This window comes from Hetaerina americana, unplaced genomic scaffold (genome assembly GCF_022747635.1).
Source record: "Hetaerina americana unplaced genomic scaffold, ioHetAmer1.1.p SCAF_26, whole genome shotgun sequence".
Lineage (NCBI taxonomy): Eukaryota > Metazoa > Arthropoda > Insecta > Odonata > Calopterygidae > Hetaerina > Hetaerina americana.
The window spans coordinates 3802789-3874877 of NW_027286830.1; the positions used below are offsets into that span (position 1 = coordinate 3802789).

The 72089-nt window shown below is 36.4% G+C and overlaps 2 protein-coding genes across 2 annotated transcripts; one reads left to right on the forward strand and one right to left on the reverse strand.

Annotated features, from left to right (window-relative positions):
* Positions 1–4545: 4545 nt before the first annotated feature.
* LOC139689613 (insulin-like growth factor-binding protein-related protein 1) lies at positions 4546–8810 on the forward strand. Its single transcript, XM_071586784.1, has 4 exons — positions 4546–4560; positions 4801–4951; positions 5561–5716; positions 7634–8810. The coding sequence occupies exons 1-4, from the start codon at positions 4546–4548 to the stop codon at positions 7804–7806; spliced, it is 495 nt and encodes a 164-aa protein (XP_071442885.1). The 3' UTR covers positions 7807–8810.
* Positions 8811–10742: 1932 nt separating this feature from the next.
* Positions 10743–53680, reverse strand: LOC139689603 (prominin-1-A-like). The gene is made up of 18 exons (XM_071586769.1): positions 52442–53680; positions 47440–47796; positions 44090–44145; positions 38366–38616; positions 36016–36203; positions 35174–35269; positions 33043–33248; positions 24342–24477; positions 23812–23982; positions 22585–22684; positions 19754–20008; positions 19001–19223; positions 18659–18823; positions 17031–17165; positions 16730–16888; positions 14990–15108; positions 11113–11175; positions 10743–10995 (listed from the first exon to the last, which is right to left on the reverse strand). The coding sequence occupies exons 1-18, from the start codon at positions 52986–52988 to the stop codon at positions 10971–10973; spliced, it is 3252 nt and encodes a 1083-aa protein (XP_071442870.1). The 5' UTR covers positions 52989–53680; the 3' UTR covers positions 10743–10970.
* Between the last annotated feature and the right edge of the window lie 18409 nt (positions 53681–72089).

The following is a 72089-nucleotide window of genomic DNA, read 5'->3' on the forward strand; positions in this document are numbered from 1 at the left end:
TTCAATTGGAATCAACTCCAAGCAAGGACTTAGGAATTTTACCTTTTATGACAATGAGATAAACTGAAGTATTAAATGCAATCATGTAGAAGTGGTGGAATTATTCTAAAGTAAAAAATAATAAAAATATAATAGCTACTTGACTCGGACCACCATATAAAATTTTGAGGGTATTCGAATACATTCAGGCGATAATGTCTAGCTATCAGCCAACTGTATTGTAATTTACAGTACAACTGAGCCGCAAAAACACCATAGAAATTGAATATTTCAATTAACTTTGAAAATATTCGCTTGGATGCACAATTCCCGGACAATTCCCACTTCATCCGTTCAGTAAACGCCCTGTTTAATATCAACGAGCGTAAGAGATCACGTACGAGATTTAATTTAACTCCCATTGCTAACTCTCATGGAAAATGAGTGCTAAATTAATAATGCCATCTTTTCCCACTGCGAATTGCCTTCATAATGCCCTTCACATAGGTTTTTCTCATCAGAATGAGAGCACGAGTAAATAAATCCGTAATTGCGTTTCCTTTCATTAATATAACGTAGGTACGTGTGCTCACTTACCTTTCTTTGGGCAATCTACTCATACTAAATGCTGCTAAATACAATTACCGTTTTGAATACAGGTTTAATGTTTATGCTGCAATGACCTGTAAACAAAAACAATTACATTAAATCATTTCTGCGAAATTATTTACAGGAAGATTTATTTTTGAATTATCGCGTTTGTTGAAGGTACAAGTGTAAATGCAATGTCAATTTAATACAATATATTTTCCTTGGAAAAAATACATTATAATTCTTCACATAAGTTTCATTAATTTTTGCTACGTTATTTAGTCTCAGGATATGTATTTTAAAAATTGGGTTCAAAGGAAACGAAATATTTGGATCGGCCAATTATACGGAAAATTTTTCTGAAACAAATTTATTTGAATATTTTATTTTCGACCAAGCTGCCACCCACAATCACCCTTCAATTTGTAGTGAAAGGAAATACTTGATTCAAAGCCGCGCGAGTGGATAGTTAAATTTTTTACAAAGCTAGATGAAAAAACTCTATTTGTATAATTTTACAATTTTATGTTGCTCAATCTTTTAACCCTAATGAAAAAATAGAGCCAACAGTGGGAATTACCCTCCATATTGCCACTTGTCTTGTCAAATTTCAAAAGTTTTTCTTCGCTTAGTAAAAATGCTTATTGAACGCCTCTGTGCGCTCAAATTAATATAATTTTATATATCGCACCCATTACACCCAAATCACACGCCATAAAATTGAAAAACATTGGGAATGCAATCTTAAGAGACCTCTTAATGAGTTTCATGGACACACTAAAGTTGGCTTTCTTCATGAATAAAATAATTTCTCCAAAATTTTCGTATGGAAAAAGTGAAAATGGAAATAAAAGGGCAGACGTGACGTAATAGCAGCGGCGGAAAAGGTGGTTAAAATTTGTAAAAAAAGCGTGACCTATTTTGAGTAGAGTCAACAGAGAACAGAAATGATGTAAATAACTCTTTGTTTATGCCAGTATTTTTGATAGAAAGCATTATGGTCTCGTAAATAAGAAAATAAAATTAGTTTATGTTATGATTTTCTGAACAAGAATTGTTTTTTTACAATGAAGCTGTTGCCGAAGTATTAGATCTACAAATACTTGAGGTAACATTTAGGAAAGCTTTTATTCCATTTAATCTAAGCAACAACACGTTAGATGACTCAATTATCTCACAACTTGCATAATTGTAATGGAAGATAGGAAGAGATCATCACGCTATCATTGTTTATTGTAAATTGAGGGAAGAACTTTACGAGGATTGATTGCGTACACCACTCATTCTTAAAAATTGTACTTCTAATTTTGCAAGCAAATAGTGCTATAACGCCCAAGCTCCAATACACGTAGAGTTAAAGAATGAATGCATGTATACACTGAATAAACTTAGGAGCGCGATTAAAATAATCAGTCGTGCTGTAATGAGCTTCATGGAAAGGCATTAGGATTTAATATCCTGCGCAGAATTTATATATATATATATATATATATATATATATATATATATATATATATATTGCAAGTATGAAAAGGTATCACGTAAACGTAAATCCAGGGAATTCGGAATGAAATTTTTGATACTCCCTACACGTTAGCTAGCGATTGCAATTTATTTGATTCATAAAAAAACTTATAATTCTCTGTTTTTTATGAATTAAACTGGTTTTTACATGAGTTTATGAAATATATGAAATTGAATCAAGCCTAATGCATTTTATTTTGCAACATTGCAGCAGGAAAAATTTACTCCGTAGCTGCTTGCCAAAAAAAATGAAAACCTCTGAAGTATTGGGCAGCGTTGATCGCTACGATGACGGAACTGAATGTTGTGAATATATTGTAAAGACGCACAAATTATATTAAAAATGCCTCTAGGATCAAATAATGAAGAGATGAACCATACAATCGGCAGAATTGGGAAATCTTCATTATGGGTCACAGACTTTTGATATGGGGAATATAATTTATGCGCTGTCACTGGTGAATATAAAAATGTTTTTTCCGATGTATATGAGAATATTTTATAAAATTTTAGTAAAATATTTAAAGCACTAGGCAAGGAAGCAGGTCACGTTTCAACAGCACCAAGGACTCGTTTAAGAAATACTGACTTATAATTTGAGATAACAATGGAATATAGTATGAATTTTTGAGCGTGGAGTATTTCATTGGAGGATTTAATGAAAGAAGCAAATTCGATTAACGTACTTAATTCTTTCGAGAAATATGTATCCTGCAGTAAATAAAATTACCTACCATTGCCAGTTACTAGAGGTTCAAAAGATTTCCGCAAAGTGAGCACAATTCATCTGAAATAACAGATGAAAAAATAATTTCTTTGTGAGAAATTTATGAACATGCGTCCTACTATTGAAGAGAAGGATTATCAGGAATGCCTTACAAAAATACTATATTACCTCAGGAATGAGTGACGTAGCATCATGTATCCTCCGTTCTTTAAGGACACATTTCAGAAATATTTGATGGCTTTTTAGTTAAGAAAAAATGCTTCTAAATTATTCCTTGTTCAGAAATTCAGTGAACTTAGTTTATGGTTAAAAATTATCCTTTAAAGATTATAAATTACATCACATTTTCTCTGAAACAATTTGGTTTATTGCACATTTACCCGTTGAAAAGTATATCCATTGACTTTACATGTTTAAAATTTGAATCAACTTGAGCTACATGTCTGTACGTACCCTTAAGATCTTCCATATCTGCAAGTAAATGAGAAGTTCGTGTCTGTGTATTACATGAAATTGTTGTGTGCAAAATGGACTACTTCGTATTTCCCTACGCTATTCCTCGAAATTCTGGGTTTGAAAAAACACATTCCCGTCATCTCAGTATTATACAATGTCTCTACGGAATATACTAAAAAAATTTAATTATTACATTGATACCAAAAAAAGCTTCAATTCACAAAAAATACTAATTTTTTCTCAAATTTGGAGCTTCATTGCGGCGAATAATGGAGGAAGCGGTTGCACAAAGAACTCAACACCGGGGACGTCAAAATTTTGCGGGATGGACCCTGACCCCAATGAACCCTGATTTCAACTAACCGATACGTACCATAATAACTGTTACTATCGTGACCCATGTCGTGTTCATGAATTGAGGAAAAAGTAAATTTTTATTTGATTTAAAAGCACGCTTACCCGTACTTTTCTGAAACTACCTGTAAAAAGGCTCCTATTCACGACTCTTTGAGAGACAACTTATAAGGAAAAAAATCAAGTCTATTTCCAAAAAAAAAGTTTTAATGTTATTATTATTTTACGCCATTTTTCAAAAATTTGTGAAAAGTAGTCAATTTGTTAACAGAAGAGTACTCGATTTTTCTTTAGGTAGCGCAGGATTAAGTCTGAACGGCAGTATTTACTCGTAGTCCTTAATGGCATAAGCAGGAAGTGCTGGGAGAGCATTAAAAGCGTCTCAGTAGTCATAACATCGGCTGATGATAGAAAGATGCCAGATACAGCACTCCACGGGATTTCTGAAGCGAAGTTTGTGAACTCCACAGGACAAAATTTTGGAAAATTTCCGCATTGAAATCTTGCAGCTTTAAAGAGGAACAGGAAGAAACCAAATTGTAGATCCAGAGGCTTTAAGTGATCCTGGGATATTGCTTTTTGCCGATTGGATATCAGTTTAGCTCACCCGGATGAACATATATGTACGTTACTATGTGCAGTATCTGATAACTATGCACTAATAAATGTGAAATAGCATTAGCCTTAATCAACACATGTGAAATTATTATAATTATGATAAATTTCTCTTATTATTATTTCTCGTACTGATTTTTTTATTTTACTGGTGATATACTCTTGTCTAATTGCATTTTATTTATTATTTCATTCATAAAATATTATGAGGAAACATTTTTTTGTTCAAACAACAATTTCTATCCATAATACCATTGGACTACTATGTAATCAATGATTAAAAAAGGATCTTTAATGAAATGGATTATGCCAAGGTAGGGGAAAGGAATTTTTAAATACATAGTTTCCAGCAAATGGTTGATGATGATATTATTCACTTGTTTCATGGGTTGCATAGCATTAATTGGGTTCCTACCCCAACCCTATTACTATGACTATACCTCTTTTTTGAATTAATCCAATGACTAGTGATCAACCTTATTTCTGTTTGGTGTGAAACACTATTTACCTTTTCAACTTTACCTACAGTTGTTCCGTATTTCGTTTTTAATCAGGATGAACCTGAGGCACTCTGCTTCTGCAAAGACAAAGGTGACATCTGTGCCTCCAACAATCGGACCTATGAAACTAAGTGCCACATGGCTGTGGCATCTGCTTCCCTGAAATATCCCATCTTCATGAAACATAAGGGTCCTTGCCACACTGGTAAGCAATATTCTTATTTGAATATTTTGCCTGCAAAACTCTTGCAGATTCATCCATTGAACGCCTGTGTTGTTTTATTGCTTGAGGTGGTTCTTTGTTGTGTTCAATTGAAATTGTTTGTATCCAGGAATTGTTAAAAAAAGAATGAACATTTATTTAAAATTAATGTATTTTCAAGATACCTATAACAACAGCAAATGAACTCGTACAAAAATAAAAATATCTGTCAAAATATAAATTGTTTTAGTTGCTGATATGACAATAAATGAGAAGAAATAAAATCACACATTGAATGAAAATTGCATAATATTATTCCTTTAATCCCTTTTATATTAATTATAACCTTTTAGTATTAAAGAGTGAATTAAACTTATTCATTTGGCTGCTTTTTAGAGTTTTGAAAATGTTCAACCTAAAAAAAACAAAGAACCCACCACATAAATACGTGGTCACTCTCAATCAGTTTATTGCTGCTACTTACTATGAGTTTAGTGATACTTTTGTAAAATGTGAATACATATATATTCAAGAAATTTACATTTAATGGTTACCTAAGCCAGAGTATTACTTATCAACTGGTAAAAATATTTTCAATTTCTGATTACTCAGTTCCAATCATCACATCGGGTCCTGAGGACTCAACTGGCATCATTGGCCAACCCATTGCACTTAGCTGTGAAGTGAAAGGACACCCCATTCCAGATATTCACTGGGAATTCAGAAGTGAAGATGACAGATTCTCCACGATTGGAAAAAATCTTCCAAGTAAGTTATGAATCAAATGTAAAAAACCTTTTCCAAGTTTCACAACTGTGATCCATCCTATTGATCTTCATACATAGGAACTGAAATACTTGACAAAATGGTATAAATGAAATTAACTGGAAATGACTTTGAGTTATGTAAACTCTAGCCTAAAAGTAAATTAGTTGAGTAAATGTTTGATCATACAGACTTAAGTTCATATCCAGAGTAAACAATTCAGACAAAATGCTATTGCATTAATTGAAAGACTAGTGTGGTGGTCAAACATGAAAGATTTAAAAACATGGAAGGGTTCTCACCTTTTTATGCAGAGGCTGAAAATTGGAGGACCTAATGCATCAAATTCCATTAATACCTCCCTAATTGTTTTTTTTTCTGAGATTATAAGTCCTGTTTTTAGATGGTGGTGTATAAGTATGCTGTATAAAATTAATGGAGAAATTATGATGACACATTCAATTCTGATAGAAAAACATCATTCAAATATCAAAAAATCATAGTTATCGTTTTGGTGCAGTTTTTATAAAATAAATTGTTTTTGCCTTATCATGAAATGCAGTCTATATTAGATAATAAATGGGTTCTTAATTGTATGAGATTATCTTGCACAATCACCGCTGGTAGTAAAAAATAATCTTCTCTTAAAAATGTGATCTTTGAAGGGAGGGAAATTTTTTTCAGGAATGAGAATGCATTTACAAAATAAACAGCTAGAAGTTACTGTTCATTGGTAAAATGTACAAAGATTATTATATTTATATATAATTATTATCATGGCATATACATACTTAAACTTGCATAAACAGTTCATCCAGAAATCTACATCCTTTTAATTCCATGATTTTTATTTTCCTTCCATCATCGCGAATCATTAATCTTACGGTTGGTTTGATGAAGTTCACCACTCAACTCTTGTATTGCCGTTTCATGCCCACATACTCGTACATTTCTTATCTCTTAGATTTCCATTATTCTATATATGTATGCCATATTGGGTATGCTTTGTTAAGACTAGCCCTTCTTCTTCTTGAAATATTTTTTAGACTTCTTTCCTATCTTACTCTTCATTAGCTCATCATCCATTTGATGTTCACCATTCTTCTGAATCTAAACATTTACAATCTTCTCATTTCTACTCCTACCACCACTCTCCGTGCCTCAATACCATAAAGAACCATTCATTCTCAGGACATAATTTTTGTTTCTTTGCTTTCAGACTTACTTTACTGGGTATCAGTAAACTTCTACTCTGGAATAATTTTTTTGTCTGGGCTATTGAGATTGCCAAAACCGATTGCCTTCTTACTTCTTCCATTGTTGATGAGTTTGCTTTGACAAGGCTCAAACATGCATGATTCCAAAGGTCTACTTCCTGCGTCGATAGCTGCTTCTGCTGGTCATGTATTTTCCTCTGAAATGAGTAGCTGGCCCTCTTCTGCCCTACACAGGGTGGCATTTGTTGAACTAGTTTATTAAACATGATTGAGGATTATTTTCACAGCAAATTCCAATTGTATATACATTTTATACAGGAAACATACATAAATTTTGCAAGAAATATGTTGAGTTCCAGATAAAAGTGGCAGCTTAAGGCAGTTTCTTATTTCTGCAAGGTCACTTTTATGTTTGACAATGCAAAATTATGAAAGACAATATTATTATGCAGTGTGACTATTTACGTTCAAAGAGAGAATGGTTAATTCGGAATATGAAATAATGAGGTAGCTGGATTAATTTCAGTCTCATCAGAGCACCATTTTTATAACAAATGTAAAATTTTTAAATTGAATGAATAAATAATAACATTCCTAAAATAAAAAGATAGCATCTTGAGCACTATTGTAGTTATACATTATTTTGTTTCTATAATAGGTATATCTTAATATTAATAAATTTTCTTCAATTTATTTGCCATAGGTGATGACCTCTATGTTGCAGTTCAAGTTCGAGGAGGACCTGAGGCCTATATGACAACATCATGGGTTCAAATTGTGGACCTCAGACCCTCAGATGTTGGTGTTTACACTTGTGTTGCCATAAATTCTGAAGGTGTTGCCCGATCATCCGCTAAAGTGCGTGCCCATCGTTAAGTTGTTTTCAACTCAATACACAAGCTACAAATTAGCTTTTACTTGCTAAATTAGCATAGTAAATCTGATACAAAACTGGTGATTTCACTTCAGTTAGAATTTTATGTTCAAGTATACTAAAAAATGATTTGATGGAAATACTCCAAATTTAAGCAAGTTAACAGCTGTTTGTATACTTAAAGGTAGACTTTCATGGTAAGGTATTGAAAATACCTATTGAAGGTAATTATTATTTTGGTTTGTGTCCAAGGCCTCACTCCTTTATTAAAATATATCTTGATTTATCCAAATCATCGATTTTTAATTAATTTTAGACATTTCAAGTAGAACTGAATTCCATGGGAAATATTTTAATGAGTCGGCACAAAAGATGAACTTTCATCTTGAGGTGAAAGCCTTGAAATCAGTATCTTTTAAAAAGTTGCCAGTCTGCAACTCTAAAACTAATGTATTGATTAGGAGAAGTTAATCAACATGAAATTGAATCTTTTCAATGGGGTCATGGGTGAATGAGTGAGGCAGCTGCTTTGCTAATTAATGGACAGTAGCAGAGATTACCAAAAATAATTTCTGTAGTGGTGTTTAATTTATCAAAGATAATGAAAGCAACATTTTCTAGCTTAGTTCATACTAAAGATACCCCTTTGTTTATCAGAATTATTGCCAGAAAGTAAACTTCATTGTACATTACTATAAAAAAATAAGTACTCTCAAAGTTTTGAAAAGGCTTTATAGGTTGGAGCTTGCATCTTGATGACCCGTACTTGACTTTTGCCTTACAGAAGTCAGTCAAATATCCTTCCCTTACCCCAATTTCCTATTTTTTGAGTGTTGTCTATGCTTAATACCCTTGCAAGTCCTTGCACAGCAATTGCTTGTCTTTATAATATGCCAATATTGTGAATATTTGGTGGAAATTGATGCAATTATGTGTTTTTTATTAAACAATCGTGAAATGTAGTATGGTAATAAATCACAAAATATATAATATGATTTAAAATAAATTGTCAAATTATTGAAATAGGTAGTACGCATGCAGAAATAAGAGATTCCACTCCAGCATACTCATAAGATAGAAAATTAGGACCAAAATTGAGAAGGTAAGTAAGTAGGTAGCTCAGGAAAATCAAGTGCTATGACAAAAAGTGTATTTGAATCATTAAACTACAACCCGAGGGTGCATATTTTGCTGAATGATTTTCAGTTACTTAATGACCAAATGAAGACTTATTTAAATCCCAGAGTCACAAGGATGTCACAAGGCTAGGTAAAAAATTGAATGGCTTTTCTGTAGTACACAAAAAAAGACTACCGACTATTTAGTTTGTGATGTACCTATTTATGGAAACACACCTGGCAATGGTGACAGTTTCAAAGTTTAATTGTGGTGGACAGAACTGTCTCTAGTTCCCAACAAACAGTTGCAAGAAGATACAACTAGCATCTGCTTTTTTAGAGAGTTCCCCTAAGTGCAATGTCAATATATTATATATGTGTATATATACATATATACACACATCATTATGTGTATATGAATAAAATTAAGTAGTCTACCGGTTAAGGTAGGTTTTGGATGGACACAACTAGCTAATAAATATTTTGTGACTCCTAACAAAACACAATCCAGCAACCTACTCCACATTAATTCCCTCGTCATCTATGTGTACTTCCTTCCTCCCTTTATCCCATCCAGCATCCCTATCATGTTCCTGCCCTTCCCTCGTTTGCCTAACATTCTCCCCTCTACTGCAGTCTTTAACATCCCACTACCAATCAATACTCCCTTTATCCATTTTTTCCACCTCCTTGAGATTTCTCTTAGCAAATCTCCTTGTCCACAATACCTAGTACTTTCTTGCTCGTTTTCCTTTCGGCCTATTTCACCTTCTAAATGCTTCTCCACACCCACGTTTCAAAAATTTTCTAGAAAATCGCATAAACTTTGTTTTATTAATATTGATTCTCATCCCATACCTGCCGCACTGAATTTCCAATTCACTAAGCAATGCTTGCAGCCCCTTGGCTGACTGACAAACTAAAGCTTGGTCATCAGCAAACCTAACTGATTTTACGAATTCCCTGCCCATCTTCATTCCTACCTCCAGTTCTTCCCATGCCTTGTTAATCATTTCCTCCGCATATATGTTAAACCGTGATGGTGATAATGGCCAGCCTTGCGTTACACCTCTTCCTAACTCTACCCATCCAGACTCTCCGTTCCCCACTCTCACCTGAGCAGTCTGGGACATGTATAGGTGTTCATTATCCTTCTGTCCCTTCAGCCAATTCTTATTTTCTGCAATATGCTCATTATTTTTTCCAATTCACTCTATCAAACACCTTTTCGAAATCTATGAAACAGGCAAATACGTCCTGATTCTATTCTATATTCATCTCAGTTAGTGATCTCATTATAGCAATGACATCAAGCCTGCCTCTCCCCTTCCCAAATCCAAACTGATAATCCCCGAAGTAATCATTTTCCCTGCCCTCTATCCTTTTGTTGATGATCCTGAGAACAACTTTAGCTGCATGGGATATCAAACTTATTGTGCTGTATTCCTCACATGATGTAGCCGTTACCTTTTTCAAAATTGGAAATAACACTGATCTCACAAAGTCTTCTGGCCAGATTCCTTCCTCATAGATACTACAAATCAGTCCATATATAATCTTCTATTTACACAATATTGAAAATATGAATATTCTCATTAATGCACAATTTTCATTAAATATAGGACCCTTAGAAATATACATTATTTTTATACATGTATTGGAAAGTTTGATCAGTTTTTTATTAAAATGTGTTCTACTTAAATAAATACCTCATTTTACTGGCACTGGGAAGTGATTGAACATAATGGGTTAACTGATAGAGATGCTGTAAATAGTGATAAATATATGAAATTGAAGATTTTAAAATTTTATTGGCATGAAGAGTGATGACAATTGATGAGATTATAAATAAATTTGAATGAATTAAAAATTTTTTAAAAATATTTACAAAATGCATTCTTACCAGTAAGTGCTTATTACATATATGTAGGCACCTCCAAAGAGGCAATAGCATAATTTTAGCCAATTTTAAAAATACTGTGTTACACTTTCTTTGAAAATATTCTTTCAATTAAGGCAGTTATCCTCAAAATTGTGTTTACGTCCTGTTACCAACCATCTCGCTCAGGAGCACTGAAATAAAGAAGGGAAATTACTTTGAATGGTGCTCTCCTCAGTAAGAACTTTTATTCCAAAAATACATCATCCATTCCATAATAACATTTTATTAATCATTTATTTATTCATTACCCAGGAGTGGTCCATGTAGCTTGTGATTCTTGCTCCTGCCCCATGATAATTTCAGACTGACTTCTAAGGAATAGAAAACATATTTTGGAACATCATTACCAGCTGATTACTTATAACAAAATCTATCATTAAAATTTCCTATATGTTACACAATGGATATGTTACTATATGGATAAAATGGAAGTGTAATTATAAAAAAAAGTAGCTTTTTTTAAATTAATGCCTCCCCAATATTTTCTTTCATCGTGCACTTATCAATATTATTTCATAAGATTAAATCAGGAGGAAAAGATAAAACATTAGGTTTGTTAGTTGAACAATTATGCAAAAATAAGAGGATTAAATAAAAAAAAAAATAGAATTAAGGTATTAATTGCCTGAAAAGTTTCCTCAAGCACAAAATATTGTCCATTAAAAATATTTTTTAAATGAGTAATTTTCAATACAAAATTTTCAAAAAAAAATTATATAAAACTTGTCCTACATGCTTTTAGGTATATTGCAAATTATATTTTTTGACCAACAGCACAATTTGGTCAGATTAAATACACTTCCATTGCTTTGCATTTTGGGAGCATGCTGTGAAGACACAAACATTCAGCCGGTCCCATCAAAAAACCTTTATTTACCTTTCTTTACTCAATGGCGAAATTTTATTTCTTAATTCAGTGTCATATTACTTCTATCATTAAGATATAGGATACCATTACCATAATTTAATAATAATTTGAGTAGCTTAATCATTTAGAATTTTCATTTGAAGTCTTCAGGCTCTAAAGAAGGGGATCATATGTACTCATGTAGTAGACACAGTTAACACACAGTTTCAAGTTCAGAAAAAAGATTTTGAATTATTTCAATTCAACTTAATAACGTGTTGAATTATTATAGAAATGCTCTAGTGGTTAATTATTTATTTCTGTCAATTAATGGAAAATTGACTATTGCCATTCTGGTAAACATTTAATGGCAGATTCATACTATTACTGCTGGTTTCAAGTAAGACTGCACTAATACTATGATTAATACTTTTTCATAATCTGTCAAGTCTCTATTTATTCTATCTTTAAATTTCAAAAGAGCCTGATGAACTCTGAGCATTAACACATTAAGTACCCGATGCTAATTTTTTTCACAGGTTGTAGTAAGAATTGTTTTGAGATTATAACTTGAATACAATGTGTCAGTGACTTAATGCAGGAGATGAAACGTTCCCTCTTGCCTAATGTCCAGACTAGGCATGAAATCTACGCCTTATTTAATAACTACTGAACCAAATACAATAAAATTAAAGAATTCAGGTACATATTTATGATAACTTGGACAACTTTTACTTCACAACACATATTTCCATTACATCATAATTAATATAAATTATTTTTCATTGTATCACAAATAAGAATAAAGAGAAATTTTCGTTAAATTGTGTCCTTAATATTGAATGGATCTATTAAATACAAAAATGAGTTATTTACTCTTTTTGGTGAATTATTTCTGAATCATTCTCACATCCCTTCACCGAGGATTCTTACAAAAATAAGCCATAATAATTAAACTCTCTTGCCTAATTGCAAACAAGAATGATTTAGGAAGTAATGAAGCTTGAACTTTCATTGTCTTTGCTCAGGGTAGGTAAATTGATTAAATTATTGTTATTTGAAATTCAAAAGACTGAAAAATTGTACCATAAAATATCCAGGTTTTACTCTATGAGTTAAAAACATTGTCCATTTTATCTTTTGTTTTATTATAGTTAATAGGCAAACCTAGCAAACCTGCTTTTATGCTATGCATGAGAAGGAAGCACTTGCCATCCTGAGTATTAGAAAAATTCATGCAAAAACCTAACAACTGAGGTCATGAGAGATGGGTGGGCATTGAGCTTCCGACAAAGGCGTTACAGTGCACCTCAACTAATGCAAACCAGTAGTTTAGAGCACAAGGAGGATCAAAATTAAAAAAAAAAATCATTGAAACTTATTGTCTCAAAATACCCTTGGATGGATTTCAGCTGTGGTCACAAAGGGGTTCAAGACAAGAGTGGGCACTTGACATCATCAACAGTTTTCACCGTTTAACCCACTTCTGTGGGTGAAAACACCACCTCCTATCATTTCTACTACAGTAGGCTACAAATTTTTACTTCTTCAATCACCTGCCCTCTGCCACTTCAATGTTGATAACATAGTAACCTTGTATTCTCTTTCATCTACCTACTTCACCGTCAAAGCATAAAAGAATATTGAAATAAAATACTCATGTCTGGATTTGGCTATATGACTTATGATTTAATTATTTTATGACCAGAATGCATCTGGTTTGGAGCTTTCTTCCAATCTATCTAATGGAGATTCACATTAAGTTGCAAGATTATTGGCATGGTTCATTGAAAGGGTAATAGAAACATTTGTGATGCATCTGCCAATTCAATATAAGGCCCTGCTTCCATCAATGTCAATCTGATATTATTTCATGTTGATTATTGACTACAAAAAAGGAGGGTTGTAGTGAGAACAGAAATTCAATGGTTTAATAATGTATACACTATGCAACATATGAAAAATATTTAACTGTGTACAGTTGTATAGTCAACCCACAAATTTTTGATAATACTTAATATTTTAGGAAAGGGTTTAGATTATATGTTTGTTGGTCACAGGACCAGATCATAGTTTTGAATTCAATTTTAGATTTTGATTTATCCATACTTAAACAACATGTGAAGTCCTTTGCTCTTGGTCATGGATTTATCTTGAATTCAAATTAGATATTTTAGAACCCTGCAAGCCACTGCTAGGGGGTATGGCAGGTAAATAAATATCCTGATACTTTGAATAAAGTTGGGTTTAAAATAATGAGATTTTACTGTATCTGCCTTGCAGAATTTCATTTAAAAAATCAGAAACACCAAAATAAAAAATATTCACAATATGTGAAAGGAATTAACTTTGGATGGCATCACATTTGACTGTGTTGGCTTATTGCCCAGGATAATAATTACTGGCATGAAATTACTTTTTCCTCAGAGCCAGAAACATCTACAATAAGATGAAATGATCAATCCTTTCAATAAAGATACTCATTACATAAAAAAGAATGATGATTCTCTTGGCCTGAATTCATGAGTGAATTTAACTAATTTGAAGGGTAAAAATTCGGAATTGACAAGGGACTGTGAGTGGTTTTGTTCATAAAAAAGGAATGGGATGAACTTCACTGGTGTGTCAAAAATCTTAAGTCGGAACGATGAAACTTCAAGCAGTGGTTTAAGTTTGATACAAGTTGCAAAAAGAGAGGTTATTTTCCCAAGTTGTAATTTTCATCAAATTTACTTATATTACATTAGAAAACTGCATGATATTAGTTTGGGAAAAGGAAGCATTACGCTGATTGCATCAAATAAAAATAACTGAATGGTTAAATTAAGATAAAAAAAACATACAAAAAAGAAGGGAAAATAAGAATAAATATCAAAACCAATTTTTTTGGCTTACATTGAGTGAGGTATTAATTGAATACAGTAGAAACTTGTTGTTATTTAGGAGATTATTATGGCCTGAAAAATTAGCACCTTGGAAGAATGAGCTTTGTGAAAACAAGTTTTTACTGTAATGCCCAAATGATGTGACACAGATTGAGAAGAATAAATAAATTGGTACTAGTTAGTGGATTTGTAGTGATTCAAGTCCCTGGAAATAACAGGACATTTTTTGTACTTAACGATTTGCTCTACAATTAATAATATGAAATATTGCAAAACTGCAGTATGAATTTATTATGAGCTTGCAGTAAGAATATTAGAAGGCAAAGTAATATGCTAGAAAACATTTTCCATGATTTTTGGTTAATTTCTTAATAGGAACAGGAATTTACTTACCCTGATCCATGATGCAATCTCATGTGAATGTGCTTGTAATAGTCAGCCAATTTCAGAGAAAGTGGGGTTGCCACAAGCAATAGTATCAAGCACCATACTGTAGCAAACCAGAAACCATTCTGTAAACAGAAAAAAATTAAAAATCCAAGATTTTCTCCATGTATAATAGTTAAATTAAATTATAACTCTATGGATGAAATATATTTTATATTCATTCCACTAAGATTTAGGACTGTACTGAACTTTTCCTGACTTATTTGTGGCAAAAGGAATATTTTCTTAAAAATTCATAATACATACTAGGCTTGGAAAATGGGAATTTATAAAAAATAAAGTAAAAAGTTCTTTCCTGCACACAATTATGATGAAGATATTAGGATCAAAATGTAAGTACATTATAAATAAGATTTTATGGTGAGAACAGCTAAATAGCATGCACAGAATACATTGAACACACTAAGCATAGTGCAATTGTAGGCAAGGTAATTAATAGACAGTATATTTCCATATATGTTTGCATGAATATTTGATAGTTTATTTTTAAAAATTGCTCACTTCCATTTCAAGTAACCTTCCATGAAAGTTATTCCAGGTCCATTAGAGAAGCTATTTATCCAACTAGTTTCCTTGGTAGTATCTCATACAAACCGTGGATCCAGGGAACTAAGAGGCCTACAACTTCTCTGAGATGCTTACCATGATATATGTATATCTTTTATTTTGTTCTAATAAATTGCTCACCAAGCACCAAAAACAAGGTTTCATTTGATTTTAACAAATGGTCACTTTAAAAACATGATCATTGTAAGAAATCTGGTGAGTAACGGTTAGATTGTGAGTTCCTAACACTGCTTTAGGCAAAATAAAAGCATTCTAATATTTACTACAGAATGCCCAAGGTTTTTCAGAAATGCTGATCCCACTGCCCAGTTGCAAAATGTGTACTATGACTTCATCCATAAAAACAAAGTTGAACCGATTAGTTCACATGCTCTTATAAACTCTTTTGAAATAAATGCACTGGAATATATTTAGATGAGCCAAACTCTAGATGATTCTCCTATTACCAGTATAATGAAAGATTGTTTTCATTCCAGTTGCCATGAATTTATTCCAACATTTTCCCCTGGTTTAATTAACTCTTTCTTTTCTACTCATGCTTTATTTCACCTCTGATGTGGCAATGACCAAGGATAAGTCAATAAACCTGGGTCCCTTGTGTCTTTTGCCTTTCCAAGCCAACACCTTTCTCTCCCATATACCCTGATATTTTATTTAATGGGGTTCATGGTGACCACATGCAGCCTTCCACATGAAGCCCTCCTATGTTCACCATACAGAGTTACAAGAAAACTTGTTTTCCAATGCCTAATGCTATGGATGAGTCTGCTATTGATCCTGTCCACCCCATACAAACCCCCATAGAAGAAGCCCCACTGGTTCTCTATAAATTCTACTTGTGTCTATGGCTCCAATTTTCTGCTGTCTGGTCTGTAAGTACCTCAGAGTAAATATCCTTCCCCTTCCAAGCCTCATACATGACTCCTCCTATTCCTATGCTTGTTTCCTGCACATTAGGGTGTAAGCAAGAAAAAGTTCCCAGAAGATGGCAGAGGTGGTATGTAGTAGTATGTGACTAATAAATCCACGAAAAATTGTCATTCACTTTACGGTTGTTCCATTGAAAATTAAATATTCCAAAATGATGCAGCTGTCGGGTGAAATGGATTGGCTACTCACCAATGGATCAATTATATGACGGCAGAGCAGGAGACGAGTGGCATGATAAATATCCCACAATGGGCGACAATTTGCAACCTCTCGTTGCACTCCATCAGTAACATGGTCTCGATATTGGTCCATATATCCAACAATGCGTTCCATGTATTCTTTTGCTTTCTGTTTTTCAAATTAAATATTTTCATGATGAAAATAGTAATTTTTATGATGCACATTAAATTTTTAAACATATGTACTTTTAATATAAGCATTACTGAAATATGGTAGCTAGATTATATTAAATAATAATATTATTATTTACCTGTTGAGCTATAGCTGATCCTTGATTATTGATATAGTACTGAATGGTTTTTAGATGAGATAAAGACTGGTTCACTTGACGTTGCAGTGGCAACAATTGCACTTCAAGCATAGTTAGTTGATACACTATGTCTTCCTAGGAAAACAAATTAATCAGTTTTTCTAAATAGATTTATTTTTTATGGATTTATATTCCCTTTTACCTGCCTACCGATACATTATACACTGATGATTAAAAAATTGCATGTCATATACTCACAAATCTAACATAAGGATACATGTATTCAACAATAGCTCTATTAAACTTCACATGAGAAAAGAATAGATTGTATGCATATGATTTAATTTTAAATCTTTATTTTTTGCAGATGCATATTTCTACAATTTCCCTCCTCACCAAAGATCATGATCTTGACCATTTACACCAATTGTTGTTCCTAGGACATAGTGACAGTCTATCATCGTATATTTTGTGCCAATTAACGACAGCAAATATTTTGCAAATTATCTACTATCAAGAAATCATGTAGCATCTGATACAGTGACTCCAAGTACTTATGTATGAAAGGAAAAAAGTTAGAGATGACGTACACTTAATATTTCACCATTTCAATTATTTGAATTAAAGCAATATTCTATGAAGAAATCTTCTTTCTTATCATTTGAAAAACTATTGATAAGTCTGACTAAATTTAAGCGGCTGAATAAAATGGTTAGACATTTTATGTAGATGACTGAGTATTGAGAAAATGTGATACTCATTATTGATATAATGATTTGTTTAGGAGGAGTGTGATATCAACTGCAGCACAATTGCATAGAAAAAAGACTAGTTCAAGAATTTCCATGAAAACACTTGAGAGGCATATCCCAACTCCTTTTTTAAGTCCCTCCCCCCTGAAAGTTTCCCTGATTAACTTTAAGTTGATTTATAGTAACAGATTTTACCTTTTATACCTGTATATTATCTACCCTACTGCCAGTTCCACATTTTTTATGTGACTGAAGACACCATTTACAAGGCTTTTACAAGTTATTCCTTGGTTCTTCCATGGTTTGATTAGATTGATTAGGTTGGGGTGGTCCATTACCTTGGTGTTGAGGGAAGGGAAATCAGAGAAGCTGCTTTAATTTTGCCACCCACAGATTTTTTGTAATTAGAGGCTGAGTCTTAAAAAAACAGTAGCTATATGTTTATCATTGGCAAGCTCTTTCTATGTTTCAATAAATACATGTCATATATGTACATATGAAGGATATGTACACATATGATATTTTATATGCACATATGGCATTTTTTAAGCACATATGAAATCATGTTTACAGGTTTTAATGAAACTAGGTGTTTGCAGATTTTACAGATTAACTCAACTGTAAACAGAGCTCTGCATTCATTTCAAAACATTAAGACCCCAAGAATTTTTGTGTCTTGATAAACAGAATGGCCATGATAAGTAAAATACTTCGTAAATATGAGAAATATATGTATTGTGAAATCATGTTCATTGGCTTTAATGAAAATATATACCAGTAAACCTTACAAAATAACTTAACCTTAAATAGAAAGCTACATCAGGACCACAAATATTCTAGTGCACACAGCTGCAATGGCTAAAATAAGCACAATACCTTTTGTCTCTCCAGAACATGTATATTACTGGCCACCAGTCTTTTTGCTCGTGAGGCCAAAGTTTCCAAGCGTGAAGCTGTGCCCATATCTTGGATTTGATTTGCCACATTTTCTAGCTGATTGGCAAATGATGACATGTCCTTCATGGTCACAGGTCCAGTTAGCTGGAAAATAGAAAGAGATTGAGTTGAAAAGTAGTTTTTAAAATCATTTTTCTGAATCATATGTAGGTTATTAGAGCTAAAAATTTAAGTTACACAACACAATATCAATATTTTAAAATCCTATTGATGTTGGCAATCAAGGCAACTTGACCAAATGTTTTCTCTTTAAATACTTACCTTCACTCTGAATTCTGTGAGGTTTAACATAGTTGCATCAAGGACTAGGTTTAGCCTTGACTGTAGTTCAGGACTGAGGATTTGGATGTCAGTCAAATTAACATCCAAACGGTCTACTTGATTCCTAAACTTCCTCCACTCATAATGGTCGGTCTCCTCTTCAGCATTAAATACTTGGTGAAGCTGGAAAGCAGGATACGTTGCTCGATTCCCTCTACACTCCCTTGATAAGTAAAAGGGGAATACACATAAGCTTTTGAGCTAAATTTAAGTATGATTATGATACAAAGAGTTTAATGGCAAATGTCATCCCCCAAAAATGTCTGATTTTTAATATTCCCAGAGTATTATAATAAGTTCATGCAACGCATTAAAAATTTTTTGGTAGAGAATTATGAAGTTTAAATGATAGAAAGAAGTAGATAACTTTGTTGAAAATTAGCTTTCCACCTTTATGAATCATAACTGGGATACACTCAAATATTCAAGAATTTTAGGCCAATAAATATTTGAAACAGTATTAGAATTTTTCTGGGTAATATTACTCATCTATTTAGAATAAGGAACAGGAGAATGCCTATAATACTTGACAGTAATTTTCTCCAACAAGGACTATGCATAAAGGCTAACATGATTCAAAGAAACAATTATTTTTTTAGGAAGTCATAAATACAGTGCACATTTTACTTGGGTCACTAAGTGTTCATCTTTCATTTAGGGAAATCAGATTTTTTTAATGGATATGAAACAAACCTTAATACTCTGCGGAGGGGGACATCAAGGGTGCTATTTCCATACAGCAAACTGGAGAAGAACCCTCCACTTCCTCCACTGTCTCTGACTTTGATAACAGCACCTGGTGAGTCTAGAAGACGTGTCAATGCCACATAATCAGGCTCCTCATATAATGGGCGGCATATGAACACCTGACCATGGCCCCCAACCATTAGTGCTGTCAGTGCAACTACCCACAGCACAATTGAAATCACACTTCCCAGAATCACACCACTGCAAAATTAAGGATTTTAATCAAGGTCCAGGTGTAGTTTTCGTATCTTTGCTATGCAAATATGAAATAATAAAAACCTCATTTAAATTTATGAGAACTCTCTTAAAGGCTACATTAAAAAAAGAAAAGCACCATATTTAGGCAATTCCTAGAAATGATGCTACCACACCCTTTGAAGTTAGCCTCATGTTCTGTCAGCCAACTTAACTCCTGAATGAATATAAAACCGGTTTTCTGAATTTCCTTAGTAAAATTGGTCCTCTAATTCCCATCGTCTCTGAAACTAATCAATCAAAAAAAAATCTAGTTCCAAAAATGTTTGGGATAGACACTTACAACTACTCTTGACTGGCAATTTCACAGAGTGGATATGATCAATATAATGACCCTTCATGATTTGTAAACTTGTTCCAACTATTTATGTAGATGTCTTGAAACCAATATGTATATTATGCCAAAATCCATTCATATTAGTAAAATGCCATCTTTTGGGGAAACACATGGCTGTGGCAAAGTTCTTTCCCATGCAAATTAGGTCTTTGAAAGTTATGGTATCCCACTAAACTTCTGGAAGGCCACTGTTCCTTGAATTCAAAATGATGACTCTACCATTCAAACGTATATAGTTATTACTGTGCATTACCAGTAAAAAAATCCAGGTTCATTTTTGCCTAACTCATTTGCACTTTGTTATTTCATTTGTGGGAGAGACATTATATATCATACAATTCAGCAGTCTTCTATCTAAGAAAAATCACCATCACTCACCTTAACTTATTTAACACATATTTCCAAAAAATATTTTAAAAACACATGGCAAATATGCTTAAAACTGAACTTAAGAAGCTGCTTCTAATCAAGTTCTATTACAGTGTGGATGAGCTTATGATCAATAATTTATGATTAACAGTTGTATTATGTGAAAGGATCCATCTGTAGCATTTCAGTGTATTTTTCTGAATTTTAATTGGGACTGACTGCTACATTATTGAAGTGTATTTTTCTGTGCAATTTTGTTCTAATTCTATTCTGTGTGTCTTTATGACCATGTTCTATGTCACATGCCTGACGAACCAAGGTTTTGAATATTTAGTCTCTCAGGTTGAAATCCTGGATGAGCCATCACTGATCGCTCAGAAAAATGGAAGATAAAATAAGAGTATTATGGTTAATTTCATCCTGATTTTAGCATCGGGAGGGAAGCTAAATAATGCAATATGATAGTAAGGTGATATTTATGAGAGTACCAACTGGAAAGGATTTAGAACAGGTACACAAGCTAAAGACACTTATTTTATTGAATTGGTGAGTCTAGTTTCCAGTTCATCATGAAAAACTACTTCCTCAATAGGATTTTTTATGCTAATGATTGCATTAGTCTGGGTTTTACAAACAACATATGATTAATTTGTAATTCATTCCACTGTTCTTACTGTAGGGATTCATTTACCTAACTTAGTGTTTACCTGGGAAAGTTTGATTTTGACTTTTTATGATGAAACTGACCATCCACAATCATATCTATTTGATGTGCATGACTAAAGTGTAACATCCTAGCGTATGAATTAAAAGGCAGATAGGTTAGTCTGTGCTAATGAAAAACAGTAACGTATGTATTTCCATGACATTAATCTGAAATGCAAATAACAAAGATTAAGTTTCATAATCAGCCTTGTCAACATTTCACTGGCAATGAAAGTATTAACCAGCCTTAATAGCACAGAAGATTGTATCACTTCCTATATTTTTTAACATGTTTAACTTTGAAGGAACCATGCTAGTTCGACATGAGAGCATCTACACCCAATAGCACATTAACTATGAAGAAACTTAAAGGTACTGTTAATTATTGAAATTGGAAATTTCCAAAAAGAAGTTATTACTAACTCAGGAAGAATTTTGAGATCACATCAAGACTGATAGTGAAAAGAAAGAGAATATAAATTAAGAGTCAACGGTCTGAATTAAGTCACTTGAAAGTTTTTGGCGTGTATTCTAAGTAGATTTACCAATTGAAACAAGGAAGAAGCTTAGCTCAAACAATAAAAGATATATTTTTGCTGCTTATTTTGTTGCATATAGGTTTGTTGACCCATAAAACCTGAGGAAGCAAAAAAAAGTGAAGGATAATGTTTTCTTTGAAAACATGTTTCAGTAGAAATATTCCTAAGTAAATTGAAAATGACTACAGGCGTAACTCTTGAACCTAACATGTATTTCTCAGTAAACAGAACATTTGATGGATAAATATCCAGGAGATGATACAATAAACAATGATGATGTAGTCTCTGGTAATGCAGGGAGTTATAGTGTGGTAGAGAAAGAGGTCATCAGAGCCGAGGGAAAAGCTAATGATGGAGAGGATGCTACAAAAAATGATGTGATGAGGATGTGTCCAGTAATTCATAGACTTCCCAAAGTTCCCAAATTTAACTGGTAGAAAGAAATTGTTTGATTTGGCACCATTTTTCTTAGTACATGTATCATAAAATTGTTCACATGCTGTTTCCAGTTTTTTCTACGACGAAATGAATTTTCTGTAAAAAATTATCAAATTTCATTCTGTTGTACTCACATTAATAAGGTTGGACTGGCTTTGCTCTCAGCTCCACAACAGCCACAACTGACTCCAGCAAGAATCAAAAGCCAGATCACCAGAAATGCAACAGCACAACCTGAAAGCACACTTTATGAGCCACTTTTTCAAAATTAATTATGAGGTGAGGGAGTTCATGGTTTCTGCAAGACTATTCCAACAAGCCAAGTTATTAACCTGAAGGTTAGATTGATAGGTGAAAATTGAGCCCACATTATGCTAAGCCCAATGGCAAGTGAAATACACACTTCAGTGTAGGTAACATTAGTTCCTTTCTCTGTACCATCATTAATTTTTCAAGAAGACGTTAACCAATGCACAGTTAAAATTAACAAAAGAAATTATCTCGCAATACAAGTTCACATCTTATCAAAACCACCTCAACTCTTAAAAGAAGTGTAACTATTGTGATCTTTCCCATAGATTTTGAAGTTAGGCTTGTTGTTCTGAAGGAAAAATATCCTCTGTTTACCAAATACATATACAATAGCGTCATAGTGAGAGAAGGAAGTTCCCAGATGAATAAGCTCAATTTTAAACCACATATGTTTTGATAGTACATATATAAAATTGTATTATTGATAGCTAGGTATGCAAACATTATAGATCTCCATAATGCTAAATAATTTTTGGGAAGTCTGAAATTCTTTCTTTTGTCACAGGTTTCCTCAGAACAAAAGTTAATGTGTAATCCCTGAAGAAACACAACATCAGTTAGCATTTTTAATTTTCCACTGGCACTGAAAAATATTTTCAGAATGTGAAATACATGAGTTATTATATTTCATTCCCTTTCAAAGTTTTTTTAATATAGAAAAATATGCAACTATGAGATTCGACCTGACAATGTTCAATAAAAACTAAACTGTATATTTTGAGGCTGAGGCTATTGCAAGAAGTGAGTGCCGCTATTTAGGGTGCCACACAATTCATGTCTCACTGATCCACATTACATTTCTTTTACACTTCATTTCATTATTTCCTAATTTCATTTAAACTTGGAGCAAATTTTTACAATATACCAGTATAAAGGCCCAAATGTAAAAAAATTTTGACTATGAATCTCAACTTTTATTTACAGCTTCATTTTAGTACAATGCCACTTGGATCTGATGAATCTAAATGAAATGGACTAATTGAATCTATTTCATTAATTTTTTCAATATCTTTTAATAGGAGTTTACAGAAATGTAGATGAAATCATACCAATTCCAGTGATCCAGCGCCAATATTCAACTTCAGAAACATTCTGCACCAGACGAAGGGTTTTACCACGAGCTTTGTCCACTATAATAGATATATCTTTAGCAACATTCTGCAAAATCCGTGATGCATCTTCAATATCCATTCTTCTTTCATTCAGCTCCCTTTTAATACCTTTATAAAATTATAAATCAAGCATTAAAATGATTCCTAAGTAGGTGATGCTTGACTTTACATGATAGTAAAAAGGTAGCTAGATATTTTCACTCAGTTGACACTGAATTATTTAGGTGTTGCCATAGCTTAAGCAGCGGCACTCTTATATCCATTAAAAAGGCCTTCGAGTTACATAAAAAATAATAAAATGGCACTTATAGGTACATATAGCTTGCATGCTATACTGTTTTCATGAATTATGTCTTCACTGTTAAGTTCTGAATCAACTTTTATAGTGTCAACTGGAATTATGTTTTCATAACTGCTTCTTCTATTTGCTGATTTTAAAAATGTGATGCATTTAAATATTCACATACCATATCTTGCATGCCTGGTCACAGTTTCCATGTGCCGAGGAATCAGGTGAAACTCACTGCGTGCTTCTGTTGCCAGCTCTGTGAGATTATCTCCACGTAGCTCTAAAAATTTTAGCAGCCTCCGATCATTTGCGAGCTACTTAATATGTTGTAAAAATGAGACAAAAGAGAACATTGGTATGAGATTGAGTAATGAGATGAAGGTAAAAACATTAAATATGTCAGGACATATTCAATGTACCTAATCAATTCACCTTTCATAGTTCAAGGTGATTCCTAAAACATTCTCTAAGTTCACAATACTATCATGTTGAATGTGATACTAGAATGCTATCATTAAATGTGATAGTAGAATGAGACTTTTAGAGCAAATGAGGATAAACCATAATTTGTGCATGAACTTTACGATTAACTCAAAACCTTAATAAATTACTGGAAAAATTTGTTTTCCCTATTTACTCTGTTCTTTACAGATGCCAAAGCAACTTACTATATGCCAAATGGGTACTCTATGAAATCGCTTGTCATCCATACAGAGCAGGATCTACTTCCAAGAGGGAGGTACTAAAACACTATTATATCACATTACAGGACAAATATTTCTATAGCTCACAATTTTTCACCTATTGCAGATTCCACCTTTAATAAGTTATACTATCGCAATAAGTGCAGGACTTTTAATGCTCCATTAAAGAGAATATCCCCGATTAGTTCACTGTCAAAGAGAGAGAGTGAAAGGTAAATTTCCTGATCATGTATTCCCTGATGTATGCATATATGAACACCATATAGAAAGAGAAATAAACAATGAAAGCAGTCACACAATTATTGTGGAAAAGGAACGACGATTGTTACGTCTATCATGGTCCATGCGGAAGGTTTTTCCTGATGCACTTCAGTCGCGAAACTTGAGATTTAGGACCTCAATGATGACTGTTACGTTGCAATAAAGGTTTCAGTTAAAATTCTACTAGGAAAAATTTCTTCAAAAAATGTACAATTTTTCAGGGGAATACGTAATCACTACTATAGCTACCCATGTGTAGATAAGTCGAAAGGTAAATAGCATATAAGCTAATGTCTAGCTTTTCTTTACGGTAAATAGGAAACTCATTCTACAATTCGCCAAAGATGTGACGTTATGATTCAATATGAAGCATTCATCAATATAAGTTAAAAATAGATTTCGTAAATTATAACTGTTATTTTGTTGAAGAGTTTTTACTCTTAAAATATAAACTGATTTTTTGCAACATTTCGAATTAGACCAATAACATTATCGTTCTTCGCTTCTCCCAGCAGGCATTTCGGCAAGCGCACCTAGGTTTGAACGACGTTTCTCCTCACTGACCGAGATGTGTTCGTTGCAGAGACTTCTATGCCGGAAAATTTGTAAGTTTTTCAATCTTTTCAGTAGAAAGTTCACCATATAATTCATTTTTCACTTAAATAGTATGCATGTAAATTAGTTAGTTCGTGGTACATAGGTCATAGCCAACTATTTAGATACATAGTTTATTAGTTTTTGTAAACATATAGCTAATACTTTGCCGACGGTATATTAGCTGTTGCATCGGTAAGAGGGATACATTTTTCAATAGTCGCATATTTGAAACATTTATCGTTAACTTTTATCCATGAATAAAATGTTACTGTATTCCGGAAATTTCGAATAAAAACTAATAAATTAATATAAACGTTAATGATATTTCATTAATTCATTGAGAGGCTAATTATGCCATAGAGTTCATTAAAATTAAAGTTATGAAACTAGTACAGCTAATGAAGTAATAAAAGCCTTCTTTTATGCCATATGAACCATTTCCTATATCAACGTCACGCACTACAACCAACCGAGTGAAAGGCAACTTTTTTCCCATTGTAAACCTCCTAACGGTTTACGGTAAATTGACCATTCTCTTTTGAATTTTATTTTTCACTGCTGATATTTTTGGAATTTTGAAGCTTATTTGATATAATTTGATCAGTTCAAAATTCACGAGAAAAACGATTTTCATTATTTTCGGCTGCATGTTCTGCTCTAATTTCAATATATTTAATTCAGAGGGTATTTATTACGTTTTTTATCTTAAAGATATCTGTAAAAACGAACTTTTATCTTGAACTGTTGGAGCTATTTGATGATTCAGGGCAAAATATCGTGGACGTGTGTCAATTGGCACTAGGTTCATGATACAACCGTTGTAGCCATGGCAATATCGGGATGCAGGTTTTTTTATTAGGTAATCTACCGGTTTTGGAGGAACACAAGTACTAAGTTAACATTTTGTTTCTCATAACAAAATATAACCCAACGTCCTGCTCTACAAGCCCATCTTCATCTCCATATTTATTATTATTGTTAAAACTCACATGTTCAAATAGACAATGCCAGGTGTCACACAAGTCCCAAGTATTACAATCAAACTTGCCTTGGAAAAATAACATGACATATCACATCCAATCAATATCATATGAGATAATAAATAAAATCAGTCAGAAAAAAATACACTTAAAGGAAACTTCCAAGCAACAGTCTCTAACACAAAAAAAGAAAATCCCCATCTCATTAACATCCGTTTCCCAATTAACAAGAAAAAATGAAAACTAAGCTGTTACTAACAATTTTACTCAACACATCAATCAAATTTTTATATAAATTGTTCACATCTTTTCTTAAAAGTATGTACCCTGCTAGGAAATGGCTTGAATAGTTTTGCTGGTATACTGTTCCAATCAAATTAGGAAATAAACTGTTTTTGTTTGTTCTTTGTGCCCAGCATTTTGCCTTGAATTTGTAATAATTCCTTCCTATAAAATTTGGATTTCCCGCATCTTTCCTTAGTTCTGCCCAAGCTTTCTCTTCCTTCAGAATGCGGAACATTGCAAAAAGTCTGCTTATTTTTCTTCTACTATGTAAATATTCCCAGCCCAGCGTTTTTAACATTTGTGTCACACTCTCCATCCTCCTATGATTCTTCAGTACATATCTGGCAGCCTTTCTTTGTACCTTCTCCAGTTTTGTGGTATGTCCTTATGCGTGCGGGTCCCATACAAGTGATGAGTTCTCTAAAACTGGTCTTATCAGGCAGGGTCTTATACGCCTTTTCCTTAGTTGCTCTAATACTCCCTTTGAGGTTTCTCATCACCCAATACAGAGTTTTGAAAGCTTTCTTAACCATGTATTCCACGTTTAGCCCCCACCCCAAATCCTTGGTTAAAATGTACACCTAGGAATTTACAACTACAGGTGTATCACTTCTAGGAGGTGGCATTTTCCGAGAATTTGTAGTCCCTTTTGGTTCCATTTACCTTGTTCATAAAAGTGATGGATTTGCATTTGCTAACATCAATATCCATCCCATAATTGGTCACCCTATCCGCCATTTTATTAACGTCCCATCTACATCTACGTAATATCCCGCAAGCCGCCGCAAGGGCGTGTGGCGGGGGGGGTTAGGACACCACCCGCAACTAAGAAAGAAAAAAAACCGCATGCAAAAGCCACAAATGTATGCAGTCCACTAACAAAACATGGTATACATTCATACAAAAACACTTACACCACACACAAATGCAAACACAAAAACTACCAAATAACATACACATGCACCTGATGTCTTTGCAATGCTTGATTTTGTTCCGACTTATACATTAAATGTTTTTAACATTTCGAAAGTGACTTCCGAGTCTTACTATTATGATTCCTGATTGTTCGGGGAAAGAATGAGTATTTGTATCTATGAACATATACTGAAATCTATCTCCCATATTTTATCTTTGTGGTCTGATCTAACTAAGTAGTGTGGGGCCATAATAGTTCCTTTGGTGTCATCGTTAAACTAATTTGTTCTGAGTCTTTCTAAAAGTCTCGCTTGTTCTCTTCGTATTTCAAGTGGCTCCCAGCCTAAATCCCCGAAGAGGTCACTCTTGTGTTTTTATTATAACAATTTTTAACGAATCTGGCGGATTTTCTCCGGTCTTTATCTAAATCTTTTTGCCAACATTTCTCCCAATGATCCCACATACTTCCGGCATATTCCAAATGAGGTCTGTCTAGAACAAAGCAACACCTCTCTTTAACTTTCTCATTACATTTCCCCACCATCCGTTTAACGAAACCGAGTTTCTCTAAAGCGGATCCGCATATTGTCCTCATATGTGCTCCCCATGAAACGCGTAGTGTTAGGGCTACCCCCATATATTTAACTTGATTGGCCGTAGTTAGTACTGAACCCTCTATTTCGTAGTTTATGTCCTGTTCGCCACTTCCTTTGCTCCAAAATTTCAATACTATTTTATTGACAGTTACTTTTAAACATAGCTTATGGATTAGAAGTAGTTTTAGGAGGGCTTTCAAAGCAATTATTTATCGTCGTCTATGATCAAAGCCTAGTTCATTCTAAACGTCATTTCCTTTAATCTACTTTCAACATCTCAACTTTCATATTCCTTTATATTATTGTTTAAATTGTTTCGATGATATAACGCGCTCCTGCCTCTTTATGAGCTCAAACAAATTCACATCTTATCGCGTATGGCTTTTAGTCATGCTTTTGCTTTATTTTTTTTCAAAATGGGGATTAAAATTGGCGCAATGTGAACTTGTGGACTCCTAACAGGGTTATTCTACATTGTTCTGTCGAATGATCTAAAAAACGGTCTTTCATTTTTATCTTAACAATAGAGTGATTTTGTGGGGTTGTAATTTATTCAAAATTACCTTTTACGAAATGTCTTACTCCACCGTCCTTTTCTTATTTCAAGATTTACATATTCATCAAGCTCTCCATGAATTCTTTTCATCTCTTTTGCATTTTGTTCGAATGTGAATAATTAATTATAATCAATTGATATTTTATATTTGAAGAGCTTTTCCTTGTTTAGACTTTCAAAATTATTTTACCATTTCTTAATACGCCTCCATTTTTCCGTCCTGGTTCCATCTCCATATCAATGGAATGTTATTTCCAATGTGATTCCTTAGCTTTCCTCGTTTTTCAAACGATTTTTTCATTTACTTCTGAGTGAATTCTTCTCGTTGACTTTCTATTCTTGTTCTTCCATTTCCTTTGCTCTTTCAAGCTCCGTAACATCTCTTTTGCACCAACTAGAATTCTGATTAGTTTTGTATTTACCTAGCTCTGCTATTATTTCCTGTATGCCTGCTCTATTATCCTTCTTATTATATTTCAGACATTTCTCTCTCAATTTGTATCCAGGTATTTCATTTTTATTGTTTATCATGACTTCAAAGTTTTCGTTTCCGTTTGTCCTCTTAAAGGTTTCTGCATGCAACTCTCACACTCATCTTGCCATTTGACATATTGGAGTTTAGTAATGTTTTCACCACCGCATTAATCAACCTGAAGGTTGGATAGATACAGGTTGTCGGTGGAAATTGAGCGCACCTACTACTAAGCCCAACGGCGAGTGAAATTCACACATCGGGGTAGCTGATTCCTTCCCCTGTGTCACCTGTGCCTTCGTATAAAGGTTCGATACCCGGGTCTGGCAAAAAAACAAACCGTGGGCAATTTTTGGGTCGCCCATGGAGCTCGAAGGCCCGAAATCGAACCCAGCCCAGAGGAGGGCTCCTCTGGGCAGAAGCCCAGTGCGCTAACAACTGACAACCAACTTTCCTTGTTATTTTGCATAGATGGTATATTAATAAATAATGATCCAAATATGCAACGACCTCGGGGAGCTTTGCAAATTAATCACGCCGTTTCTAACGTTTTTCTAACCATATTTTAATTTACTCGTACTTTCCCGTATTTCTCTTTTCTTTTTTTGTTTTCCCAAAGATTTGGGAGTTCTTGAGTCAGAATATTTAGTTCTTATTATTCCCTTTCTCATGGAAAACTCGATTTTTTCCACCACTTTCAATTTTTGCTAAATTGTACTCTTCCATCTACCGCCTATCTTTCCCCTCGCTAATCTCAGAATCCAAGTTCCCCATCACCATAAAGTGCTTCTCAAGAAGAACATTTCAAACAGTATTCCCGCAGTTCATCATATAAAATATATTTTTTCCTCACTCTTACTACTTTTTAGTGTGCACCCCTTGATTACCCATTAATTGGTCGAGTCTCAATTCATCTTAAATCATAATATTCAAATTGTTATCTCCTCTATATTCACTGCCCTATTCCCCAGTTTTATTTTATTGACTACGGCTGCTCCACGACGGGTCTGATTTCTCACGCCGGGTTTAAGACAATGATTTCGCCTTTACCAGCACTATTTCTTCCTAACTTTTAACAGTCCGAAGAATAAAGATGAACCCAAGAGATAGATTGTCAGTATGCCTTTCTGACTTAGTTAAAAGGAGGACTCTCATAATTTTTTTAATAAACTAGTAAAACATTTTTTTTGTGATTTTTGGTAATTCTTTATAAGTTTTGGTGGATATTCTTTGAGTTTTATCAAGCTCTTTAAATACCAGTTTATCCGACGATCCTATATTATTATTATTATTAAATATATATAATATATGCACTTTGTAACGTTTGGCTTCAAAGAATTCTACTTTCCGTTAAAAGTGTTCTTGAGAGAAACTCCAGGAATATTTCACAATATTTAAAGAGAGTATGGTTGCTTTCATCTTATGCCTGAATGGGAGGGAGAAATTAAAGGATAAAATAATGGAAAAGTCGCAAAGCAGTTTACATTCTAGAACCTATGAATGATTATTGTTTTCACTAAACTCTTGACTCCCGTTTGGGCTAATTAAAGACGAAACTTTGAAATGCTAATGTACACCTTGTAAACAGAGCATTGAATTTATTTGTCACAATTTATACAGGAGCATAAAGAGCGCCGTTTTTGCGAAGGCGAAAGAAAGTGGAAAACTTTTCTTAATTGAAAATGGTGAGTAATTACCGATGTATATACACGGGAAGCGATTAGCAAATGATTTTGTCAGAGGACGAAAATGAGTTGTTGGGTATTATAGGTGGTGGGAGAAGAGTAAGAGAGAAAGAAAAATAAGAGTTGAGGGCGAAGGGAAGGAAACTTCGGGAAAAACAAATACAACCAAATGAAAATTTTATTTTGAGCGAAAGAATTATTTAATAAAGAAAATACAAAAACAGAAAGAGCTAGCAAGTAGGGCGGCAACCAGAATCTTTTTGATGTGGAAACTTTGAGCTCCATGTCTTAGCTTCCATTGGGAAACCGTAGGTATGGAGAGTCAACGCTTAAAAGGAATTCTTTAAGTTGATAGGGAAGAACAAACACTATTATGAGTAGATGGATATGAGTAAAATATATATGTATAAATATATATATATACATTATATATAAATAAATAATAAATAAATTATATTATATACATACATGCATACATCATTGCAACTTTTACTGAATGAGCGGAAAAATTTTGAAGTCATGTTGCAATCAGACATATTATGTCATGTGACATATTTGCAGATATCTCCAAGCTAAGGTGATAATATATTACCTTCGACAGCAACTTGCCTAATGATCCCACGCAAGAATATACGAATGGTAAATAACCTCCATTGTGGTTAAAAAATAGCTATTTTGTAAATTGGCCGGTAATGCCTTTTAGTCACACATTTCTTATCCACTTATTATTTTACCAATCAATTAAGGTCGGAGTTCTCAAATGGTTGTTTATGGTATTGCGGCACGAAAAAATATGCATAATGTGATAGTAATACTAATTAGTTCCTAGCAAGAGAAGCAGTAGAAATCGTTGGAAAAGTCCATGAGAGATAATGAGCTCAAGGAGGCCTTCGGATTATTACCAGGACCAGCCATGGGAAGTGGAGCCTTCTCCCGTGACTGATAATCCCTCATTCTGATTTTGTCGAATGCTACGAAGCATGGCAACCCTGGGATGAAGGGCGCTGAGAAGTCTGCTTGCACATTCAATGACGGTACTCGTCCAATTCAAAGTTAATGAACAACTAGAGATGTGGGTTAATTTAGGCGTAAGTAACACCGTCACATACTCGTACTTACTTACGAACGTACTCGGACGTAAAGAATTCTTTCGTGCCTCCATGAGGCAGATACCTCTAAATATGGTCATGGCTCCTATCGTAAGATAATTTTTAATTGGAAGCATATATATGAGATCAACTTAACAGAGGCAAATCACGGGGTAATGTGAAAACACAAGCAAATATTTACACATTTATACATAACAACCATAGGAACCTTACCCTTATGCCAACTGTTGATAAAATAATAAGCCGCAGCCATTAGCTACTAATTCTATATTCATTATTTATTTTCTTAACATTTTGTCCAAGATCAATTTAATAATATAATTGGGGACTTTTATGCAAAAGCAATTTTCAAGTAACAAAACAGCCTACGATCAAGCCATGATTGTTGTTGGTCAAACTGGGTCAGAGACGTAATCACTAGTTCGTTACGGTTTTATTGATTACTAGTTAAGAACTATATATTAAGAACTGGGAGAATTTGTTTTCACGGGAGACGACCAGTGATATTATTGTTTTATCTGAAATTGAGGAATATTTCCTGTTTGCCAACATTTTTTCCCAGTCGTGAACATGACTTCAATAATTGCATCCACTAAGGATCGGGTGAGCATATATAGCTCATTGGGTCTCGAGTTTGGTTTTTTTGCCAAAATTACCTCAATGGACTAAACCACGCAACTGGTTTTAGTCGATTGAGGAGCCGAATTATTCCCACTGACCCTTTCGAAGTTGGAGACGGAGACATCCAGGCCGGAAGGGTCCACAGTGTCGCACAAGGGTCGATCGCGGGATGGACACTGTCTGCGGAACTGCTCCACTTGGGACCTCAGTTCGCCGAGCCTGTCTCTTGCCAAGTTAGCAGCATCCCTTGCGATGGCGCAGTCCTCCTGGAGGAGGGAAAACTTCTCGGCCAATGCTTGTGCAGCTGTGGGTGGGGAGAGAATGGAACTTTTGAATTAGACCCGACAAGTCGACAGATTGACCGGTTGACGGTGGTGTGGGTGTACCGTCCGTGCGACCAGGGGGAGAGAAGAGGGTGGGCAGAATGTTAAAAAAAATGGGGGAACACGGTAGGGAAAGGGAAGTTACGAGGTAATGGGGGTCGAGGGAGGGAAAGTTGGATTCCCTTTGGAAGGAAGGAAATCCTTCCTGAGGCACTAAATCGCTGCCACGCCTATCCTGGTCATCCCGAGCCATTTGCAACATTTCTTATGCACATTTTTTTTGAACAGTTATAAATTGCCAGGACCTAGTTCCATCACGTCAAGTTGTTTTGGAAGTTCTTGAAAATGATCTATTTCGTAAAAGGTGTCCTTGAATATAACTCTCTGTAAAAGAGAGTGGTTTCAAAACAAATTTTTTCAACATTTTTTATCGCAGCTAATGTGGAAATTTCTATGCCTGCGAATGTGGTGTCGATGATTTTTCTCAACTGGCTATAAATTTGTATTTACATGCGTCTATTTTATTTGAAAAATAAACGTGCTTTGCTATATAATCATTGTATGCTTTACCATTACGGGGAGATGTAAAGCAAGTTGTTTCAAGCGGAAAGTTCATGCAATGAAATCATATTATATCAAATTGTGAAAGATTTACGCACTTCCTGGAACGGAGTTTCACAGTATACAAAGGGTGCATTTTATGCTAAGAGGTTATGGTCATTGAGGTAATTTTGGTGATTGTTGTGACTACTTGATGAACTGATGTTTTCTACAGCCTCCTGTGACGTTCACAATGGTAATTTTTCAGTCCGATGGTCTGATTTTATAATACATGAATTTTGTCCAAACATATTCTTTTGCTTGTGAGTACATCATTTTTTTAATGGTCTTAATTGATATATTAAACTATTTATCCTCGCTCTATGAATCCGGTAGCCAAAAGTTTGGTACAACTATTCATGTATCATAAAAATTTCGTCGCATATCATCTACTTAATGCTGTTATAGCATGATGAGACTGTACAGAGTCTGTATGACTGTCACGCATTTGGCACCTATTCATTTTTTCCATCAAATAATTCACAATTTTTCTCTTAATCAGTGTGAAGTATTCATTTTAATTCATTTCATCCGGGTAGGATTTACCTCGACACCAGACAAAATATGTTTGATTCTCTGGGGTTGATTACACGACCGCATTAACCTTTGCCGTCCCTACAATAAGCCTTGGCATTGTGAGTTCAAACTTAGGTTAAAGATTTTATTCATTGGTGTAGCCAAAAAATCAAGCATAGATACAATTGTTTTCCCATAAGTGCCACAAGAGAAGTGCCCAGGAAGATAACATAATCAATTTGCCAATCAGATATATTTACAGCTTACTTTAGCTGCATCTGCTTGAATTCACCAGATTAATCTGATAATGTTTAAAACTGATGATTGAAAGATTAAAATGATTTTTATTGCAGATTTTGACAACAATTAAACTTTTGATTTCCACATTTTTCGGGCTGCGTCCGCGTATGTCGTTTAAATCCACAACAGTTTTCATCCTTGACCTGAGGACGCCAGCAGGATAGCTGGCGAAACTGTTGTGGATTTAAACGACGTACGCGGACGCAGCCCGAAAAATGTGGAAATCACCTACTCATCGCCGCGGAAACCAGCGAACGAAAATTAAACTTTTGATTGACGCCAGTAACTTTACATATAAAATTTAGCGTCATCTCTAATAAATATTCAAAATGAGAAGATAACATTAATTAGCAAAGCTCATTTGACAGTTTTAAAATAATGAAGATATATTTCTGTACCAGTTATCCTTATCAATCAACAATTAAATTCATTAAGTTTAAAATAATTAGTTGAGAACAAGTAATTTGATCCAGTATTTCTGCCAACATACCTGTGCTAACGTCAACCAATGCATCAAGTGCGACGTCAACTCCTGTTTCCGATGCTAACTCTCGTTGAATCGGCCTCCCAACCAGATTTTCTATATCTGAAATAAATCCAAATCCATGTTGAAGTCAAAATTTCCGAACAAGTTATTAAGGCACATTTACCTGACATTTGAGTGAATAGACTGCTTCGGTATCCAATGATTATTTCATTCCAATTTTCAGACTTTTCTAACGATTACCACCATTTTACGACATCGACATTTTGATGTAGTAATGATTCATCTAGGTATTTAATTTGTGTTATTGCAGGGAAAATATACCTTTTCTCAATTTATTTTTGAGATGAAAACAGTTATGCGTCTCTGAGGTGGGGAATATTTATATTTTAAAGCTCATGTTTTGGTTTTGCTACGATTCGATTTGTAAATGTTAAAGTCACGTCAAGGAGGAGAAATGATTGTGTCACTTTGAGAGCGTCTAATTGCATATTTTTAACGCTAAATCTGAACAATTACTATCGCATGATCAGTTTTAACCTCGTCATGGTGTTAGAAGAGTAATAATAACGGGATTGAGGCGAAAATACGTTGAGTTTGGAAACCACACCCCAGAAATAAAATTTTAAAAACTCGTGGGAAAACATTACGTCTGACGTTACTTCATGAAAAGTAATCTTATTATCCAAGATATGATTGCACTAATTTTTCATATATCCACACTATCTAAAATTCATCCGACCATTTTTTCGACTTGTATCGAAACAATAGAGAGCCTACTCACAAGTAAGTCAGAGGAAGAAAAGTGGCGTTTTGTTAAAGGTGGCTATAAAGTGAGACTCACTTACTGTCAAGGTCCATTGAAACTGCATCAACCGCGACATCCATAGAATTCGTGATGAGGTACTGCAATTGGCGCTGAGTGTTCCGTAGAAAGGTGTCTGCATCGGCGAGGGCGGCTTGGAACACAGTTGGCGTGCGGTCAACGGCGTACGAAAGTTGCTCATTTGTGACGAACATCGCTGCCAACCCAATTCTAAACAAATCAAGAGTGGTAGTATTATTTAGAAGTAGATCAGTTTCAAATGCATTCCAACAGAGAAATAATATCTTTTCACTAGCTCTCGGTCCGTTCTCTTTTTTCTTAAGAAAAATCAAGTACATCTTAAGGATACAAATTTAGTAAATTAAAATTATTGATCGAAAATGTAAATTGAGATACAAAAGTATTAAAAGGGGAAATAAAATTGGCACTTGCAGGTAAAGGTTCACATTGTTTTGAAAAAAAAAGAATACCAAGAATTTCTTTTTGAAATTCAGGGTGAAGAAGGATTGAAAATGTAGAGGAAAGGGAGCGTGAATCACTAGACTTACCGCAGAGGAAACAACAGAAACAACGAAAAGAAAATGATAAGGAAAACGTGTATTACAAGGGAGATTGTTCATAGCATGTGAGGGAGAAGGAAATGAAAGAATGGGCGTTAATAAACGAGGAGAAGAGCTTCCTCAATTAAATGATAAAATTAGATAAAAAACGAATAAGACACGGACAATGTTGTTGAAAGAGTAGTGTTATAATATGGAGATGTGTAGGAGATATGGGAAAATGGACGCGCTATGCAAGAAGGCAGAATAATTGGTAGAGGATAAGCAAGGAAAAATCTACCAAGAATAAGCAATAAGGCAAAAATTATTAATATAATCCAAAGAGGTTCGGGGGAGATAGAAAAATAATCGTAGCACTTCACGGATGAGAGATTAGGTCATAACACTTGAGAATAGAATGGGAGGAAATTTACTTGAGTTTGCACTAGAGAAATTGAAATGCGTATTGTTCTCGCTGTAGCATTCAAGGTTTTAACGATAATAAATTGGACTTGTTTTGGCCATTGCCACATCATTTATGGGAATGTAAAAGATTTTGTTTGGCTGATTTTAATATCTGCTCTGAAATAAAAGAGTAAAGCAACGGTATGCGAGAACAGGACCAACAATTTAATTTCACACTCAGGAGAGATACATACAGCCTTATCAATGATGCACAGCATATTTTATCCGGGATTGCTGGCAGAGTTAGGAAAATTCTAGTCCACCCAGAAATTACTTCGTTCATTTGATTTATTTTTTGAACATTAGTAGGTACATAAAGTAATGAGATTTTAAACTAAATTCAACAATAAAATTGTTAAAATTATCTGCACTTGACGAAATTATGATACGTACAGGCCTGGATAACATTTAATTTATAATTCAACTTAAACACGTGTGAATCAGCGTAAGAATAAGAAGCGGCAATCTACCGCGGAGGTACTACATCATTGGTCTATGTCTACCTGTCAGCCGTCAAGATGCCGTAAAGCGTGTGGCAGGGTATGTTACAATAATGACCAAGGAGGACACACTTATCGCGAATTTGGAAGGTAAATGATATTTATTTATATTAGTAAGAATGTTAGTTCTCTCCGCATAATAACGCTATGGTTAATGAAAATATAGTGAAAATAGGTTTTTACTTAGAGAAAGTGACTTTATATAATAGTCATTAACGACGCTATCTTTGATCAATAGGTTTCATATAATGCAGAGAATATTATGAAATTTAGTATTTTCAGGAACCGAATTCGAGGTCTACCTGAATGAAAATCCCTCTTGATTCTATCCGATCTCACCATTTGAAAAATGGGTTGAATGAAATGAATGAGCAAATTTCATGATGAATGCGATGTAGTGTGCTTAGAACGATGGCGCAATTTGAAATTAGGGCTGACCATGGATGATGCTGGATTTTTCCGCCATCGACGTCGTTATCAACGGTAGTACCCACCATCAATTTGAGAAATTCGTTTTTACATAAGGCTTTTCATGAATGATTAATAATCACGAACACTTATATCTAGGGTAGTGTAATTTTATAGTTAATTTTTATTTATTTTAAAAATAATTGGCTCTAATATTTGCAAATTCATAATAATTTTATATTTATATCAAGTAATGTAATGCTATAAAAATGATAATACATTTATTTTTCCGTTTGGTAACAATATTTAGCTTCCGAGCTTTATTATTATGACCGTAGACCTACGTTAATACTTGAGAATTGAAATTTTATAAATGCAGAATTAAAATAACTTAATGAAGCGAGGGTTGAATGCGACATAGGCTTCTTTTTGTGGTCAAGATGCTCGCGTTTTGTCTTACAGCGTCAGCAACAAGATGAGTTGGACGAAGAAAACCACGGTTCTGCGGCGACAGTTGAAACAGTTTGGTATGTCCTCGAGCATGGCGACATCTCCGGCGTCCCCTCCGTCGGATCCCCCGCCGCCCTCGCCTCTCTTGTACTTCCCGGCCAGGCGGAAGCAAGCGCTGGTCAACAAGAAGAGAGGGCCGCTGATGGCCAGCAGTGACCCTATTGCCAAGCAGGCAATGAATCCCGCTTCTACGTTGAGCGACTGTAAAAGGTAAGAGATAACTTTTCACCATCATCATTCACATTGTTTAGAGATGTTTTTACACAATGCCCTGCGAATTACTACCTGGGAGTGTAGCAGCAGTTTTTTGCGCACTAGCATTTAATTATTAAATATCTTGCATTTGGGAACTCATTGGGAAATGTTATGTAGAGTAGTCAGAGTAAATATGCTAATGTTACTATTAGGCGTTTTTGTGCATTTAATCTCGTGTTTACTGCGATCAGAGAAACGACTTTTTTGTTTTCTTTAGGTAATGTAATTTGTCTGATAAAAATATTTTAGTCCTAATATTTCCCTCCAAATTAGGAGATTTTTAATTTGAACCTTTCGGAAAGTCTTGCACTGGTTTGCTCTCAACGTATCGTGACTTCGCTGGCAATCAAGCTTGATTTTCTCGCATAGTTACTCGTAATACTTCATTATTGCAAACAGTTTTGACAACCCTTTACAAGAAATGTTTTTATCTTATTTCCGAACCTACTTTTCTCTATAGATTAAAAATTATTTCCGTCAGTATAATAAAGGAGGATAGGCAACAGTAATATATATGGTTTATTACAAAACGAATTGCCTGTCAACATTGGCGGAATTCACCAAATCGTTAAAATTCTCCTGTGTCCATAAACAAGTATCTTGTTATTATTAAAAACTGTGATGCTGAAGAAACTTCTCATCCTAAAGAGTCATGTTGGCACTAAATAAAGATTTACTGCTAAAGTAAAGCTGTTTGGTAACATTCTGGTCCGGGATTTTGATGCAATTATTAGTGTTTCTTGTCGGAAAAATTTCCCCTATCACAATTGTTTACAGTTACGCTGGGACTCAAACAGTCCTAAGATTCCGTCTTCTTGATCGTCGTTCATCGATTCCAATGTACTTAAGTGAACGCTAATAACTTTTTTGTGCTTCTTGAAACTCTCTATGATTGAAAATATATTTTACGGCTGATCCGGTTTTGAATTCTTGCCAAGTTAGTACTTTTTCTTAGAAAATATCTAGTATGGTGCGAAATGACTTCCACCCATGAGAGTGTACAATGAGGTTTCAACATTTCCTTTAGCATTTTCCAACTGTATACTTGTTCACCAAAATTGTAAGAATATCTCGAGGGAGTTCGAGCCGAATATTTAAAAAAATACTCGTGAGAATAGAATGGAATCGAAATAAGGGCCTCTCACCATACGGAAAATATCATAAGGTGAACCGGGAAATATTTACCCTTGATCGCCTTTGAAAACTGATGCGGTCACGTGGACATGTGAATTGTGGACAATGATTATGTCCCATTTACCGAGAAAATGAAATCCCCCTCTTTTCGAGGTTGGAACTTTCGTATGAGCCATGAGAAAGGAGATCGGCAGGGGGGGATGGACGGAGGCAACCACCTCGGATGCCCTAGGGTCCTCCTTCCCCTGGGGAGTCTCCCACTCCTCTCCTCCTTGATTCCCTCCAACTCCTGCTACGGAATGCCAACTTGATCCCGGTCTCGCCTGTTTCCTTCTCTCTCCCTCCGCCAACCTTATTCTTGGAGCAGTCGACCAGTGGCGAGTCGCCCACATTATACGAGGCCGGCAAACTCGAATAAAGGCCACTTCATGGCTGCTCCTTGGAGCCGGACCCGATCCAAATTCCCGCCCTGTTATTACATCTCGAGGGGTCGAAAGAGGGAAAATGGAAGAGTGAGGAAACAACAAAAGGTCACATGAAGGAAGGAAGTTGCCACGGAGGGAAGAATCCGTAAAGGGGACGAGAGCGCTAAACGACAGTCAATCGCGAAACATTTTACCGTTTCTCTCTTTTTGCAGAGGTCAAGAGTATAATGGCACGTGGGAGTTTTTCAGTCTTGAATTATTCGTCTCCTGGCATGGATATGGCGCTTATATCTCTCTATCTATATACGTGTACAATAATAAATAATTTAATATGTAAATAAACAATAAAAAATAAAATAGAAATTTAAAAAAATATAAAAAAGGCTTCGAGAAGAATTTACAGTGCTTACAGTTAAAAGAACAATCTATACCGAAGGGTATGGACATTTTTACTCTACCGATAGTATTCGGAGGCATTTTCTTCCAGGCAGCCTTTCGGGCCAGTAGACATGGAGCCATTATGTTCAAGGGTCGTAAACCTTCGTCATCACGAATTAGAATGGATCAAAACCATCTTGATCATCATAAAAAATTGCGGTGACAATATTTTTACATTAATGCGTCATAGCACATCGTAGTCAAGATGTTTTAGCTGAAACTCGTCATAAGAACTCGGTTGGAGCTCACACTGGAGTTATTCGAATAACATTTAGATTTGAAAGATCTGGTGCTTTCCCGGCGTATTAGTTGGGTGAATTCTTCTCGGGTCAAAAAGGCGGAACGGCAATCAGCCCTGATGACGATGACCGAGTCGGGAATCGAAACGTCGGCAGCTATGGAGCCATTGACCCGGTGGAAGACCCGAGAAGAATTCACCCAACATTTAGATTTGTTTTTAAATTGCTTTGTTGGATACCATCATTAGTTAATGTGAACGTTAACTTAATTAGGAGATAACCAACAATTCTAATTTTATAAACACCAGATTTCTCATTAGTGAAAGTGAGCATTGTAACCGTATTAGTATCCTCTGTGAGCTCTGTAACGGCTGATTTTGAACTCTGCTTATGGTCATAAAATTGAGTTTTGGCCTTAAACGGGAATTGAAATTAACCTTAGGATTAACGAGACATTATAAAACCTGGCCTAAGATTCCAGAAGCACTAAAATGAAGTAGCCGTGGAAAAATATGCTAAAACGAATTTTGAATGTTATTAGTGCGAAAAGGGAAATTCTTGGTCCCTTACAATTAGAGTTGATAGACCTACCTATTTGCTCGCGTTGAGATATTATTTGTTCGAGCTAACCGGTACTCGGACTCACTAACGAGTGATTATTATGTTTACATGCACCATGGTATACGTGCATTAGAGTTGGCTTTGAAGATGGGAATGGAGGGCGTTTTTTGGTATCGGAAGGAAATAGTCTCTCACCCCTTAGCCCCCTAGATCTTCTCCCCCCAGATCCACCCCCACCTCCCGCCTACATCCTAACCACCCTCACAATCCTCGTCCACCGTATTGAAGCAATAGGAAGGATAAACAGTTAAATGGAGCAACCCATTTTGTATTTATTCATTTGAACCTTTGAACTACTAATCTTCGTCTTTGAGTTAATCTTCGTCCCTAAATGAGCCATTCCCGCGGTGATCCCGGTGAAATGGAATAAGACGAAAAATGCGAGGCGTTAGGATATTTATTTATGCAAGATGTTAGGTTATTTATCGCCGCGGGCGTGCTGCTATGGCCGGAAGCGAATCTGCTCTTGCGACGGTTCTTCATACGGGCTCACGCGTATTTATTTATTTTATAGGAAAAAATATTGCTCGAGCTAACATTTGTGTTATAACGACATTGGTCTAGAAAGCTTCAATGACGAGTCATTCAGTCCAGCGCGACCGAACATGAGTAGAGGTAGAGATGTAGATAACGGAGCGGTTGACTTGCCGACGAGAGTAGAGAGTTTGCTGCGGCCGGGCATCTTACATTTAACATTAATTTATAATTCAAATGGCGCACACTCAGCGCAACTTCCGAGAGACAAGCAGAAATTATTTTAGTGTTTAACGCATATTTTCAAGAGCTAGGGGATTCGAGGGAAAGTCGAGGAATTCCTAAATTACGGATGAATCAAAAGGCGAAAGTAAAAAGATAATTGAGCGAATGAAAATCCCAGGACAAATTAAGCAATACGAGAAAGATTTCGAGCAAGGTGACCTCTGTAGCCCACACGTTAAGCAGATTTTTTCAATTTTTGCTACCTGTACGCTAAATCACCAACCCTGAGTGAACCTCAACTTATTTTTTAACGCCACTATCATTCGGTTATATGTTGACATCGGCTTAAAAAGGCAAAATATTTCTCGATACTAAGAGTGTAATTATTATAGGCATCGAGGAATGCTGAATGGATTGCATTAATTAATCATAGAATCCATTCCAACAAACCGTAGAGGTAGTGTGCCGGGAAGCGTCTAAGCCTTAACGTGAAGAGATTCGGGTTTAAAGAATTCGATACGAATTTCAGGAACTCTCGCCAAACGGATTTGCTCGGCTTAAAGTGAAGGGAATGACATGATGGCCACCCCGAACGAGCGGGTACTGAACAAAAAGTGTAGAGTAGTACTAGTATGATATGTCGTAGAGTAAATTAAGTGAGGGGAGTTCGCGAAAATGTGATGGTAGGTGCTTACTGGAACTACCGAAGAAGGGCGTGAGGAAGGAGGGAAACAAGAGTAAGGAGGCGGGAACGTGGTGAAGGAACGAAGGATATTTTCATTGGGTCTCTCGGAGAGTTTGCGTTAGAGAGATGGGGGAGAGAAGTGGGGAGTGGGGGAAAAGGGATGGGGTGGCAGGGAAGGGGACGAAGTCGGATCCTTCCAAGTGTCCGAGAACTTTGGCCCGAAAAGGAAGGAAGAAGCAGGGGGGAAGATGAGTGGGAGGAAGAAGGGAAAACTGAGACGTGGGAGTGGGGAGTTGGAGTGAAGAGGGGTTTAAGGGTGTTGGCTGTCACGGATGAAACAGTGTTGGCAGAACTTCATCCGTAGCCTTTTTTTACTGATCAAACTTCTGACCATACCTAGAAATCATGTTTACACGTGCGTAGGATGTTGATACGATATATCGTAATATGTAAGCGGAACAATGATGCCGGTCTTATCCGGTTTCCACGTGAGTAAGAGGTGCCTTAATGTACGAGCATGGGAAGAAATCGTGTACAATTTTACAGAATTTTTTTGCTATTGATTGTTTACTCTGAATGTACCAGTTTTCTTTCGTTTGTAGGATTGTTTATTTTGTTGAGGATTTCATTAGGCCAAAGATAATGTTTTGAAGTTTTATTGGGAATTCTGCCGCCTCATATAAATTTAGAACCTTCAAAATAATGGCCAGAATTAATTTTACCTCTTGGCTTGTTTAATAAAATGGCTTCTATGACTGCAATATCGAGAGGTATCTTTTGGAGAAAATTTATCAAAAATTTAGTTTCATGGGTTTTTTTCGCTCGTGCTTTTAAAATAGCTTTTTTGATGAATTATTCATTAAACCATATGTAGAATAGTTAATGAATTATAAGGTATGGGCTAAATTATTATATTAATTATAGGAAAATTAAACTGGCGAGAGCAGGAGTAAAAAAGAATAAAATCTGAAGGCAACAGAGTCAATTATTTCAGGATATTTAATAATAGGCCAACCCGCTCATCTTATATATTTTCCCCCCATTATTGATTTTAATGAGGATTACTGAGGGCAATCCTCGGAAATTGAGAAAAAATTAAAATAAGCAAATAAAAAAGTGGACAATTTTATGGTTTCTAAGGTGACTTAATCTAGATGTTCAACTTTTTTGTGCCTTACCTGTGTGATGACGCTTGTCACCGACACTTTGTGATGCATGGCATCGCGCACCAACTCTGTGTTGCACGGACGAGTTTTTGAATTGGCCGGAAAAAATATAAAAGATGAAATGAGTGCATCCCTCTTAACAAAGCATATTCATAAGAGTTTGAAGAATATTTGCATACAGGTAAAATTTCAAATAGATTCAATGCATGCTGATTGCAAACAAACAAAAATACTCAACGTATGCATGTAGAAACTTTTTTTAAAGCATCAGATTCTTTTATAAATTATTATGAATTTCTAATTAATATAAAATGAACTTAATTTTCATGCATTCATAATTGCATCGCTCATTTCAGAGCACCACAATATTCTTAAAATAAACGCACAGGTATAAATATTAACTAACAGATATTTTGAGTTAAAAATTTTTATTTCAGTCACATCCTTATTCTAATTCCGAAAAAGAACATTAAATTCATAAGAATAAAAATATCAGCTTGAATTATTAATTTAAAAGGTTTAACAATAATAGAATTGTTATTACCTCTGAAATACCCTATAATAATTGTTCATTGACTAATCAAAATAAATGTCTCCACCGATCATTTACCAAGAAATAATTAATTTTATTATTACATGGAATGGGTAGTCATCTTAATAGTAAGATTTTCTACAGTTTCCACTCTTTATTTGCAAAATGGAACGTCTTGTGATTTATTTGAGAAGTTTTAAATCGCCGAAGATATTGAACCGAAGAGTACATTGAAGTGAGGAGTGACGAGGAGTGGGATTAGGGAAGAGTCTGGAATTAACTGGGAAATGATGACACACAGGGCTCGATCGCTTACTGGAAATCCCTCGACTATTGGCACCGACAGGACCAGCTGGATGTTCGTGGTGCTTGCGCTATGTCCGAGCGGCCCGAGACAGCGGGCAGACACCGGGGTAGGGTTGTGGTGTATCACGGAAGGTAAGGGTGGGTATTTAGAGACAACAGGCATTTAAGGAGGGCTCGAAGAAAAATGGAAATGAGAGAGGAAAGAGGGAGATGTGACGCCGTTTCGATGCTAAGATAATCTTTATCAAGCAAAGAATGATTACCGAACGAATGCACCACAGGTAGCGGGAAACTAGGGCGGAAGGGAGAAAAAAATGAACCCTATCAAGAAAAAATTACAAATCCATCCCATAAATTATATTTCTATTTGGCCAAAATTCCTGCTCCTTATCATTTAGAATTGTTTAGTTCAGTCGAGAACCTCTCTGCCTGTAGACTCAGATGCCTGCGTGTGCCTTAATAAATTCGTAACCAATTTCACCAAATTGTTTTTCAAGGAATAGATAATAACTACATGAATTTAAATGAAATATTGCAAGTTGCAGGATTGTTGACGGATTGTAGTTTGTGATGTCTTTTTTATCGTATTATCAGTCGTCTTGTTTTACACTTAGGGTCTTAAGGATAACTCTTCACAGCTGGATGTGTACCCCTTTGCAATGGCTTCACCGTCTACAATTTTACCAGCCACTTATAAGAGTACTCGAATTCGTTTTCTTCCCGAGCATAGTCTTAACATATTTGATGTGGAGTTTTTAAAATGGCACCGTCCTCTCAGGTTATTTTCGACTTGTTTTGTGAAAAAAGATATGAGCCAAGGACGGAAAAATCCAATGTACTCAATCTTCATACAAGTTGGTATATTCATAGTGGCATTGGCATTTTCATAATATCTTACTGGAGAGAAATATTTCGATATTAGGGCGTCAAATTCGATGTCTTTTTCAAGATCACGATCTCAATTAATCAGACAAATTGTCATGGTAAAGATAATGTTACGGTCATAGAGTCGGAAATTTTGCTGCGGGTATTTTGCGTGCATACTCATATTCGAAGATTTTTTCTTTTATGGTAATTTAGTCCCAGCTTTTGGATTTTTTAAAACCAAAGTGCATTATACTCTACTGCAATTTTGGTAGAAAGAGTGAACAATTGTTATGAAGTTAAGGTATTTTGACTGTTCAAATATATTCTGTTTGACTGTTTAATTTATAAAACATATTAGAATGGTAATTGTTTGTCCCGTTTGTAATTATTTCATTTGGTTTTTATCTTTTGCATCTTGCTATCATCATAAGTAAAAGATTGAGAGATTTCCCTTTGAGTAGGGTATACTTCTCCAGTATGCTAACTATCTCTGGGTAACCGAATCCATAGTTTACGAGACTTGCTTCAAAAGTGCTCATAGAAGTCAAGAGTTTCGTTTCATTCGTGGAATCTCTTTCATATCCTCCCTCTCTCCCGAAGCCCTCGGGAACTTATTTGTAGTAGTGTAATTTAATGCCTAAATATGAGATAAAATTATCTTAGTTAAACACAATAATCCCAAGAATTCTATATTGGTAAACTGTGAAGAATCTACGATACTCTCAGTATCACGTCGGTGTGTTCGTTGAAAAGAGACTGAGGAAATTTACACTGGACAAATAAAAACAACAATTATTCAAAGTATTTCGAAAGTTTGACTAAATATGGCAACTTTATTTAACGGAAAACTTCCTGAAGATGAAAGCTATATGTTATTTTTCAGTGGAATATTTTCAATTTTAGCCATGGATTTATTTTATTTAGAAATTTAATATTTAATTCTTTCATGTGAGTCGGTTCTTTCCTGGCAGGAATATTTGGTTGATTTTATTAATAATGTAAGTTCTTTAATCAAACGCTACTGTCTCTTGGATGTGAAGAGTTAATGTTATTTTATAGCAGTTGTTACATGGCTAGATTTCCGAAGTAGTCATTCGTTCTGGAACTTGAGAATGACATAATACTGTAAAATTCATTCACACAGGGTGTGGTAATTAAGGCCCTACTAGAACTTTTGGAACTTCCTTTATATTAATAATGCAGTTATTATCTGTACCTTAACCGCTGTAGTAAAACAATTCTTGGGTCTTAATATGGAGTAAAATTGCAATGCGCGCACACACACACACATTGCAACGGCTAGTGAAAATGTGGAATTAGAATAACGGGTGGATCTAAACTTTCGATTAGGGGGACACATTGGACGCGGTTCAAGATAATAATGTTAGATGACCTCAGTATTTTGTTCATTCAATCATGTGGTAAAGGTATTTACAGAACAAAATCTAGACGTCTATCACACTCGACGTTCCAATTTCTGTGCGTCAAAGCAAGTCCAGTAAGCTGGTTATGGCCGATAACATCCTTAGCCCTCCCTATTAACATGAATACGGCACGCATACGCCTGCTGATGGAATAGGGGACAAAACTCAGGGGATGCCGCAGGGTTGAGATTGCCACGTGCCGTAAACATACTTGAGAAAAATTTGAGCCTCACCGGCCGGGAACTCGTTCGGTTGGATCCAGGAGAGGAAGTCCCCGATGTAGCTGAACACGAAAAGGCCCTCAGAGAGCCCCAGAGAGTTGATGCGGAAGGGTTCGCCTTGCGGCACACGGGGGAATCTCAGGCGTCCCGCACTGGAAACGGGACCGATGGGGGGGGACGGGAATTCCAAGTCCGTCTTCATAGAGTCCCCCGCTCCCACGGCCGGCACTCCCGGCCTTCCTCCGCCGCCCCGGTCTCGACCCGCCGGACCGAGGGCTCTCTCCAAGTTCATCTCGACCGATCTCTCGTCTTCCAAGTCCATAGATCTGTGATCTCCTCGTCTGGTGCTCGCGTTATAAATTTCTCTATCTGCCGAGGAAAAGGGGTGGAGGGAGAAAGAGGGCATTACTCAAGATTTGCGATTTGAAAAATTGATTTTCTTCAAATTGGTTCAAAAAATTACAATTAGAATGAACTTACGAATCCAATATTTTATGAATCGAAGTGACCCAATTCTTAATCTTAAGCTCCGTGGTGGCGAACAATTGAAAATTATCAGTAATGTCTTAATCACCTTTCACACGGTTAATTTTTTCTCTAGATTTTCAAGTTCAAGAAATCTTGTGCATTAACTGAATATATCAGAAACTGAATAAACTTGGATGGTTCATTTTTGATCAGTGTTCTCTTTCAAAAACGCAATCGAGTATCTTGGATATATTAACGGTTTTGCAGGAAATATAGTTTAATGATAACGAACCCTTGGTTTAAACACCACAGTAGACGTAGGTATTAGCTCATGGAAAATACCTGAGGATTCAAATAGATATGAAATGGGCGGTGATTTATGGTTAGACGAAATTTAGGAACAGCGTAATTAATTCGCAGTTTCCAATGAGCGGTTGCTCATTCAGATCGTAATTAGGTACTTATGAAATATAAAATCAGATTCAAGAGGATAAACCAAGGAATACAGATGAAAAAATGAAATATAGTATCGAACCGTCGAAAAAAAGGGTACAATGAGCGAGGACGGGGAGACGAGTAAAATAGAGGAAAAAGGGAAGCATAAAAAATATATATAGAGCCACAAGCGAAACAAAAGAAACAGCATATAGAAAAAGGACTGGAAAATTTCAGGGTCTAGGAGAATTAGACAGAATATATAGAGGAACTATTTGAATGGAAGATGTTATCAGATTAGTGTTAGTTCCTATCTTAGCGGAAAGGCAGTCATGTGTGAGGACTATCAAACAATAATTTTGATTTCATATGTAGCTAAGATAGCTTAGGAGGTTCAATAAAGGAGGAAAACTTACCTAGGAAATGATCAGCTTGTGTTCAGGAAGGGAAGCGGAATGCGTGAAGATTTAGTAGTAATGAAATTACTGATACAAATGAGCATTGGGTAAAATCAAGATGCATTTTAAGTTCATTAAATTTCGAGAAAGCTTTTGTTACTGGAAATTGGGTAGAGTTAGTGAACATATTGCATAAGATAGGAATAGATTGGAGTCATAAGCTTTCATAGGATATATCCATAACTTTTTATGTCTTAAACTGCTCAGATGCGTGTGGTGGATGGAGGGTCAGAATGGGCCGTGCTAGGAAGAGGGATAAGTCAGGGATGTTTATTCTTATCCGTGATTTTCAATGCATATGTGGAGAAATTTGTTAAAGAGGCATGTGAAGAACTGAAGATGGGAATGAAAGTCTGAAATTAAACCAATTAGGTTCACGGATGAACAAGCTTTCGTTACCAGTCAGGTTAGGGGGTACAGTCATTGGTGAGCTATTCAGGCAATGTGTGATAAGTATGGAATGAGACAAACAGATGTTATGAGGTTTCTGAGAAGGAAGAAGGCTAATTTCGCTAAAATGGGAGGGTGTTAACGGATCGGGTTTAGGTTTGAGTATCCAGATACAAATACGGTTGGTAGCTGAATGCTCCACGTGCTAAGTTCTACCTTTACATCTACAGTTAGAACTATTTATCGTAATCGGTTAAATACGAATATATACCTACGGTGTTGCACTTGTTACGTTTCTTCATGATTAGTCATTTTGGAAAATTACAGAATATGTTGAAACTCACCAACAAAAGAAAAAAAGTGCAAAATATTACAAGCTGTTATATCCTCGTACATAAGCCGGTGAAATAATTAAAACAATAGAATGAGGAAACTGTTTGTTCAGATATAACGCCGTTGCTGCTATTGCCAGTTGACAAACTGATGAAGAAATCACTTCCTCAAGTCCCTTTTTAAAAATTCTCCTACAACGATTGGAGAATAAGTGCAACGAAAATAAGAGTTACAAATAACCGTGAAGACTTGAGGGAAACTGGTAGAAAATTAATATACGTGGTTTGTACAAAAAGTATCGCAAACATGTCCGGAGAACTGGATTTTAGATATTGCTACAATGCCTCGAAAATCTTCGAAGTACATCCCTTGAGCGTCGAGGCACTTTTACCTGTGGTTTTTCCACGACTCAAAGGCTCCTTGGTAGGCGGACTCTGGAATGTCCTGTACGCGTGAAGATCGTAAAGATCAATTGACCTTCGAAAATTGTCTTAAATTGGTGTAGAATATTAAGAGTTATCTTTAATTTTTTCATTTATTTCGATTGTAGCACGGCCTTAAATTTTCTGAAAGATCATAAACCTATTTACAAAATTAGAAGTGAATATACATGGTATGTACGAAGTTTCGATTCTTGGAACAGTAAGTTATCGTTATGTAGTAAGTTTTTGCACCCAAATTTGTGCATCTTCTTCTCCACTTTAAAACGATTATGGTATTTAATAGTAGTTTTTAGCCATTCTTTCAAACCACTAATAGCTTTCCGTGCGGTAACTACAAATAGAGAATGCAAAAATTCAATGCAACAATTTCAGAGTGTAAAAATCATTCGCCTTCACTGGGATTTTTACACTCTGAAATTGTTACATTGAAATGCACATTAGCGGATGACTCCGTTAAAAGTTACTGTTGCGGCATCTCCCGCAGTTTCTTTGTAATTTGACAAGTAGAGAGATTTAGATGTCAAACATTTAGTTCGGAAGCATTCCCTCTGATTCAATTCGAACATAATTCAATCCTCAGATTTTGACCACTTTTTCAATCCTCTTTCAGGAGTACCTTTAATGAAACCAACACTACGAAATTTAAAACACAGTTCTTCACATGCCACATAATGTTTTGAAGTCCCTTGGAGGGCTCTTTTCTTAATGAGTTGATCATTACTATTGACACATCACTCTCCTGAATTTTCCCTCATTTCATTCCGTAATTTTCTTTTTTCATATGTAAATTCATCCGCATCTATAAAATTCCCAGAAAGTCACCACAATGTCTGTCGTTGGCCACCAATCTTGGAAAAAAAGAAGCAATGAACTTAAAATCGTATACACGTAGCTTTAAATATTTTAAATGTATTTTCTGCCTTTGCTTGAGTTACATTGTTCGGGGAAAACAAATACTTGCTGTTCTTCCTTTGTCATAGGAAAATTATCATAATTTTTCAATCTTTTATTTCAGTTGAGTACAGCTTTCAATTTATATTTTAAAACTTTTTAACGTGATCTGTCGTACAGAATTTGAATATTTCCTCGATGATTCTAGCAAAATCCTGCAATTAATATATTCGAAGTATGTTTAAGCTAACGTTGATATTTTTTTCTTCTAGGCCTCTAATCCCAGATTATGTGTCCTATCATAGATTTTTAGAATGCTTTGTTCAATTCTTTATTGTTATTCTGAGGCGGATTCACATTAATCGCAAGATATTCAATATCGGGTTAGCGAAAGAGAAACGCATATGTCCCCTGCACTTTGTTTTATTTTTCAAATATGAGGTTGAATAATGTAACTTATTTTTAATTTAGGAAACTGAACTTACACCCGAAGCGTCTTAAAATTGAATTTTCGCCATTTGAACGGTCGAATTTTGTGATAAAGATGATATCATATCGTGAACTGTAAGAAAATTTGCCGTGTGACGACATCACAGAGGCAAGACTCATATCCAATACACAATTATAATCATAAATCTTCGTTTTAGCCAGTGAAGGATTTGCGCACAAGAGAACTGTGTGTGTCGACAAAAAAGTCTATATAAACCCTGCAAAGCCAAAATCAACGTAGTACGGCAATAGCTGATGCAGACCAGATGCATCGAATCATTCTACGATAAACTTTCCCCAATTAAAATGATATTCAAATTATAGAAAGTCCACATTTTTTTAACAATATCAATCTTTATCTAGTTATTATAAACTTCAAAAACGTATGTTATGATTCATCCCGGCAACTCGGCAGATGCTTAATGCGTTGTAAACAGCTGCTTCAAAATTCGATAATCTCGGATTTTTTCTCTAAAAGTTGACATTACAAGTACATATTTTTTCGGTAAATTGCCACCGAAATTACTATATTTCATGAATTATATAAATAGATGATTATTTCTTTAAGGGTTGAATTCTAAAGAAAAATGGCATAAATACGAATGTTGCACAAAAAACTTTGCTGCAATCAAATTATACACTATATAAATCTGTGCTGTAATAATGATCAATTTACATACATTTATGTTTGTGACCATAGAATTATTTCAGAATTAAGTTTTATAAAAATAATAGCAATTTTTTTAATAAGAATAATTAAAATTTTACGTACACAATGCGACCACTAATGCAACCACGCGTACAAAAAATGTTTCCGGTACCAATTATATCCAGTTACAGCTGAACGGATAAATTGGTCCGGTAAAGCCGGCCATATCCGCTAGTATCGTGATAAACACGTTCGATTCTTGATTTTAGATAGTAAATGAATTAAATGAACCTCTAAAATACCACAATCTCCAATTGTTGGCTCTCCCTATTATCGATCAACGGCGTAATATATCTCTCACTCTCACAGCTATAGTAGGACGGGTTAATGGACTTCGGCCCTGCTGGAAATGGCAATGCATTCTTGTAAATCCTCTCTATATCTCCCGTTTAACCAACCTTCCGTGAAAATGGGGCTGTCGTAAGTGAGACGGGGAGCAGGGGTCGGCAACTCTGGCGGCATTCCGTGCTGATTTTCCGCCAGTGGAGTCGCCGGCGTAGTCTCCGTCTCGGCCACGCGCTGGCTGGATATGACCTCGTGGTCATCGAGGGACTCGTATTCCTTGCGGGCGCTTGCGGGGTCTTTGAAAGCGATTGCGGGGCCTTTGAAAGCGATTGCGGGGCCTTGGTGAGCGATTGCGGGGGATCGCGGATTCCGCGTAGTCCCGTAGTCCTTACGGGCATTCGCGGGGTTCTCTGAGCCATCGTCGGGCGTCTGTGGGGGAGGGACCGCGACGTTTCGAAAGACTCCTTCAGTGATCGGTGAACCGTCGGCTCGGGAGGTGGTGACTCCAGGACCTTTGCTCGACGGTTCCGTGTTACTAGAGGAGACCAGTGGCGCGACGGAGGGAGAGATGCCCGAGGTAGCGGACACCAGGACGAGAGCAGAGACCAGCGCCGCAACCGCAAGCTGCCTTGCGGCTGGGGTCATCCCAGAAGTCCGCATTGTGCCAAGTAAGTGTGGGCACAGAACGCTACACGCTGGGAAAAGTAATCCCTTTATTGGTCAATGAAGTAAGTCAAAAAAAGGGACACCAACACTTTTTGCAGCCTTCGGTATTCCTCGAATGGCAGCCAGGGGTCGTGGTAGGGCTGGATGCTTCCGAAATATATTGTCCAAGGTGACAGACGGCACGGAATTTTCTACCTCATGCTCCGTGATGAATATTTTTCTCACACTACGAATTTAAGACAATTCCGAGTCTTACCCGAAAGAAGCCTCGAGTGTTTTCTTCAAGAGCCTTTCGTATTCAACTTTTCTGACCTTTCGTCTAGGTATTTCACACGACAAAATTTCTGCCCGATGGTCAGGGGGAGGGCTGCCAACTCGGTCCACCAGCCTCCCCTGACATTGAATCACTGAAACTCGGGATTGTGCCGAAAAAAAAGAGGATGGCACACTCAAGATGAAAGGGCGACAGAAAATGTGCAGTCTCCCCGTTGCCCCTTCGACGATCCGACGAGATGACCTCCGATAACGGTCAAGTGCTCTCTAGCGGAACTCCACGGCATCATCCTCGGCGGCAGACTCGATCGTACCCTCAACTAACACATCACCGACGCACGCTAGTCACACACTTCCTGACGGGCAAATGAGCCGCGTTCGACGCGGCTCGAATCATCATGAACCGTCCTATCTCTCCCCACTCCAACCAGGACTAAACAATGCAGGAGAGGGGAGAGAGAGGGGCAAAGGGAAGAGGGCACGTCTTCTCTGTTGGGCGGTTCCCGTCACCCCCGTAACCCCACCCGGCCGGACATTACTAGGGGCGCCAGTTAATCCTCGGCGTGCTATAAGTTTGCACGTGACCGTGGGGGGAGACAAGCGTGCAGGGTTTCCTTCGGTCTCGCTGGAGTCACAGCGCGGGGAATTATTGGAGCGGATTTCATCGTCGTCGCAGTATGGGAGGGGAGACGGGATAATTCTGTCTTCTAAAAAAGACCTCCCGCCACGCGAGGCAGATTCTCTCGCGGGCCCTTGAGACTTACGGGTGATTCAAGCCAGAAAAAATATTTTTGTCAATGATTTAAATTCCGATGATGACGAAGTTTTGGTTATTTATTTTTGTGTATAGTAGCTGTATTTGTAAGCTTTTATTTATTGTCCAACACTGTGTTCCGAAACTATTTGCCGACGCTTTAATGAAATGCTGGGTTTTTTTCTGGGGTTGTGTGAAAACAATTAAGGGGAGAAAACTGAAAGGGAAAACCAAGATTCGTTTCTATTATTAATTTTTCTGTATAAATGGCTTGAATCTCTAAGTGTTAGCATTGCAACCCCTCTAATTTTGTTTTCGAGGGAAACCTATCGTGACGAAGTCTAAATGTTCATATTTTTCAAAAGGAAAGTTTTGCAGAGACGCATGAAATTCTTTTGTGTGGAAGGAAGGCTTCCATCATCAGAAATGTTTATTTGCTCGTGTAACATCTTTATTTTACCTTCTCCTGCCGCACGATATGATGTTGCTGAGTTTCATCGAAGGAATGGGGTTTAAGTGCCGATCTCAAGATGTTGGTGAATACGGCATCAAGCGCAAGGAGATAGCAAGATATCACCGCGTCTACTTGAGGTACCTAGACATCGAAGAGTAGGTTTGTGTCTCTTGGCTGAGGATTAATGGATCTCATTCATGGTTCTCGATCTTGGTGTTACGTGCCCAATCAAAGGGAGCGTCTGCCAATAGTCGGACGGCAGTGAAGTGTTATTTTCATGGCCAATGAGCGGGCTTCAAAGAAAGGATTCCGTAAGAGTAAAAGGCTTCCAAATGTAAGCGACGAAAAGAAGCTTCCAAGCAGTCGTTTGAAATATAATCACATCACGCCTACCCTTAGAAGAATTTTCTACTTACTTGTTCATGGAAAAACAAATCTGTCGAAACGGGTTAGATGGGGTAAAATACGTTTGTGAAATGAATTATTTCAGCAGGCGTAAATGTATAATGTTTGTAATTTTGCTGAAAATATTTGAGTCAAATTTAAGAAAATCTCTTGTAACAGGAAATGTTATTCAGCCACTGACACTCTTACTTGTTTGAAATGCTTCTTTCATTGAATGACGGAATTTTTTATTTTGTTTTCTCGAAGGTACAATTGCTACTTTGAGATTACGGTATTCCTATGTGACATTTGTGGTACCCTTTTTTTATCTCTTTATCTCTCCCCCTTCATGCTGCAAAATCTAATATATAAAGTTTCAATTTCAACGCTTATTTTACCAAAGAGCAATAAATCGTACTAGTACACAGGCTAAGAAGAGAGTATGTTTTTATTAACAGGCAATGCTTGCACAAAAATTCGAAATAAATTTTTCAAATATTACTCTCTCTGATTACGTCATTTTTTCGGTGCTATTTCATTAAATATGAATCTCTCTTAATTATAGGTAGACTTTGTGAGCATAAGTAGATGTTTAGAGAGAAAAAATAAAAAGCAAACTTTATATTCAGTCTTATCACATGTTATTAATTTAAGTGGACGACATAAAATCAGATTACCCAAAGGATTGACCGTAGTGAATATATATACAATTTCGCCGTTATTTTTGAAAATAGTTGGGTAATTTAAATGTCTAGAAAAGTTTAAAATTAAACACATTGGTAATAAAAATATATTTATCTGCTATTTCACTATTTTTGAGGCATTTTATTTAATATCTATTCCTTCTCTATGTAATTATCAGTGTGAGACGGCTGTAATATATATTTTCATTCTAACGTCCCGAGCTTATTTCGTTCATTTGCTCCAATGTTGAAAGAATTGGTTGCACAATATGATTTATTTTACTTTCCTTTCCTAGCAGTTATTTTAAATGCACTAAACTGTATATGCTGCGGCATGTGAACGGTACTCATTGCTATGAAAAAAATTGCGAATAACCAATTTTTTCTTAGTTTTGTTTTCACCAATTTATTGTTTCGAAAATTAGAATAATTTGGTGTTTTGAATTAACCATGAAAAATTAATATTTCAATGTGCAAATTAATTTTGTCTTTCCTCTGTGATCAATCCTATTCCTATGGAAAAGCTCTAGCTCACGCTTTAATTCACAACTATATCAATGAAGGTTGTAGGATCCGTGAATTCATTTATAGTTTCACGAGATGGTCTGAAAAGTTTCCGACCTAACAAAGATACAAGACATTTTTTCTGAAATTTTCTGAAATTTCACAGACCTGAAAACTTTCCGACCTCAGAATAGACCCTCTTATATTTGATGCAATAAATATCATATTTACAAGCAGCCTTACATTATTTGTTGATCCCAGTGGTAAAATAAAACTTTAGTCATTTCTGTCAGTTATGATTTTATGTGAAATATTCAGCCACTCAATCGTTTTTTCAATGTCATAGATGATATTTGGGATGGTTGGGCCTTCCGTCTTCCTTAGCGTCGCTTTGTTAGCTCCCGGGCGTGGCCCTTCACTTGCATTCCCTCCCTCAACTTCCACTCCCACTTCCCTCGCGTGTCCCCCCTCGTGCTCCGAAACGCTCTCTCCCTGCTGACCGCGACACTCCACTCGCCCCATCGGCCACCGCCAGGGCTGTGGCCGAGAGGCACTTGGCTTCTTCTGCTTCCGCTACCCCCCCTTCCCCGCCAATTCGTCTTCTCCCTCTCCGGTCACGCTGGGCCTTCTCCAACGCCCTCGAAATACCGCTTTCAAAACCCTCGACACCGGCGAGCGACGCTTGAAGTAGGAAGAAAAAATATATTCACGAGTTGGGTCCAAACTCTGGAGCGCATCATAAACTGCCCATTCAGTCCCTAGGCCGTGCACACCGGGAAACTCTCGGGGGTCCCACTCCCGGGCGGGCAAAATCACCGTCCTCTCTGCCTCGTTAATTGATGGATTCCCGAGAGATCTAGTCGCGCCCACGCTGAGTCGCAGGAACCATCTCAGCGAAGGCGTGATGCTCCATGTGTTCAACAATGGTGTCTAAATGTTAGTGCAGATTTGGTGTGGTGGAAAGTCAATTGGGGCGCACGAATTTTTTTAATCAATTGGTAGCAGCCTTAGTATTTAAAGCAAAAATACGCTAATAAATATATAAATTGACGTTGAAATGAGCGATGTACACAATAATTTATTACAGATTTCCCACTTTGTTTTTGATATCCTGGTTATTAACTTATCCCGTACAACTAATTTTGTATCAATTCGAAGGCAATATCTTGGTTCTGCGTCTCCACTAGCTTAAGTCTGGTATAAATAGAGGAATATTTGGGTGGAGGTTTTAAAAATAAAAATTACTAAGTGAAAATTTCTTTTATATAAGGAAGGATAACATACCTCCCAGGGAAGATTAACTTAATTTTTATGTCAGCTGATTTTGTTATAATGACCTCGAAAAGCCATTGTAAGTTCTTCAGGGTAATAAACGTTTCCCTCTCGATTTTAACTATGGTAATTATTCATCAACCTGCCCTTATAATTATACTTAATTAGGCCTCTTTACTAATGCGTAATAGGCATAAGAAAACCGCTTCAACAATATAATTTCAGATGTAAATTTCTGGTAAAGTTAGGTTATAAATACTAATCTTTCTTAAATTATTAATTCATATTTTACTTAAAAACTAACGAAGTTCTAATATTTTACGCGATGTTATTCTTTACCTTGTAATACACGATTTCCATTTTTGGCATGCAGAAACATTTAGTATTCATAATGAATGACTTAACTTCTCGGTAAATCTTGCTCTGTAATCTATTGTAAATGTCATTTATCAATGCACGGCCTAGTTAACCGCCGTTTTGGTAGTCATTGCGCTCTCGTAAATTATCGACTCCATGAAAACACTGTTGGTCCTCTCCATGTACATTCTGGGGTTTCTCACATTATCTATCTTTGTTTTACACAGTTTTCGGACGTTAACTCCTCACATATGTTGCCAAATTACGTACTATAAGGGCATTCATGGCTTGCCATCTGAACCACCCATCATTATCAGAACCTATGTTCCCCGAGAACGGCTACTGTTCAAGAGGTGTCACCAATACCTGTTCGACAGCGAAAATATGATAAATAGCGTCCTCGCGAACGAGTGGTAGATTCTCACTGGGGCATCCATTTGTGTTACCATATTATCAAAGTTTGATTAACCTTTGATATGACCTCAACCCCAAGAGATCAGCACAAGTGATATATAAAAAATGTCCCTATTATTAGTTCAATAAATCTGCCGTGGTTGATTCTGTTTTTCGCATTTGTTTCTTAGATACACTCCCGACTAGTATAAGTTTGTTTGGCCAACTCGGAGGTTGGATCGATCAGTTGGGGTAGAGTTCTCCAAATGCCAAGCCCAGTGGCGTATGAAATTCATATATCAGGTTAGGGGACACAGTACCGCCTGTGGCTTTCCAGAAAGATTAAGTATTCGAAAAATAACGCAGCTTGGCGAAGTTGAAGGTGCTCAGAGACACCATCCGGAATCAAAGCCGGACCCTCCGTTTGGTAGCCTTAAGCTCTACCTACTGAACTACCACATCGTCTGAATAAATGAAGTCATTGAAAAAATCACTCACCAGATACGTAATTTTCATTTATTTCTGACTAATAAGTACCTATCTGTACTGCATGAATAAAACCGAATACATCGTAAACCGAATATTTGTATCGGGTAAAAAGAATCCCCGGGATTAGGTCAATTACCCTTTCTCCCGAAAGAAAAATACTTCTCCGTGTGGCGATTTTCAATTGGATGGCTTGCATAATGCGATTTGTAATGAGATGACATATCGTGCCACCAGACCAAGTCCCCGGAAGAACATTTCGTCCACATTGATCCCATTGCATTTTTTAAGTCCCTCTAGGGCGACTCTTGTTTTTCTTTGTTAGGGAAAATGTAAGATTTCTTTCAAGAGAGGTAATAACTAGGTACCTTAAAAATAAATCTTGAAAAATCAGTTTCTCGCGCATAGCCGAACTTTTTGGCTTCTCGTTCCTCAAACTTCCATCCCGATTTATCTAGAATCATTCCTTTTTTATCTTTGAATATCTTGATAGTATATTTTTACGTCACCTACTCACGAGTATGTCTAACCTGTTTTCCCCAGGGTGCCTCCTCACCAGATGTCTTCGTGCTCCTGGCAATTTCATATACAAATTTTCATGTAACTATAAATATTTATTTTGTAAAATCTCTCTTTCAACTCTCGTCCCCACTTAATTCCTAATATACATTTAATTGAACTTCTTTCCATGTTTCAAAACTTGTGTTGGTCTTATATGCCATTTCTCGAACCGATCGGCTGAGAAAATACCGGTTTTTTCTTCCAAAAAGTTTAAATACAGCTGTTTGACATACATTTTTTCTTTATTCAGTTATTTTCCTTTTTATACCATTATTTTTTTACTAGCGTGTATGCTCTTTAGTTTACTTTTTGATGTAATTGTCCCACGGTACTAATGTGCTCCACCGTTTTAGGCACGACATTTATTTGGAGTAACATTGTTCATATGAAAATGCTTAATATTTAAAGAAAGCATTAAATTCCATTTTAAATAAATAATACGGAAAGAAATCCTAGGAATTCGATGAGGTGCTTCTTTGCAATGACTTCTCATACGTCCCTTGGCGGACGTTCATTTAATACGCGCATTGGATAATACGGATACACTCCCAAACAATGGAAATCACCCCGAAGGTTGGTATGTTAGGTGATGATAGAGGTCAACTAGTACTAAGCCTGATACAGCGTGTAAAATTTACTCATTAGGGTAAGTGGGTATATTCCTTTCCCTGCCGTGTGCGGATTCCCAGAAAGACTTGGTGTCCAAAAATTCACGCGGCTTGGGTGAAGGTTAGGCATCAACTGGAACCTTATTATCATGGGGTTGCACGCCCTGGACTACCGTATACCTGAAAAATGCACCTGCTAATGGAAAACAAAAGAATTATTACGTATTTCGCACACCCCAGACGTTGGAATTCCATACAAGTTCCCGCCACACGCCCTTGCGGCGGCTTGCGGGGTATTATGTAGATGTAGATGTAGATGTTCCTGACAAATGAGGATGAAAGCTGTATTAGTTTACAACATGGTATTGATTTCTTCAAATGAAAGATGAATCATGATTTTAACGTCACTCATCAGAGGTATCAAATATTTAATTAATTGGACGTATCCTTTTTCAAATTGATGCTATAGTATCTCAGAAAGAACAATCGCCACAACCATGATGACTTGAATGTTTACCAAAGGGTTCAATAGGGACAATATATTGACAATATTTCGTTGCGAACTCATCTATCATTTAAAAATTACAGGAAAGTTTGACACAAGGGAAGATCTGGAGATAGGTATGAGAGTCGTTGGGAAATTCATAAAATTAGCTAGGTTTGCTTATGATAAAACTTGAGTTTGTCAGTCAGCCAAGAGGTTGCAAGCATTTCTGAGTGAATTGGGTGCGATAAATATAGGATGAGAATAAATGTAAATAAAACAGAGATTACGCAGGAAGAAAAAGACAAAACAAAAACGTTAAAATAAGAGGGCAAAAACTAGAGCAGGTGAAACAGTTTACGAATCTTGTGAGTGTTTTGGATCGAAATGGTCAAAGTAGTAGGGACATGAGGAGAACAATTGCGTTAGGGAAAGAAGCTTTCACAAGGAGGAAGGAGTTGATGACAGGGTAGGAAGTTCATTAAGGATATTTTGAAAGGGCTTGCTAAAACATTGATATGGACCGTAGTTATGCACGGATAGGGAATATGGTCATTGAAGCAGAATGATAGGCGTAGACTTGAGGCTTTTGAAATGTGGGTGTGGAGAAGTATGGAGAAGATGAAATGGACCAAAAGGAAAACAAACGAGGAAGTGCTGGGTATGGCGAGTGAGGACTGTTGGGAGAAATCATAAGGAGGCAGGAAAAATGAATGAAAAGCATATTGATCGGCAATGGGATGCTGAAGACTGTAATAGAGGGGGGAATGTTAGACAATCGAGGAAAGGGTAGGAATAGGATAATAATGTTAGACAAAATGGAGGAAGTAAGTATAAGGAGATGAAGAGGGCATTTTTATAGAATAGGGTGCTGGATTGTGTTTTATTAGGAGATACGAGATAATTATTTGGTAATTGCGTCCATCCAATAACCTACCTTAAGTGATAGATTACCTATAATTAATAATTAATTACACAAGTAACTTCTCTTTGGGATAGTCGCTGTTCGTAGCGTACCATTCATAAGGTTTGATGCCTAACTACCACTCTCGGATCCGAGTCTACCACAAATGATGTAATGTTATTGGTAGTCACGTCACCCGACTTGGTTTCCTCATGTTGCGTAGTCTGAGTGACGTCTTCTCGAGTTACATGACTCTTCTGACTGAGAGACAAATGGTGAGATAATAACCTTCCTGTTCTTTCTCCTGGAAATCTCCCCCTTTGCGTCGTCTCCCATTTTCCCTCCCCCTCCAGCTCTAGCTTCTGACTTCGCACTCGGTAGGCTTCTAGTCGACCCTCAGGGGTCTTCGCTGGCTGGTGTTATGACGGTGGTGTAGTTCCACGGGTCGAAGTCGTCGGGCGTGGGGAATTGACTACCTTCCCCGTCAAGTCAGACTGAACGAGCGGAGCCTAATTCCGGGGTCTTAGCTTCTCGGCACGCTCGAATTCCACGTAGGAGTCCGCGAGGAGAGTGGTTGCTCGCATCGATCCCGTCTAAGGCGATATCATCGTTTCGTTTCGCATTGGTTGATACCGAGTAAGAAGTCACACTTTTCCGATAATTTCGGATTCGGAGGGGAATGAAAAAGTTGACTTAGAATGACCCACAAACTTGGAAAAACAAAGCCAGTTATAGGTATGATGTGATGAAATGATCTACGCTGAAACATTTTGACCGATTAGGGGAACCAGTGACCTTCGGCTCCAAATTCGTAGGTAGACACGCTAAATCTGGTCTACCCTTGCCCCTGAAACATTTATGATTACAAAAAATTTATGCTTAACATTGAATGAGCATCAAAATGAAGGCTGATCTGCTCAGGATATTACCAATGACTTTCATCTTCCCGCGAAAGAAGTTATTTTAAAAGCTCTTTTGAAACTAACCGATGCCAGTTCCCCCTTCAAGAAACTGGTATATCAGCTCTAGATATACAAATGAGTTTTGATCGCATGGGCTCATAATCAATTAAAGTTTCCTTTTATCTATTGTATTTTGCTACAAAATAGATCTGATTTCATCTTGAACTACGGTCTCGGTGTTGCATAAACGATCACTGACATTAGAGAAAAGTGTTGACCGCTCGTGGTGTGTCAACCCATGGTCAATAAGTCGAAGTTCAGGGTCCACATGCACAGCCACGCGCAATGGTATCGCGCAGAGGTTCAGTCATGATGTCAACTTTAAAACGATATTGGGGAAGAAAACGGACAACCACAGTTATTTTTCCATAAAATAAATATACGAGAGGACACAAAGCCATGGAATGAGGACTAAAGGCCAGAATAATTAAGAAGAATTAATTATGGCTTTAGATTAGGGTAGAGAGGAAGAGAAACATCGGAATATTAGACAGGGTTGAAATTGTTTGGCAAGGGAGATATGTGGCTATTTTGAAATATTCCTTTTTGTCTATTTATGATATTACACAGAGAGGATGATGTCGTTTTCTAGATGTAAAAGTTTTAGTGGAAGAATGGCACACAATCGGTATAATAACTTTTAATTAAAAAGTAATTGGGGTTAATTGCACTGAAAAAAATAACGAGACCGGTGAGGCGTTCTCTGACATCTTCCAGTAAGAGTAAAAATTAATTGGAAACTTCCTTTTTTCAAGCAGTTTTACTGCTTGTGTGTAATTGACATATTTGATGTTGAGATATAGAACATGTCTTTACAGCCTTTTCTGAATGACTGCTCATTTACTCATGGCATAGAAAGACGTATGTACATTTTAGATATAATTCTTCTTCGAAAATTTAAGAAAGCAAGGACAACATTTTCAAATTTTGTCATTAAATTGAAAGTAATTTTTATTACATTTACATTTGAAGGATTAAGTATACATATTTTGTAGATATTAATAAATTTTCAATTGTGAGTTTGATGAACTACTTTAAAAAAATAATTCCAAAAACATATTCGAGTATTCAACCCAAATTACTCTTATGAGGTAGCTTAGTAATTGGAATTTAACAACAAAATAATGAAAATTACTACAAACCTATTTTTTAGTTCTTTTTATATTTGGCGCATGTCTTATCAGTCTAATTAAGAGGAAAACTTTTGGACCGTCGGCCTTTTAGTTTCTTTTGCTTGATAAAGATTTCAAGAAGGTATATGATCGTCTCCGTTCCACCCCTATTCTCGTCACATCTCCTACCCGAGTCCGAATTTCGCCAGTGATTTCCGTATTTGTACTTTTCTTTCTTGATCATGTAAGATTGTTTACTGCGCGGTATGCTATTTACACCTTTTTAGTATCCATTAGTTCGCGTCAAGTCGCACTTATTAAAAAGTAGCAGTACTCATTTAATGTTAATTTGATGAAATAGTTTGATATTTGAAATCGAATCAATAAACACGGGATTTTAACAAAGTATCGGAAAAAATGCTAAAGCGTTTTCACAAATATGCACATGTGCGCTTAACTATGCATTCGGAGTATTTGCGAATATCAGTTGGAGGTCAAAATTCGAGTTGTTCGTGACTTCGCGTTGTACCTACTAGTAGATTTGGGATATGTGAATTCTTGGAGTGGACCTAAAAATGGAATTCATCATTAAATAAAAACTGTACTGACGTCTTTTTTCGAGAACGGTGATAAAATTATTTTTGTTCAAATGATTTATTTATTCAAAATTTTTGTAAACAAGCCATAAGTTCTGCGTTTAATAAAATAAGCCTTTTTGGAGTCACCTGCATAACTTTGCCCAATCTGATAAGTTGCACGCTGGCCGTCGACGAAGAACACACTTAAAAAAATATTCCATCAAAATGTGATGACTCAACCAATTCATTAAAGGATTTTCTACTGGTATTTAATGTTGTATTACTAGGACAAACATAGCTCAAATAGGGGTTCACATACCCGCCTGTATTCTTGTACCGAACATGTGAATGATCCGTCCATCCAAAATTTAAAATACTGTTGAAATTGAAGTCGAGAATTGAATTTCGGAATGGGACCATGAAGCACACGGTAAGGGTTTTTGTCGACGAATAAACAACATTCAATAGTTATAAATTTCACCAGCAATCGGGCAACAGCTGGAGGTCGATAATAGAGTTGCTCATTATTACGCGCTATACGTGTATATATATATATATATATATATATATATATATATATATATATATATATATATATATATATGAAACAAATACGAATTCTGCTGGTCTTTCACGCCCAAATAGCCCTGAAATAAACGAAAAAGTGATATCGAGAAAAATGGGAAGTAAACAAAAACACGACTTTTTCGCCTCAAACTCACAAAGGGAGTGAGGGATCGTCAATACGGGGAGAATGTGTGGGAAGGAGGTGAGGGCAGGGGGCGAGGTGGGTTTTGTCGTTTCCTTTGACGACAGAGCGAACAGCTAGCTACGCGCCGCTGTTTATCCGGGGCTCTGGTAATGAGATGGCCTGCACCTATTAAGGACGGCCTTTTCTCTAAAAAGATGCAGATAATAAGGAGTTAAAAAAACAGCAAGAAAGCACTAAGAAAACCTAAGGAGGTCAAGGGATTCTGAAGATTTTGCATTCGTCAAAATATCTCTGGAAAGTTTCGTTGACAGAATTTTTAATGGAATCAATGATAGACGACATTAAAATTGCTTCTAACGAGAATTTTGCGAGATTTTTGAAAAAGGAGATGTTAACAGGAATTCATTTTTGTTAGGCATCTCCATAACGCATTTATCCGATGTAGTTCAGAGGGGAAAGCTAATGGTACTCGAGTTCCGTTACTACACTTCTACTCAGGATACTTCAGAATGCCGCTGTGTGCGTAGTCCCATAATGAAACATATTCAAGGACTTTTCTATGAATGAGGAGGTAGAGAATTTGAGAGGAAACTTGAATTTGTAATTATTCTCCTATTCAGGGGGTAGGTAGGAGAATAGAGGGGAAGTCCTCTGCCATTTCGACTTTTAACAAATGTCTTCATAATTTTGCTATTTCATGGCATTGGAAAGTTTCGTATCCCGTTTTTGATAGCTTCCATTTTAATTGTTTCGCTGGATTTAGAATTAAAAGTATAATGGATTGAATTGTTTGTGATTCTCATATTTCTCATTACTTATCTCTCTTTATTGGATTGTTTACAGATAATAGAGGGAACAGTTACCTCTGTTGAATATGTTACCTTCACTACATGTGAAAATATTTTTCACTACATCTACATAAATACCCTGCGAGCCACCAAAAAGGTGTGTGGCAGAGGGTGCTGCACCAGGAGGAAAGGTTAAGGGATGAGGGGGTTAGGGTTTTTCAAATGGATGGGGAAAGGTGGGGGGAACCTGCAAAAAATATAAATACAGGGTTCGTCCGGAAAATAAGTGTACTGATTTTTTCCCGCCGCTCCAGGCGCGCCCGGCACCGCTCTGACGGGCTGCGATTGGAGGGGGGTATGTTGGCAAGCGACGCTGAAAAAGGCAGTCGGCTCTGAGCTGTGGTGTAGTGAGGAGCTCTGTTAACGCGAACCTCCACGCTCGACCCACGTCACGGAACGCGATGCCGAAGCAGCGTTATTCCATCAAATTTGCGGTAAAGCTTGAGAAATCGTCTACCGAAACTGTCGGTATGACTAACCAGGCTTAGGGGGAGTCAGCCATGTCCAGAAACATGATCTTTCGGTGGCACAAGATGTTCGTGGAGGGCAGAGAAGAGGTCGACGACGAACCACGGCCTGGACGCCCATCAGCGACACTCACCGACGAAAATGTGCGAAAAGTTCGCGATGTACTGAACTCTGATCGTCGTCTTAGTGTTCGGATGATAGCAGAGCAGTGTAATGTGCCAATAACAATAGTGCACGAGATTATTAGGGAGCAATTACAGATGCGAAAAATTTGTGCAAAGTTGGTGCCGAAAGTGCTCAGTGATGATCAAACACTCAATCGTTTGGAAATCGCGACACAACTTGCGGATCACTGCAAAAATGATCCACATTTTTTAGAGGACTTCTTTCTGTTCCTGAAGATAAAGAGGAGTTTGAAAGGAACGCGATACGGGACTTTGGACGCCGTCAAAGAGGCCGTGACGACTTGTCTTCGAGAGGTTCCCGATGATGCCTTCGCGGGAGCGTTCCAGGAATGGGAACGCCGCTGGAACAAGTGTATCGACTCACAAGGGTCCTATTTTGAGGAATATTAGCTTAAGATATGTAAAAGTGTAATACATTTTTTTTCCTGAGCTCAGTACAATTATTTTCCGGACGAACCCTGTATACTAGTATAACAATGCTCAGTCCCTACCTTGTAGTTTAATACTTGTTATGTCGAGCCTACTAATGGGGGATTTCGATCATAAGCATTCTGGTCTCTTACTGTTCTTGGAAAAAATAACCATTTAAACCTGCCAGTCTTACATTCTCTCTAATCTTATATTTTTTTGATTTCATTTGTTTTTTTGGCTCAGCTTATCTCCTTACACCTTTGGGAATTTTGATTTTGATTTCACGCCATGTTATTTTGAAAAATGTTATTTGATTCCAGTTAATGGAGAGGAGGCACTTCAAAAAAGTTTAGAATTTTAAATTAATTAATCATCTACTTAGACCATGTCTTTCGTCACGTTGGCTTTACTTTCCTTGCATCAGGAGCATTTGATTTTTTTACATATCCCTTCACTGATACAAATCGTTATCTATACAGTTCAGTTAAATCTACGTGGATTGTAGAAAACAGCAAAAGCCTATATGAGCATACTTGATCGTTTGTGAAATATTATTAATGCTTAGAGAGGTCTCACCCAATTTTGAGTTATTATGGCTACTCTATGGTGTGCTCTAGGTACATGCGCTTGACTACGGACCTAGTATCTGGTGGCCTAGGAATTGTTGTAATGAAAACTTCGTTGCAATTTTCCACAGTTAAAACTTTATTGCCGACCATGGTTTCGATACACTGTATCATCTTCAGGTGATACAGTGTATCGAAGTTTTAACTGTGGAAAATTGCAACGAAGTTTTCATTATGTCTCGATTCCACAATATCACGCCTGACTCTTCACTTTTCGTAGGAATTGTTGATTTAAGATTCATGAATTGATGATTGATGAATGTGACTCTCCTTCTCAGTCACTTGGATTGTTCGGCGGTTGGAGAGAATACGAATATTCATGTGATTATGTGTCAGCCCCTTATTTTTATTTCAGTCGACGGGTTGCCACGGAAACGTATTGAGATGTGTTCTGACTGCGATGATGCCTAAGGAACGGCTATTGAATGGTACAGACTGGTTTAGTGATCGCTTTTCCTATTTCTTTCGGATTCAGTATTATTTCACGAGGAATCGCCTTGAGTTTAAATGAGGATCAAAGAGAAATTCGTGGTAACACTGGCATATGCCTTTGTGAAGACCATCCATTTCGTCCTCATTTTTATCAAAATCTAAAGTATTGTGCAGGGGGAAGGGAGCGTAGGGGAAATTTGCTAAGGGGAGTGAAAAATTTCGGATTTCATGGAAGCCGGAGGAGGACGCCGTAGAGTACCTTCGAAAAGAGGAAGGGAGAGATTGAGACTTGAGAAAGGGATGGAAAGTCTTTAATGAGTTGGAGAAGTTTCCCGAGGCGAAAAAACTCTACGAAACGTGGAGATAAACCCATGGTGCTGATGCCGTGATCTTGCTTTCTGATTTGGCGAATAAACCCGAAAATAGACGAATACTACCTTGATCAAAAAGTTCCCGGAATAACCACCGTGTGGCGCTCCCATCGTTCCGATTTGAGTTCTGTTTTTTTTGTTAAATTGGTAAATGGTTAAATCTGTTGTTGATATTCCCTTTAAATCTTAGTGTCATAACTTGACATTTGCAAAAGTTACGTAGCCAAGAGTACATCTATCTCTGTGTGTGTTGGCGATTTTTTACAATTGCAGAAATGGATTTAAATTTGCAACAACGAACTTGTATTAAATTTTGCGTAAAAAACGGATTTAGTGGCGCACGGACGTTGGAAATGTTGGAAAAGTGTTTCGGCAACGATTCTCTAAAAAAACGGTCGTTTACCAGTGGCACGAGCGGTTCAGAAGTGGTCGTGAGTCAATCGAAGATGATGAACGCAGTGGCAGACCATCGACATCGAAAGTCGGTGAAAAAATTGATAAAGTAAAAGAAATGTTGGTCAATAACCGCAAATTAACCATCAGAGAAATAGCGGAGGACTTGAACATTGCCTATGGATCCGCCCAAGACATTGTGGTTAATGATTTGGGTTTCCGTCGTGTAGCAGCAAAGTTGGTGCCAAAAGACCTCAATTTCATGCAAAAAAGAGACCGTGTTGACGTCGCAAAAGACATGATTTGCGAGGCTGAATCCGATCCCACATTCATCAAAAGGATCATTACTGGAGACGAGACGTGGGTTTATGAGTACGACACGCAATCCAGACATCAGGCAAGTGAATGGCGTTCACCAAATGAGCCGAGACCAAAAAAACCTCGTCGTTTTCAGTCAAGAAAGAAGGCAATGCTGACGGTTTTCATGGATTACAACGGTGTAGTGCATCATGAATTTTTGCCAGAAGGCCAGACAGTAAACAAAGAGTATTATTTGGGCGTTATGAGACGTTTGCGTGAAGCAATTCGCCGAAAGAGACCAGAAATGTGGGCAGAAAACTCGTGGATTTTGCACCATGATAACGCACCGTCGCACAGTGCTATCATTATTCGTAATTTTTTGACGACAAATGCAACAAATACCATCCAACAGCCACCGAATTCACCTGATTTGGCTCCCTGTGACTTCTTTCTGTTCAATCGAGTTAAAAAACCATTACGGGGAACGCGTTTTAGCAGCCGAGAGGAAGTAATGGAAAAATCGCAGGAAGCACTGATGGACATACCGAAAACCGAATATAAAAAATGTTTCGAGGATTGGATCAAGCGCTGGCATAAGTGTGTTGCAGTCAAAAAAATTCAAAATGTTGAAGTCAGTGAATAAATTCCGGGAACTTTTTGATCAAGGTAGTATATAAAAACCATAAACACAGTAATCAACCCGAAGGTCGGTTTAGTAGGTGATGGTAGAGATCACCCAGTACTAAGCCCTATACGGCGTGTGGAAATTCACACATGAGGGTAGGGGGGCCAGTTCCTTTCCCTGTGCCGGTTATGGTTTCCCAGGAAGATCTGGTACCTGAAAAATCACTTAAGCTTGGGTGGAGCTGCAGGTGCCCAGAGTGCAGGGTTAGATTCCCTTGCCCGGGAATCGAACCCGGGATCCTCCGGTCGGCAGTCCAACGCTCTACCCACTGGACTACCGCGACCCACAGACGAATGTATATAATATATATATATATATATATATATATATATATATATATATATATACGAAACGAAATAGACGACACGAAACGGACGAAATATATATATATATACATATATACATACATATTATATATATATATATATATATATATATATATATATATATATATATATATATATATAAACACGCACACGTACACACACATACACATGGAAAAATGATTTTTCTCAGAGAGATTGCTCTAATAATAATGATCCATGCATACCGAATTCTACCAATGAAAACAGTTAAGCTTGGCCTTTACATGAAACACACGTAATTTATTTATGATAAATGGCCGGGAATAATTTTTTCAATTCGAATGTAAAATTATTTTGACATGAAAAATCCATTGAGAAGTTACTTGAGACGTTAGTAGGAGGCATTAGAGGTTGTTCGTTGTTTTAAAAAAATACGTATTGATTTTTAGACCTCAGGTATGATGAATTAAATGAGTATTCCTTGAAGTTCCTGTGAAGAGTTTTAATGCTCCAACATTATAACGTCACTAACAGTTCACATTAAATAATATTTATTGACCGGTATTGTGGAAAACAAATTATAACATAATTGCTTAATATGAGTATTTATTTTTACTAATAGCATGAAAGAAACGGGTGTGTTCGCATTACGTTGGTTTTGATATTAGATAAAATAATTGTAACATTAGATTCCACAATTTAAAATCTCCCTAAAGCTAATAGCTTCTGTTGCTTTGCACAGCGCAATCATACCTAAGACCTCTTCAGATCAGATTTATGGTAATGTGATATGGACGGGTGAAGTTTCCTCAAGATACTATTATACTCTCTAACGAAAATGACAACTGGGTACCCTGGTAATAATATTTAAATTCACTTTCACCTGTAGTTTACCCAAGATTATTGGCAGATCTGGATTTATTCAGTAATTATTTAAATTTGCCTTCACATGGAAAATAGTCTGTGGATGAGGTAAAATTCCTGTATTTAGCGAGATGAGTAAATGAACGAAAGAAAATATTCTAAACAATAGTTGTTTTAATATTAAATAATTAAGTATACCGTCGCAACAAAATCAACAACATCGTTCTACTATAAAGCGAAGAAAAAGAGTATAATTTTAAATGTCTCGGAATAAGTCCAACATCCAGGTTAATTATTCTCCTAAATTTGCAGACACATACGAGACTCGTACAATGAGATCAATGGGTTCCTCTTGCAAGAATTCTTCCAACGTGATCTGGGGAGTGTCTTGGCTTTCAATTTGGTCTAATATATACGTCGACATTCATATTTTTAATGCACTAGAACGATAGCTAGAAATATTTTTAATATCACAGGCCCAAGGATCTCACAAAAAGGAATAAGAGGTCTCTGAAGTAAAACAGTACGTTATTTATTGATTTTTTATGGTAGATTAAATGACAAACATTAAATTTAAGAAAGCAGATACATTTAACTCCTAGGCACAATTCAAAATGATGGACGGCGTACTCACTCGAATTGCCCTCCTCAAAGCACGTCAAAAAGGGATCAGGATACCACTGAAAAATATCTGCCGCCTACGGGATTTTAACCCGGATCCTCTTGGTGGGAAGCCATTACGTTAACCACCGCACCATCCCCATCCCCTTCGTACGCCGATTTCCACTGTCTGCTCAAAGAACATCTTCCTCTCTCGCACTGGTGCAATTTTAATATTAGGAGCATCAGTCTGATCCGTTTCGTTTCCGTTAGGTTTCAGTCCAGACTTCAATAATACGTATGAATTAATCCTCCAACATCCGATTTCCAATTGGCTACAATACCATGAGCATATAAATTGAAAACGAAGCCTTGTGGTATTTCTATTAGTTTCAATTAATTCCGAGTGTTAAGGCAGTAATGAGTAAAATTCAAGCATATTTCCTTAAAGATACGCATGCAATTTTCCATAAATGAAATTATTTATTAATGACCGAGGTCTCAAATTGGGTACATCATACAGGTTTTATTTACCTGTATTTAGATATACCTGAAAAAATAAACCTGATTGTGATGGTGAAGGTGCGCGAGACATTTTTGTACCCACTTTGAGACCTAGGTCGTGGATAAATAATTTAATGTGGAGAATAGCATATCTGTTTTTAGTAAATATTTATTTCCCACTTGATAAGTGTTAAATGTTTTATCTAATGGGGGGCCTGAGTTACGAGTGGGTGATAGTTTAGCTTGTGATCACAAACTCTTTTGTCTCCAATTCTTAACGAAGTAGATCTGGGTCCGGGGACTTAGTCGTCTCTTACAAGCTCGTCGTAAAGGCAGCCGTGGCGTGACCTTACCATAATTCATCAGATGGAGGCTTGGGAGGAGGGAGGAGCGATGAGCATCTGAGCCGTGTTGACGTTTTTGTGAGAGGAGACTTTAGGGACTGGTTCCAACTCTGCGAGTTTATCTTCCTTCCTCATTTCCCTCTCTGGCGCGCTTATTTCATAAAGGGGCTCGCATTCCCACTGCGCGAGTTAAGTACGCGTGAGGAAATTGGAATTCGGAGTGAATTATGACGACTAAGGAGGTGGAGTTTGGCGTAACTTTAGAGGTATTGATAAAT

Coding starts and splice junctions, on each gene's coding strand:
- LOC139689613 (XM_071586784.1), top strand. Junction 4,952..5,560: donor TAAGGGTCCTTGCCACACTG/GTAAGCAATATT, acceptor CTGATTACTCAG/TTCCAATCATCACATCGGGT. Junction 5,717..7,633: donor GATTGGAAAAAATCTTCCAA/GTAAGTTATGAA, acceptor TATTTGCCATAG/GTGATGACCTCTATGTTGCA.
- LOC139689603 (XM_071586769.1), bottom strand. CDS start 52,988: ATGCGGACTTCTGGGATGACCCCAGCCGCAAGGCAGCTTGCGGTTGCG. Junction 36,204..38,365: donor CTCATCTTGTTGCTGACGCT/GTAAGACAAAAC, acceptor TGATTTGTTTAG/AATTGGGTTGGCAGCGATGT. Junction 11,176..14,989: donor AGATTGCATCATGGATCAGG/GTAAGTAAATTC, acceptor TCTATTCCTTAG/AAGTCAGTCTGAAATTATCA.